The 54,375-nt window shown below is 40.8% G+C and overlaps 2 protein-coding genes across 2 annotated transcripts; one reads left to right on the top strand and one right to left on the bottom strand.

The window, feature by feature from the left end:
- Positions 1-13,636: 13,636 nt before the first annotated feature.
- Positions 13,637-21,877, top strand: RBBP7 (RB binding protein 7, chromatin remodeling factor; the record flags this gene model as incomplete). The annotated part of the gene is made up of 11 exons (XM_082277852.1): positions 13,637-14,076; positions 15,850-15,992; positions 16,440-16,613; positions 16,923-17,038; positions 17,588-17,748; positions 18,158-18,284; positions 18,374-18,451; positions 19,028-19,104; positions 20,015-20,072; positions 20,585-20,695; positions 21,494-21,877. 11 exons carry the CDS (start codon positions 13,637-13,639, stop codon positions 21,560-21,562), a joined length of 1,554 nt encoding a protein of 517 aa, XP_082133978.1. The 3' UTR covers positions 21,563-21,877.
- Positions 21,878-29,021: 7,144 nt separating this feature from the next.
- On the bottom strand, positions 29,022-53,453 carry TXLNG (taxilin gamma). The gene is made up of 10 exons (XM_082278150.1): positions 53,326-53,453; positions 44,347-44,662; positions 43,567-43,658; positions 40,177-40,347; positions 39,257-39,451; positions 37,722-37,841; positions 36,639-36,713; positions 33,922-34,014; positions 33,292-33,387; positions 29,022-32,283 (listed from the first exon to the last, which is right to left on the bottom strand). Exons 1-10 carry the CDS (start codon positions 53,428-53,430, stop codon positions 31,963-31,965), a joined length of 1,584 nt encoding a protein of 527 aa, XP_082134276.1. The 5' UTR covers positions 53,431-53,453; the 3' UTR covers positions 29,022-31,962.
- Between the last annotated feature and the right edge of the window lie 922 nt (positions 53,454-54,375).

The raw sequence follows: 54,375 nt of genomic DNA, 5'->3' as shown, positions 1-54,375 counted from the left end.
ATCTTGCTCACAGTGATTCAGCTGCAGTGCTGTTAGCAGCATTAGCATGGACAGTGCTGCCAGCAGAAACCTCAGGAGCAAGGAAAGCTGGCATGATACTGAGAGCAATACAAAGCTGTTGACAAATACAGCTCTTAGTACCACTGGCTGTGCTAAGGAAGGATGGAAAGCCTCCTGCAGCTTGCTTGGTACAAGCACAAGTGCAAAGTCATTCCTTGGGCTTTCAGATTGTCTGGCTGAACCAAGGAACACCATGGGAAGCTGCTGAGTGATGCTGTCTGGCTATGATCCCACGCTAAAAATACAGAATGGAAGATAACTGCTAGTCTTTTCAGAGTTTTCCTCCTCAGTTTTTTGTGGCTTTTATGCTGTGCATAGGCAGTGCTGAATGGGAAACAGCACCTCATTTTCTCAATGAACCTCAAAGCTTCTTTGGTCTGGTACCTTTTTTGCTCCTAGATGCATTTCTGTGAAGATGTTTCATGGCCCTAGCATGCTATCAATTACAATTTATTAAATCCTAGGGAGGACTTTACTCATTTTTTTACCTCTTATTGAGGACAACTGACAATTTATGGCACAAAAACATAACACCTGTTAAATTTTAGAATCAGTGAACTTCTAGCCTTTTGTTTGTCATGCAGACTTTCTAATTCAATATTTTGAAAGCTGCATTTCAAGGCAAAAATCAAATAGTATCTCCTTTTCCAGATGGTGGAAAAGAGAAACTTTTCCCTAAACTATCTCCTGAGTGACTAATGGCCATACTTCTGGAACAGATGTAAGTGAGCATCATATCTATTCTGAACACTCCTATCAGCATTTCCAAGGGGTTTGTAAAGGATGACAAAAAGCTGTGGTACAGAAATTACTGTGATGGCAGATTAGAATTCCAAGGCTTGTGTGCTTTTTCATTTCAGAAACAGTTGTAGTGATTAAGATGATGCCAATCCTTACTCTCCTCACTGCCCAGACCCAGTTACATTTTCCAAATCCCTTACGAGTAATGTTTATGTGATTCTAAGCCAGTATCATATGAAATCTAGAAGCTCAGCATCAACTGCCTCTCACAGTAATTTGGGTTTTGTTACTAAACTTTTAGATTTCACAACAAAGTGGCTGAAGGACCATTTTGCTCTACTGATTCCACCAGGGAGGACATTGAAATTGTGGTTGTGTTCACCTCTGGCAGGAGGACAACAAAGTGTTGGTCAATAACAATTTATGTTGTTGCAGATATTTCTTTACTGAATGTGTTTCTAAGACATAAGCTACAATTTTGCAAAACCAAAGGGAATAAATGCAGCGTTAAACTCTACAGCTGATCACCAAGTTAGTTACTGCACAAACATTTTTTAAGTGCTGTGTAATTTTAGTGACTACTAACTGCTTGCAAGCCACTTAAATAAATCTAATCAAATAAACCAAACCTTTCTAAGAGTCATAAAAGAAAAACTACTCCTTTGGCTCCACAGTCCTTCATTACTTGGCTAGATGCATTTGTTGAGACAGAGCTCCACTAGACTGATTCAAGCCAGGATAAAAACTTCATATCCCAGATGACAAAACATTTTCCATCAGGCTACCTTTCAGAGGTAAATCTCTTACACTGGCAATTCCTGTCCTGTGACTAAAATTTATTGCAATTTGAACTGAATACTCTTTATTTTCAGAGACAATGAATGTCAGTTTGAAATGGTCAATAACCTGTAATAACTGAAATAGTGTCAAACCCTAGTGTGCCTAATGGTAGGAGAAAATAATGAAGTATAGATTTTAAAAGGTCATTATCAAAATTTCTTCATGTGCACTAAAAATGTAGAACTTGGGAAAATGTGTGAAAGGTTCCCTTTTATTCTGCAGCTGACCTGACACAACACATCTGCATCCCTGAATATATGCAGCAAGAAGAAATAGCTTGAAATATGTATTTGCAAGGCTTACATTAGTCATCACTAACATGTTTTTGTACTCTGAGTGATCTGCTGAAAGAACTGAGTTTGAATGCTTGGTTTGTGGGGGTGGGGGGGAGGGGGGGAGGAGGAGGGGTAGAAGTTTCAGTTTTGACAAGAAAAAGTATTACTTCTTCATATAATCTTTGTATCTTCATGTAAGCTGTGAGACATTCACCCACCTTCCTCTTTGGGATATTGGGAGGAACACTGGTTAGAAAGCAGTAGTAGCCTCAGGTCAAAGGCAGGTATCCAGGCATGTAAGAAGATGTTCAGTTGACTTCACTGCAGTGATAATTAGTTACACTCAAATGATGTCCCTTGAGGTAATGCACTTGAGAGAAAATCTGGCATGCAGCTCAAAGTTTTCTGGGGCCATAGCCTTGGATCCTCAGCCAAGTATGCTCAGATGTATTGCAAGCTTCTTTATAACAAAAAGTGGAAAAACTTTTTTTGCCATTAGAGTGTATGAAGCTACATAACAGAAATACTAGAATTGGTCTGGATGGAAATCTACAACAGCACCGGAAGAAACAAGAGAGCAAAGCCGCAAAGCTGCAGCACAGTGGAAGAGCCATTCCTCTCCCTGTTAGCTCAGCATTGAGACAGATCATAGTCATAAAGATATGTGAAATGAAGAAGCAAACAGAACAGGCAGCAATCTTGTTGAATATTTATGGAGGATAAAATACACAAGGTTGTTCAGCAAAAATATTGTCCCATAATAATGGTTGATGCCTAGGGAGTTTAAAAACCTGTCCAAACCCATTTGTTGTCACCAATGAAGAGGAACCCAAGAGATGTAGTGAGGACCTGAAAGCTATTTGCTGCTGCCTTCCATGACATACAGGTGATCCTGGCAAAACTGGTCAGGCACACACGTCTTAGAGCTTGCAAGTCTGTGCGCATGAGAGTGTGAGTGGGTAGAATCAACTTACTTAGGGAATTGTAAATTAAAATCATGTTCTGCCGGCCTAAGGTCTTGTACTTTCTTTTGTTACACTTGCAACCTGAGGACTATGTATCTCCAGTTGTGTAATACTTTGCTGTGGACTTGTTGTCTTGAGCTGAATGGATCAGAAATTCTGATTCTGTTCTCACAACACTTCCTTCAGCAATTTCAAGTTTGAGTAATTGTGGGCATATGGAGTTTTCCAATATATATAGCAAGTCAAACTTATTTAATGGTTTTGAAAGTGAAATTGGTCAAGTTTGGATGGAAATATATTGCATGATTGCTTATGCAGAGAAAGAGCTGGCACTGGTAACTCTGTTAAACTCTTGCAAATCAATATCCTGAATTGGTGTTATCAGTGCAGATGCTATTATCATACAGCTGTGTAGAGCAAAATGGCCCAGAAATTATCTCACAGTTCACCCTTCAGCAAAGAAACAGGACATCACAAGAAACAGCATGTTTTAGCTATGAGAGACGTGTTTTTTCCACATTCCTTTGCTTGTTCTTTCCATATCTGCTTCATTTTGGGGAAAAAAGGATAATTTTGGTGGAAAGCAATGGGCACACACACACAAACCCAGATATTTCCTATCTTCAAAAAAATCTAGAAATATAGCCAATTGCCCACTTGCACAGAACTCCACAGCACTTGCTGGTGTAAAGCTTAGGTAGACACAGCTTCACCCAGCTGGTGGCACAGATGTAGAGTGCTTCTAGCCCTCACTTTCCCATGAGAACATTAGTTTGCAGAATGCTGTAAGCCCTCTGCGTATTTCAGCATTACTCTATGCAATAAACCAAATACTAGTTGCTATGCAGTATATTCATTAATTTTCATGGAGTCACTTCTTTTGCTCTTCTCTTAGCTTGGCAGCAATACCTGTGCCAAAAAAGGTTTAGCCTTTGTACTCTTTTAACACAAGTTCTCTCTGCTAGTAAGAATTTCTGAAGGGATCAAACATGATCCTGTTAGCAGAAAGGGTCAAAGACCCATTGGTAGTTCTGTGTCTTAGGCTGAAAGATCACCTAGTAGGCATTACCAAGGTCCTGCTGCATTCTAAACACAAATAAATGAGAATGCTGAATAATACTTTGACCTCCTGTACGGCACCAACTCCCAAATCAGTTGCCCAATACTTGCAAGATTTCAGAGGCAGCAGCGGATTGCTCACTTTTTTCTGAGACAGTAGCTACTTTGGCACTTCTTCAGGCTTCCTGTAAGCTGCTGTTATCCCAGAAAAAAGAGAGGCAAGCTGATGTCTGAAAAAACCCAGGCATCATGGCATATTATTACATGCTGCCCTACCCCACTCAGAACAGGTCTTTACACAGACTTAATTTTGTGTTGTTATGTAAACAACACACAAACACTATTATCAGTTACTTAGAAAAATACTACTTAAATACAATGTATTTGGGGAATTCTATTCTATTAAAATAGCTTTATTGTCTTCATGGCACACTTTTGAGTCTTAAGAATGAATTACAAGTGTGACCTGGCTCTTATAACCTGGGGTTTAGTATCCTTTTATCCCTTCTTAGGAGGTGGGTTCTGTGCTTTCAATTTTGGCATTACTTTTTTTCCCCCCTTGCTACTAAATTCCCATGTTGCTACTTATTTGTATTGTATCACAAAAGCTTTGTTAAATAAACGTGTCTGGGATTTGTGGTGAAAGGGGGGGAAATTTATTGTCCTTCATTCTTGTAGTTCAGTCCCAATTAAACTGGGATTCTTCTGTGACCACCCTCTCTGACCACCATCTCCTATGTATATGAGCCTTAAGAGACACAAATGCCTTACTATAAGAGAGGCTGTGGGTAGCTGTACCAGTCCAAGGAAAAGTCTGAGGGAAGAACCAGATTTCACTTCTCTGGGGCCCTCCTCTTCCCTGTGGTTGATTGTGAGAATGTGCTACATTACCCCTTAACAACCTGCGGTAAATTCTTCCCTTTCTTTAAGCGTATGGAGACCAGGGAGTGTTTCCACATTTCAGCCCACCACCTCAACTTCTTGTGTTCCACATGTTACCAGAATATTTCTCTTCTGAACTCTTCTGTGGGATCTGAAGGCGTGCTAGGCCTTAATAAAATACATACAAGATCAACAGTATACTGCCCCTAGATATTTCCACTGCTGAGCCAAGTAAGTGGAGAGAAGAGACTGATGAATGACTCCATGGCCACACATGGGAAAGAGGGAAAAGTGTTTCCAAATGTTCTGCTAAAACCTGTAACATATTTTTTAAAACTCTCACATTTCAAGTCAAAATCCCCTGAGACATAATTTCTGACCTTTAGTATCTTTAATTGTGTGTTTCCATATGTGCCACTGCCAAAATGCTGAGTAGGCATTTGAGATTTACCTTCAGTACATCATTTTAGCTTACAAGATGTTTACTGTGAATCCAGAAACTTTGTTCTGAAATAGTGCCGTTTCACTGCAAATACTAAGCAGAACATATAATGCTACCTAAGCAAATGTCACTGAGGCATTACAGATGATCAGATATCAACATGCTTAAGAAATATAAGCAAAGAGCACTTGAAAGTCTACCAAAAAGCTATATTCCTTTCAACAAAAAGTATCAAAGAAACAAAGTACTTTATGTCTAACACTGGCAAGTAGTACCATGGAATAGGATTGGATCTGTAGAGTAAAACAATTGTTTTTGCGGCCCTTGACTCCATGCTAAATATATTTGATGGGGGTGTTAATGATTTAGATTCTCTTTTGTCTGATTCTGTACATCTGACGCCCTCATTGGCAGGTGGAATATATTTCTGATTTTGTTTCTCTCAAGAAGGATTCAGTGACCAGTGCTCTGTGACCAGCCTGCAGTGTAAACCAAAGTGCACTAAGTGGGGGCAGTCACAAGGTTTGCTTCAAAGTTCACTCCTGGTCCAAAATAAAGTGTTGATGTTAACCCCAGAAGACTTGCAGTCAGGGTTCCGGAACAAGTCCTTTGAGAGGCAACCAAATTTAAAAAAAGAAACAACCCGGTCTTACCTGAAAAGTTATCTATCCCTTTTTCCTACTTGCTTGTTCCACCCAGGCACAGCTCTCCCATAAGTATTCACAAAGCCACATTGTGTCTCTTTCAAATTCAAATTTCAATTCTCTTTCTATATTTTCTTTGCTGCCAGGGAGGTTGCAACCATGAGAACTGCTTATTTTGCTCACCAATAATTGCCACCTTGCACAGCCCCGTCTTCCTGTATCCAACTGTCTTGTTCCCAGAATCCAAGAGAAAGACAGATCTTCAGGTCAATAACTGGCATCTCCCTTTCGTGTCAGCAGAGTGCTGACAGAATGAGGTGCTGCCCTGTGCCTGTGGCATGGAGATGCCACAGTAACACATAACTAATAACAGAGCTATTCTGACATCCAACCCACTGCATCTGCGTCACTCCTCCAAACAAGAAAGGAGATTATTCACGCCCTCCTTAACCTCCCATGTGCAACGGTTTTTAAAGGAAGAGCCAAAAATGACTTTTCACACAGAAATATGTTATCATGTAGTCTATACTTATCTCCCTAAGCTTCAGCAAAAAACAGGCCCTTCCTAAGAAACAGGGCAGAAGTGTTATGTTAACAGTTATCACTGCTCTACTCTTCCCCCACTGCACCTCACAGCAGAGAATAATGGAAAAACAAAACAATAAAGCCAAACGTTAGCATTCCGGGCATGGGGCTAGAAACCTGAGCTAGTATTAGCAGTCAGCAGTTCTGATTTCCTAAATTACTTTGGCCAAGTTGCTTAGGCCCTGTTTACATTAGATTTCCAGCTGTATGGAGAAATAGTTCAAATATGAAAGCTTAGATTTTTCTAAAGCCCCTAGTGCTAGGGATTTCCTCAGTTGATGGATGCTTAGTCTCAGATACCTTTTAAAGAGGATCTCTGCAGTATCTCAAATCACAAGATGCTTTTAAAATTCAGCTTTTATTTAATTTGATCCAGTTGTGCTGCCTCTCAGCAAAGCAGCAATTTTGTTAAACCCTTTTCCTTTAAAAAACCTCTTTGAAGAATATTTTAATGCATGTCAAATAAGGTCCCAATGGTGTCCCATGACAATGCAAGTTCCTGTACTTGTATTTTGCTCAGTTGTCTCCTACTGAAGTCCTAATTATATATCCTGCTTATACCAGTAACTAAGTAGGAATATTAAAGCTTTCCCCCCATGTCAGCAAATGACAGCATGTGAATGGAGTTTTCACCTTCTTTTTGAGGTACTACATCTGCAGAAGACAGACAAGTGGTAGAGAGACTACCTGGCAGTTCACAGAACTGAACACTCCAGACTTGGCAGTGAACCAGCAGTAGAGTGCTACAACTATTGACTTGCACAGCCAGTGGTGCAGTCTCACAACTGGTGCAAACGAATCTGAAACCAGAACCTGAATGAACCATCCCTGCTCTTGCCCATGGCTATGTCCTCCCCTTGGTGCCAGGTTTTAAACCAGGAAGACATGCAATGAGTATGCTCAGCCTGATCATCTGGCTGAAAATCAACTCTGCTAAAGAAAAAAAAAGTCAGCTCCTTTGGGGACCTGGTTCAGCTCCACACTGACCTTGTGAATGTTAGCACTGGGCAGAGCAGAAGAGTGGTGAGCAAGAGGGGAGACCAGCTAACATTATTATGGTCTTATACTGGCTTAAATTGTTCATACAAACATTCTCTGAAATGTGTAGCAAAACAGCATTAGCAGCATTGAACTGGTGCACAGGGAATGTAAGAATGTGTTAAGTGCTGGCACAACAGGGCAGTGCCACTGTCCCTTTTTCTCCCATTTCTGAACCCGTGGCTATACCACTTCAGCTGAGTCACCACTGGGAGCAACTAGCAGAAACAGCAGCAAAGTTTATTTGCTTGGGTACCCACCAATTTTAGAACTGACTGCAGAAATGTAAATGGGCACCAACCTGGTCTAAGCAGAGTTGTCTGCCTGTTCCTTTTTCCCTTACATGATATCCATAGCACACTGTGAATCCATAGTCCTCTGGCCACAGCCTCTGCCTCCCAAAGTAAAAAGCAGCACAGATGTCTGATGTAACACCTGTCCATTAATGCACACTCTGTGCAGGACTGTGGTTCTTGGTATTTAAAACACTTGGAAAGAAGACAGAACATAAAAATCAAGATCACAGAGCTTCCAAAGACTGCACGTGAGGGTGTTCTGCCATAATGTAAATGAGTAAATCAAACAGCATAAACAAAAATCTTCATTACCACAGAAACAGGATCAGTGAGCTGAAACAGCTTGGCATGGTTCCTGTCTCAGTGGATTCACCTCTGAGATATCCAGAACCTTGAAGATAATGCCATTATTAATTGCTTCAAGTCTCAAAAGAGTAAGAGTGAAGAACACAGAAAGAAACCATATGGTGACCTCAGAGAAGTCTCTGAAAAAGAAGGCCAGGCAGCTCAGGTGGGGAGAGACATTCCTGAAGATTAGAAGGCAAGAGCAGAGATCACTTTCCTTCACTGAATACTTGCAGAGGCTTTTAAGCCCTAGAGTGGAAGTTGAAGAGGAAATGGATTATAATAAACAACTCCCTTTCACCTTCTTTGGCATGAAAGGCTGAGACTTTCCTGTGCTTCAGCACATCATTGAGGGCAGCAGTTTACCTCGACTCCTTTCCATATAACTGAAAACAGCAGTGTCTGGATTACAGTCTCCTCTGATTCCTGTGACCCAGACACAGGCTTGGAACTACCCAAGTCCTGCTCCCCAAGTTCCTCCAAGATCACAAAGAGGAAGGCCAAGGCAACAAGCAACAAAGAATTCCATTAAGCCAAGTGCTGGAAGCTTCAGAAGTCAGAATTCTCCTTCCATTTTATTGAAAATCTCCCTGTTGGCATTAATTTAAGTGTTTGTACTTCTAGGAAAATAGATTGTTTGTTGTATAAATTTGCATATCTGCTACATCTTTCAAAAGGCCAAAGTATTTTCTGCCAAGCAAAATATTCTCTGCCATTTCTTTTAATATCCCTGCAGATCTGCAACTCCACATATGGGCAATAACCTGTCCAGACCAGAGGCTGCAGAGCTACAGCAGACTATACAAAGAAAACACATATTGGAAATATATAGCATGCAAAATAACACATATTGCAGCAACTGTTTCATAAGATGACCTGTTAAAAACTACTCATATTTCCCTGCTCTTTTGTAATTCAGCTAGTTCCAGTACTCTGTGCAAAATTAATAAAAGTGTACCAAGCCAGTTATGTAAACGTTGATATCTATTTCTCAAATACTTTACCTGCTATTCTACATGGAATTATTAAAAAAACCCCAAAAAACATACAAAATGCTAAACAAATATCACAGAGCACAGAAATAGCTCAGCAAGCCTAGTTGTTGAGGGAATATTGCCATGTCCATGCAAACAACAAAAAAGTGTTCAGCACCGTTGAATTAGTCTTAGCTCAGTGCAGTGCTACTTTGGGAGGTGAAGGAGGGACTTGTTATATGAGAACAAGTTTGGTTTGTACCTTACAGAATAAACATACTCTACTTCAAAGGTAAAACACTGTATATTCCTGAATGCTGAGGGAATCCACAAGACTGCCTCTTTCCTCTCATTTGTGGCCTGAATTTCAATACAATCTACAGCAGTTAGCTGAAAGTGTGACAAACAGTGCTAGTTATCCAAACCCTGCAGCTCATGAGTTCCCAGTACAGCATCCCAATAGTGGGAACAATGCCATCTAGAAGGTGCAAGAGGAGTATTTGTCCACAATGCTGGATATAATCCCAGTGAGTCATTCTTTCCCCCAAGAACCGACATTCCCATAAATGCACTTTATTCAATGCAAAGCAAAAGCTGCCATTTGTACATGGCTGTGCAGCACACAGATGTTGCACATCAGGATAAAACACAGCCATGGCTGTTTAGAAGTGAACTATCGAAGATGTGCTGTCATTAGACAAATCCCTACCTGCAAGTCACAGAGAACATGTCCAAGACACGGCTGCAGCTCAAGATTTTTTGTGACAGCAGGGTATTGGTTAGGTGTGATTGATACAGGGGAGATAATAATTGCTGGGTAAATTAAAAAAAAGTATTGGATGAGCAGTGGAGAAAATAAACATGGTCACATTTCAAGAAACTCTGAGGGAATGCTTGCACCAATTAAAATGAAGTGTGCTTTTCTTATCTACATGTTTGAAGAAAATGATACTTTATTCCAAACAGGCTACTGAGACTATGCAATGACAGCAAATATGTTACAGAATAGTAACAGTTGAGGCTGCCATTTTACTTTTCCAGTGGACAATTTTGAGGTTTTGTGCTTGTTTTACCTTACACAATTTTCTGACTGAGATGATCGTTCACAGTAATGCCTACATCTACTTGCTGAGTTATGCTAAGAACATCCATCACCTCTGCATAATGTATAAGAGAAAGAAGCAACAGCAAGCCAGCTAATTCTTTGCAGAATAATAAATCAGCATACATGTCTTCAATCTAAAATTAACAAGTGCATATAATTTTCCATAAATATATCTGGAATTTGAAGCATGATGCAGCACATACAATTGAGGATGCTGGAGATGGTGGTTTTTTACTGAAATGAAGATGCAGTATTTCATGCTTAGGTTTGAAAGAAATATAGCTTAATAAAAATAAAGCTTATGATTCAAGTCACTCTTTCACTTCAGAACTCATTTATGGTACATTTTACACATACTGCAAATGATGAACAACAGCCTTGGGTGATTGCTTTCCTTACAAAGTGTGGGAATCAAAGGATACATTTTAGATGTGTGGTCACCGATATGACCATGCCAATGAATTGCAAATAAGCAACGTAAGAGTCGATGATGTGCTGTCTTTGATAGATGTAGTGTTATAAACTGTCTCTTCCATGATAATCTCAATGGGAGAAGAGCACTTAATAACAGGATTTTTGGTGCACAGATTTAAATGGAAAGAAAATTTGGTTGTGTGCAAGTGTAATTGTTAACAAGGAGAACTGTGCTGGTCCCTTACTAACTATTTTGACATCTAGACATGACAGGCTTTGTTCACCAAAGCTAGTACTAGTTCTGGAACGTATTACAATCCAACTTGATTTCCAGATCCTAAACAGAGTCAGCAAAAATTTGTGGAGGGCTGGGGAGCAATTCTTCACTTATAGTTTATCCAAGCCCTACAAGACATCACTGAAGAACAATTTTGTCCATAACTTTTCAAAACTAACTCACATTTTCCCTATCATTTTCCAGGTAAGCAGTGGCCACAAATACTGCTGTTTGCAGCACAATCACAAAGAGCATCCCACCCAAATGCTCATACACACTTCCTCTTTCAAGGGGCCATGTAATCACCCCTCAGTGAGAGCTAACAGAGGTCACTTAAAGCCAGGAAGCCTGACAGAGATTTCCTTTATCCATTATCTGAGGTTTAAGTGACCAACGCTCTGTAACAACACACAGGCTCTGAAAGGTTCAGTCTTCACTCTGAAAACATTTTAGGAAGGCCTCAGCACCTCGTAGGAGTAGACACATACTTGGCAGCCACCACCAAAGCACTGAGTAAGCAGTGCCAAAGGGAAGCTGGTGCCACATCTGGTAGGACAAGGCCCTGTGTCTGTGTTAACTCATGCACTCCTATGGAGCCTGCTACTGTACAGCTTCCAGGCAATTTAACAGGATTCTCATTTTGAATAAGTAAGGCATGCATAGGTATAAATCCAATTTGTGTGGATTAAGGAGAAGATGAATATATACTCATTTAACTTCACCAAAAGATTTCTGCTTTTTAACACTCTGGTCAGAAAAGCAGTGGTTTATTAGGGAAAGCTTCCAGTTAGAGGAGCTGGCTGCCTTCCTCAGTCTTTTTCCCTGATTCCCATGCTACAACCTTTGGCTGCTGTTACCAGCCTTGGAGTCTCCTGCCTTTGCTAGATAGAAACATTTTCCATAACTGGATTCCTTGTTTGAAAAACTGGTGTCCAGACCCTAGAAGGTTCAGTCCATGAAGAGTGTCCTCACAGAGGGGAAATTAAAGTTAAATGCCAGCTATTATTTGGCTGTTTCTCTCTCCTGTGACCATCTCTAGCTGAGCACAGTGAGCTCCACTTCAGAGTTGATTTCCTTCCCTTCTGGAACTCCAGGCATGTGAGCCTCAGTGATGCAGGATTCATCTCTGTGAGTTTAACTCTGAAGCAAGAATTCATCTTAAGACTGTAAGTCACAACATGGCAAGAAAACACATGCTATTTGGAGACCAAAAGTTCCTTTGAATCTTTAGGGGCATTTGGGAGAATCTAACCTGATTCTTAACTGCCTCTATTTCCATTATTGTGCTGGAAAGTGTTATTAGCTGCCAGAAAGATCTACCCTGGTTAAGGCAAGCTCTGTTCATTTAAGCTGAATTGAAAGCAGTTAAACCACAGAATCATAGAATGGTTTGAGTTGGAAGGGACCTTAAAGATCGTGTAGTTACAATACCCCTTCCATGGGCAGGGACACCTTCCACTAGACCAGGTTGCTCAGAGCTCCATCCAGCTGGCCTTGAACAATCTTTAGTCTACTGGCAGGTGAAAGGAGAGATCAGCAAGGCTGGGCAGGCATGGTGGTAAGGCTGTATGTTTGATTTGGAGGGTGGTAGGGCCATATGTTTGATTTGTACGTGGCTGCTCAAACAAAGCCATGTCACTTGCCAGAGTATGAGACACTACCACTGACCCCATTAGAGAGCAATAGAATTTAAGTCTCTGGGAACACTGACTGATCCTGTGTGTGTGACAGTTCAGTAATGCAGTTCAGTGCCTTCTATGCTAAAACTGCAGCTAGAAAATAGTTCAAACATACATTTCTTCTAGAAAATTACAAAAGATTCAGCACCATTGCTGAAAAAACAGTAACTATTCAGCTGTGGCCACTGTAACCATTTTTACTTACAGATTTACTTACCTGGTCTAGTGGAAGGCACTGCCCAACAAGGGAGTTGGAATGAGCTGATCTTTAAGGTCCCTTCCAACCCAAACCGCTCTACGATTCAATGATTCTATCATTTCTAGTTGCGAAAGGGGATTAATACCAAGTTTTTATTGTGATTTAGGGCTCATTAGACAAGACATATCGATAGAGGCGTCCTCTGTGGCGCTGCTTTACCTATAGCCCCACCTCGTGGCCACAGCGCGGCCCAGCCGCCTTCGCCTTCCCCCCGCCCCTCCTGGCCTTCCCCCGGCCCCTCCTCGCCCTCCCTCGGCCCCTCCTCGCCCTCCCTCGGCCCCTCCTCGCCCTCCCTCGGCCCCTCCTCGCCTTCCCTCGGCCCCTCCTCGCCTTCCCTCGGCCCCTCCTCGCCTTCCCCCGGCCCCTCCTGGCCTTCCCCCGGCCCCTCCTCGCCTTCCCCCGGCCCCTCCTCGCCCTCTCCCGGCCCCTCCTCGACCTCCCTCGGCCCCTCCTCGCCTTCCCCTGGCCCCTCCTCGCCCTCCCTCGGCCCCTCCTCGCCTTCCCTCGGCCCCTCCTCGCCTTCCCCCGGCCGCTCCTCGCCTTCCCCTCGCCCGCCCCGCCCCAGCCCCAGCGCTTTCGGGGCTGGGGGTCCTCAGAGCCGGGGCCGCCCCGCGCCACCGGAGGCTCTCTCCCGCCTTTCCAGTGGCTCCTGTGCGCGCTCCCTCCCTCCTTTCCCGCCTCCTCCGCTTCTTCCCGCCCTCTCCGCTCGCTGCCGCCTTCTCCTCGGCTCCCTCCCGGCGCCGCGTCTCGCCCGCCATGGCGAGCAAGGACGGTAGGAGCCCCCGCTCCGCTCTCCCCGGCCGGGCCGTGGGGTGTGAGGGTGCGTGTGCCCGGGATGGCGCAGCGGAGCTGGGGCGCTCCGGGATTCCTCCCCGAGGAGCTTCCGCGGGAGCTGGGAGCGGGGCTGGAGCGGCTGCAGTTTTCGTCCCGCCGGCCGCCCCCGAGGGCCCTGCGGGACCCCCGCTCCTGCCCTGTCCCGGTAGAGCCCCGGCCGGGGCTGCGCCCCCTTTCACCCCCCTCCACCCTCTGTTCATGCCTTCCCTTACTGCAGTGCTGGAGGACACGGTGGAGGAGCGTGTCATCAGCGAGGAGTACAAGATCTGGAAGAGGAACACCCCCTTCTTGTACGACCTGGTGATGACACACGCCCTGGAGTGGCCCAGCCTCACGGTGCAGTGGCTGCCTGATGTGACCAGGTGAGAGACGGGCAGAGAGGCCGAGAAGGCACCGGGAAGGCTTCTTTTCTATTAACCTGGTGTGCTGAGTAACTTGGGGATAAAAACCACGCAAGACGAGAATAATTTGCATTAAACTTCTCTTTGTGAGCTTGTAGCTCTTTATTTTGCTTACAGCTTTAAAAACCCCGCGGGTGTGCAGAAGCATCGAGGAAAAAGGTCACAAGTTGATACTTCACAGAAGTCTAGATTAGCCTATCAGAAGGTGTTGTGAGGTGTGAACACAGAAGTCTTTCTCAATTTATTTCTAAATAAGAGCTCATTTATAGTTAATTCTGATCGAGAAATCTATCTACTAAATTAGCTCATTCTTAAAGACTGTTTTTCCTCACGTGCACCATATATACTCTTCTGTCCAAGCTGTAGGATCTGTAGTATATGCCTGATATCTTTTAAGTCTGGACTTACTTAAGAGAACATTCTAAAACTGGTTCTTCACATTCTGGTTTTGTCCCTGGTTCATTGTTGACTTCACATATTTAAATTTCCCGTTCTTCCCCATCTCCCTGAAAAAATTGTGGGCTGAGTTTCTTTTTCTTAAAGAATCATGAAGGTGGGGATAGAATCTCTTCATGTGCCAGCTACTACAGAACTTAAATTGTTGCAGTAACCACTCGGGGCTCCACTGAGGTAGTGATGTAACATGGATTTAGGTAGATTTTAAAATACCTTATGTGTAAGCTTCATGCAATTATCAGAGGATGGTCTCTTTCTTCTGTAAAGTTCCTTTTTACATATGGGATTGTAACATATGTGTTGGTTAGGTGATGACTTCATTTGGTGTACCAGAATGTTTGGGGATGATGTTGAGAGATGTGAGCTAACCAGTCATGGCATGGAGAAAATGAAGTGGGGACTTGAGGGTGTGGAGCCCTTATGAGGAACACTTCTGCTTGCCTCGTATTTTGCAGATTGACTTAATATTCAGTTTAAAAACTGGTGTTTCCAATTATCCAGTGTCAAAATATGTAAGCCATTTAAGGCAAGGACTGCCTCTTTGTATGGCACCTGACATGATGGGACACCTGTTCCTGATGCAAGTAAGTGCATGTGCATTGTGTGTTTCTTGTTTGGTTTTGTATTTTTTTTCCCTCTTTACACTTGGAAGTGGTGTAGTAATACCTCTGGTTGTTTGTGATTATCCAAATCATTCCGGATTGCTTAGATTCAGGCAACATAATTAATTTGTTGCATTCAAGAATGCAAAGGTTGCTTGGTTTTGACTGCTCAAATTTGTCCTTTCAGAGATAAATGGCACCATCCATCCAGCTGTTCACTTTTAACTAAATGTTACATTCAACCACCAGAAGAGAAATTTGATTCTAGTTAAGGTAACTGGTAAAAGCTTCTAGGAGAAGTAACTAAAACAGGTTGCCACTTGCCCCCTCAGGATTTATGTTTTATGGAAAGGATTATTGCTTCTTTCCTAAATCAATACTGTGAGACTCCAGGGAAATTAGACAGAAGTAGGTATTGGTGTCACCTCTAACTGCTGTGCAAACTGTAACTGTCCCTTTCAAGCCACAGTGGCTATGTTCACTGGCTTGTATTGTCACTCGAGCCTTGCTGGTTGTGTCTTTGGCTTGCTCATGGCAGAGTCCAGTTTGCTCTCTTACAGAGTCTCTCTTTTCTAGTTCCCTGAAGAGGTTTGGATCATGAGGGTTATTGATGCAAGTTATGGAACTTCTGGAACTGAGCACATACTTTTATTCCAACATTTATTATTCTAAACAGGCCAGAAGGAAAGGATTATGCTCTGCACAGGCTGGTTTTGGGAACACACACGTCTGATGAACAGAACCACTTGGTTGTTGCCAGAGTCCAGATTCCCAGCGATGATCAATTTGGTGCTTTGCAGTATGACAGTGAGAAAGGAGGTGGGCATGCAGCATTCTTAGGTTCTGATTGAGCAGTATCATTACTGCTTTCACTTGTTCTGATAATGATGTTCTAACTTGCTGTTAAATACTAAAGTGGACATATACTTACCAGTCTACACTAATTCTAGATTACTAAAAAGAGGAAACTTTTTTTCAGAAGAGCTTAGGTAACATTGTGGTATATAATCCCTACTAGGCTTTCTACCAGCTCTCTCAGTTGTCGTGAAAACAGGTACACATCTACCTCAAATAAAGACTGAAGGTCTGAAAGAGGATTCCAAATATCAAAAGTGTTAATGCTATTGTGTTGCATGGTGTGAGTCTTTCCTAGTCTTTGCTTGTGTTTAATGAGGTGCTACCACTGTATCTTGGAGTAGGGAAGATGCTGTTTCAGTAGTCTAAAATAATTGGTGTGATAAACTGAAATTTTTCTGACAACTGTAGAATTTGGTGGCTTTGGATCTGTGACTGGCAAAATTGAGATGGAGATTAAAATTAACCATGAGGGTGAAGTGAACCGTGCCCGATACATGCCGCAGAACCCCTGCATCATTGCGACAAAAACACCCTCTGCCGATGTGCTGGTGTTTGACTACACTAAACATCCTTTGAAACCAGGTGGGTCAGACTCCTTGGAGCTGAGCAAAATGCCTCTTGTCTTCGAAGGGTAAACTTGTGTTTGACTGTGATGGGGAGAGAGTTGCTGGGCTCTGGAACCCAAAGGAGAAGGCCCATATGTTCAGGGACTTCAACTGCCTGGTTATGCTCACTGTTGTAAGAGAATCTTGATAGAAGCAGCACTCTCTGGAGAGGTTCATGTATAAAATATAATTACTGCAACAGAAGCAAAGTTCTTGGCTGGTAATGATGCTCCTATGGATTGATGTGCAAGGAGATGCTAAAGGGAAGGAATTTTCTGTCTTTCAGACCCGAGTGGAGAGTGTAATCCTGACCTTAGATTAAGAGGACACCAGAAGGAAGGCTATGGCTTATCATGGAACTCAAATTTGAGTGGACATCTTCTCAGTGCATCAGATGATCACGTAAAAACCACATCTTTTCCCCTACTTAAAAAACCCAACTCCTCCTAATTTATGCTGTAGTAGAAAATTGGAGAAAATCTGTCCTAGTGCAGCTGTGTATTGTTATGTGGGGAAGCTCTCACATATTGTAATTACATTTCTAAGGGCTGTCAGTTGGCTTTAGGCTGTAATCAACAACGAGTTCTTTTTAAGATTCTTGATGTAAGAATATTTCTATAGTTTACTGCTGGAAGAAACCCTTTAAACTGGCTTGGGTCAAGACCGTAATTTAATAAGACTCTCAAAGATCAGTTGAACTAATAGCTTATCCATTTCTTTGTGGACTTTAAAAGTGTAAATTGCTTTTGTGGCCTTCTAAATAATCCTTGGGCCTTGAACTTGCAGAAAACTGATTGATAACTTAGCTCTCATTTGTGGCATACTAAGTGTTCTTTTTCAAAAGCAGAGAACTGCTTCAGGAGTGTCGTCTCTGTGGAGTGTGATTGATTATTTATTTGAAAGATAGTACAATCAGAGTCTGCATTTCAGTAGAATGTGGCTTATTTACAGATGGTGTGTTTATGGGATATAAGTGCTGGACCCAAAGAAGGCAAGATTGTTGAGGCAAAAGCCATCTTTACTGGGCACTCTGCAGTAGTGGAAGACGTGGCATGGCACCTGCTCCATGAGTCTCTGTTTGGATCCGTGGCGGATGATCAGAAGCTTATGATGTAAGTTAGGAGGTTTCTGGGTAGTACATGCTGTGTGCTGCCAGTGGACCTAGTCCACAGCACTTGGATAAAGAACAAAGTCTGAATTTTGACATGATTTAATGTAGCTCTTTATGGCAATCAGCTACAGTGATGGTGCAGAATCACTTAAATCTACATGCCATTTAATGTGTTCCCATCACTTGAAAAGAAGATGTAACTAATATGTATGTCAGCTTCCTGGTGCAAGCTGTTCATGTACAACAGACACAAAATACTGAAGGTTTTGGAATGAAAACTGTAGCTTCAGAGTTGGGTTTAGTAATAAAAGCTATCGTGAAAAAGAACCTCCTGTAAAAACTGAAGTTTGTTTGCTCTCCCTCTTTCCTCCCTGCCCCTGGCCCCTTCCCCAAACCCTTCACTGCCACAGTTGGGACACAAGATCTAATGCCACGTCCAAGCCGAGTCACTCAGTAAATGCTCACACAGCCGAGGTCAACTGTCTGTCCTTCAATCCTTACAGCGAGTTCATTCTGGCAACTGGCTCTGCTGACAAGGTTTTTACTTGTGTATATTTTACATTCCCAAGCAGTGCAGATGAAGGCCATTGTATTATAACCCATTTCTTGTTACTTGTGTCTCCCAGACGGTGGCTCTATGGGATCTTCGAAACTTAAAGCTGAAACTCCATTCTTTTGAGTCTCATAAGGATGAGATTTTTCAGGTGGGTAAACTACTCACAACCTGTAGAAAAAACCCACAAAGAGTACTGAGTTGGACAAGAACATGTAGATTTGTGTTGTTGCAACACAAATATATCTGTTGAACCAAAACTCACTATGTTGTGTTTGACAATTACAGACAGTACCATGTAGTTTATTTCTGCCTTTCCCCACTTGCCTTTAAAGCAAGTAGTCAACAACTTGCTGCTAAAAAGATACTGGGTGTTCACAAGTACCTTTAGTACAGGTAGAAGGTTTCTCTAAAATGATGCGCTGTACAGAGGATTTGGGTTCAAACCTAATTTTGTGAACTCTGCCTAATTAATTGGGTGCAAGTAACAGTGATTTTTAGACAAATTTCATAAAATATGGTAGATCTGTAACACTGAAATAATGTTTGTTCAGGTTGAGAAACCTTAAGACTTTAAAGCAGTCTATTTGAGCTACTAGATACCCTCTGTGCTGGAAAAAACTGATTTGCAGAGTACAGTTAAAAATTAGTGGCCAGGGTGCTGGTTATTCAGGATATGCTTTAGAAATCAGTTAACTGCTCCACTGAAGTTGTTTTCTTTTAACAGGTTCACTGGTCTCCTCATAATGAAACCATTCTTGCTTCAAGTGGTACCGATCGTCGGCTTAACGTATGGGATCTAAGGTGAGGAGCAATTCCTTTCTGTTAATATATATGAACAGATGGTTAAAAAAAAGGCTGCTGGCCTGCATTATTTGGCAGGTTTGATTTGTGCTGTTCTCAAGTCTTCCTTGCTTACCTCAGGCCTGGTCTTTTGGGTATAAATAGAAACAGCGCAGTACATCTAAAGTTACTTCTCCATCAGGATTTCTTGCTAATAGTGTTGTTTTCTGTTGTCCATTTGTTGCCTAGATTCAAAAGAAAAAACTTGCAACAGTGTTAAAATGGTAGGATAAAAAGCAGTTCTTTAATGAAAGCTTTCAGGTGCACAAATACAGTTGTATGTGCATGCGTGGTAAAGGATTTCTACAGTTTTTAAAAGGTTAATTAGTTAGTGTATCTCGCAGGTATATTCAGTAGGAGGTCAGTTGGCCCGGTAACCCACTCTTGGGTCTGCCCCTTTGGAGTTGGTCCAAGGGTTTCTTTGCCCTATTTCTTGTTATGTCTCTCAAGTTCTGGTGGAAAACAAGATGTCCTTGTCAGAAATTGTGGTCTTAAGAATAAGACTAAACAGAATTTCAGGAATATGTTAGAAAGGGTTAGCTCATTATTCTAAAATGTGAGAGAGGGCAGGAAAAGTACTAGAAATCATACAACTACATTTTAAAAATCTACAAAGCTACACATACGAAAAAGGGTAAAAATCTTTAGGCATCACATCAGTAAGTGATTTTTGCTTCCATGTGCTTCACAAGTTAAGATTCCATTTCAGTAATGACAGTGCCATACAGCTGATGTTTTATACCTGATGATTATAGTTATTTCACAGTGAGGAAAACAATTTGCAAATATGGGAAACAAAGGCCAGGAACTGTTAAGTTGATATAGAATGCAATTGTAATTTTAATAAAAAGTATAAACTACTTTCTTACAGTAAAATTGGAGAAGAGCAGTCTGCAGAGGATGCAGAAGATGGACCTCCTGAGCTGCTGGTACCATTTTGTTCAGGTTTCAGTGTGCTGACATGCTGTGTGGCAGTGATGTCTTGTCACTGTGCTGCTAAAACTGCAGCTGTTCGTAAATCTTTTCACCTCCCTGGTTTCCAGTCCACTGCTCTCATTTGCTGTAGGCTTCCTCTGTTCAGTTCTGAAGGTTTCCCCATTTCGTGTGTGACTCTGTAAGTGCTCTTAGATGTAATCAGAATGAAAAATGTCTGGATTTCACAGCCCAGCCCTGTGTGAAGAGAGACCATTTTGAGGATGTCAGTTGTTGCTGTAATAATAGGAACTGTTACCTCAAATGCTGTCTCAGCAGCTGCATCTGTGTCCAGTGAATGGGAAGCAGTTGAACACACACCTTCCTTATGTCTGTTGTGAATCTCTAGTAGCAAGTTTTTCTTTGTGTAGTCATTAGCATGATGAATTTAGCTTAAGAATCCCAGGTTTTAACAGATTTATCTAGAGTTGAAATGGCTTACTGAAGCTTGTGGGGTTTTTTTTAACAGTTTATTCATGGAGGACACACTGCCAAAATTTCAGACTTCAGCTGGAATCCTAATGAGCCTTGGGTAATCTGTTCTGTATCAGAGGACAATATAATGCAGATATGGCAAATGGTGAGTGTCACAACAGCACTTGAGTTGCTCTGAAGCTTAGTGTATAAATGAAACTGAAAAGGCTTGTTCTTCTTAAGGCAGCTTGTGCCTTCGAGGACTGAAAGTTGTCTGTGCCATATACTTCTTGCTCTAATCAAACAGTGTAAGACTTTAAAAAGAAAACCCAAGACTCAACAACTTGAATAAAAGCAACTGCTAGTTAATTCTTGATTCCAAGTCCTAGGTACTAGTTAAGATTTATTCTTAATTAAAGCAGTTGAAAACTTATATCCAGTATTAGCCAAGACTTACTCTTCCCCCCGTATGTTGGCTGTAAAGCGGGATGCCTTTTAACTCCCCAGTTAGTTCATATTACATTACAGGAAATGGAACAGCTATCTTAGAAATGTGGAATAAAGTAATTTGGGAATAAATTAAATTAAAAAATTGTAATGGACTTAAGTGTGTTCCACAGGTCAGGCTTCTTTTTTTTTAATATGTGTTCTTGTTTTGTGTGTTTAGACTAAGGTTGAAATAATTCCAAATAAAATGTTCATAATAAGGCTAGTTGTTAAATGGCTACGGCTTTTGCTGTTGAAATGGAGCAATTCAAGAAGGCAACTGCCAAAATGTAGCCACTGTGTGCACATTCCTAAATTTGGCTGCCCTTTAAGAAAGGGCAGGGAGAAAGTCCCTTCAAGGAGGGGATGATAGCTGTGCCACCTTGGTATTATCAAGCTCTTTTTCTAGATGAAGTGTAGAAGATTGTTTAAAACCAGTTGTGTGTATCACTTGTAATGTAATGTCTTGTGTCTTCAGGCAGAAAACATTTACAATGATGAAGAACCAGATATAACAGCAGCTGAACTGGAAGCTCAAGGAATGTAACTTTTCTTCTTTAAGGAACTACTGGGAATGACATAGTAACATAATTCAACTACGCATACAAAAAATAAAGCCCCTAAAATAAAAAAGGGCAACTAAAAGACAAAACCGAAAGCCCCCACAATCACTGGGCAGAAGTATTACATCAAAACAAGAATATTCTTAATGAGGCACAAAAAGCTTGTATAATCACGTTGTCGTGGGCTACCCTTGGTTGTGTAGGCACTTTGAGGTGTTGTATACTGTACAGCAATTAGCTTTAGAGAAAATAAGAATGACTTGATACCTATGTCTATATTTTTAAACAAAATGATTCCTGTAAATAAAATTGTCAAATCCTCACTCTGCACACATAGAAAATATATTAAAAAAACCCCTTTTTATTAATATGTAAAAAGAGCTTTCCACTTTTACACACCACTTTTGGATTGTCTTTGAATAAATAAAATCTATTTAAAAGAAGTTTGGTGTGTTTAATGTCCACTGGCGGAAGTTGAATGCTTTCTTGCCTGAATATAATTTAATTGCTGCCTGGTGATAAAGGTATGTATTTTTTAGTTTATAACTTAGCCCACACTTAAAGGTCTGGGAAGATAGAGTTGTCTTCATGCCAAAAAAATTGGAATAGATGACTCCTTCACAAAGGAAATGGGTATAGGAGGAGGTTTAGGGAATCCATGGGGCGAGCCGGTAGATCTCTTGTAAAGTTCAAGTATAAATCTTGAGCAGACTCAAGTAACTTCTTTGTATTTGGGTGGTTAGTGGTTGGATTTTGTTTGTTTTTATGTGGTTTATGTGTGTGTGTTATGGGGGTTTTTTGGGTGGTGGTAAAAGCACTATCCTTTATCATTTTCTTAAGTGCCAAGGTGCCAGTGCCCTCTCAGTGAATTGGTGACACCTGTATTAGGGCATTTTTTACTTAAGTGAGGCAACTGGGCAGTTGTCTGAAATACATTAGTGTCTGAACAAATAGAAGACAAACAACAGTTTGCTTCTAAACCTCGCACTGACTGAAAAGCTCAAGAATTTTGACTCTATAGAAGCAAAATTTCTCCATATTTATGGATCTACAGACAGGTAATGGATTACGTTGGGAGCTGTCAGACAAATGTCAGTGTCTGCCTGGAGTTTATAGCGCTTACCTACTTAAGACCTTAATGAAATGAACTGCTGGCTGTCCTGATCTTTCTGCTCAAGCTGAAAAAAAGAAGACTGTGGTGACTGATACTGAAAATGTGATACCTTGCTCTCCTCTCCACTGGGACTGTAACAAGTTAGTAGACTGCTGGGCTCAAGCTGCATATTTGAAGCTGCCTGTGCTGGCTCTGGCTGGGATGGAGTGCATGTCCATCTGAGAGTGATGTGGTGCTGGGAGCTGTGGTTTGGATTTATGGCTGGAATGGTGCTGATAAGGTGCCTGTACTTTGACTCTTGCTGGGCAGTGCTTGCACACTGTGTAGGCTGGGGCAAGGGACATGAGCTGCGGGGGAGACAGCTGGGATAGCTGACCCCAACTGGCCAAAGGGATATTCCTTACTTTGGGCCTTGCTCAGCAATAAAACGGATGGAGGAAAGTGAAGAGGGCCTTTGGTAGTGGCCCTCTTGGATGGTGGCAGGGCATTGACCTGTGTCAGGGAGGGAGCAAGTGGTTTCATTCCCTCCTCACCCAGCTCTAAACCTCCTCCAGCTGTACCCAGATTTTCTTCCTGTTCTCTCCACCGCCCTGCTGGGGAAATGCAAGTGACAGCACATGATAAGCATTAAACACTGAATTCAGAGATGGTTTCTGGTCAGGCCCTACATTCTTTTGGCAATCATTGTAACACACACAGCTCTTGAAAAGTAGGAAATGAAGATGTTGATGCCTTTTTCTCTGGTCCTAGAACTATGATCCAGAAATGGTTAAGGGAATAAAAGGGGTTTTACCTCATTTAATAAGGATCCTTATGGTGCACAACTCGATAAGGTGGAAAATGCTGGAGAATGCACACGGCGCTTGACGCGTATACAATTTTTACATATTTTGCAAATTAGCATATCTGACAAAGGTTCCCCAATGAGAAGCTTAATAGATAAAGTAGTGTCCCCCTATTCTGGCAACTTCTAGTCTCCCCCCTCAGATGAGGCTTGTATCCTGTTTACAAAAATATGTCCTAGAGAACTGGTTCCAGCCTTGGTTCCTATGGAGAACCAAGATAGCATGAAGGCTTCAGACCTTCAGCTGGGAGACTTCTAGAACGTTTTGTCCTCCTGCCTAGAAGAATACTGGAACTAAGTTGCAATATCAGGCTTCAAATACGTATACTAAGAAAATATATAAAAGGTATATAAAAGAAAAGGCAAAAAATCACCACAGCATAACGTCAATGGCCCAACTTTCTGGAAAAACAGAAATACTTCCCTGAGAGAATGGTGGTGGTTCCTCCTGGTGAAGATAGAGCAGTGGTCTCTGACATGACCCCTCCCTGCTGCTCGTCCTCTTCAGTGCTCACTTCAAGGAGACCTCCTGGCTGCTTGGCACTAGCATGTAGAGAACAGCTCATCTCTAGAATTGGTGATTCCAGCTTTGTGTGTGAAATATGGTTGGGGTTATTCACTAAAGTCTTTTTACTGCCTCACTAACTGAATGGGAGGGAGAAAGTGGAGTGTAGTAACTGCACTGCTATTGTCATTGCTTTTCTTATGCTACTTATTTTTAATTCCCCACCTGCTCTTACAGGGGCCACCCCCTGCTTTGTAGTCACTAACTCACCACGCACAGACTTGTCTCTCTCCACACCTTTTTCAAGAATGGTTTCTATTAAAGCGATGGAGGTAGGTGCAAAAGAGCTTGAATATTCCTCTGGAAGGCTGAGATGCTGTTGGAGTTCAGCAGGCAGGTGACAACTGGACAGGACATGCTAAACAGCATGAAAGGTCAAACCTGCCAAAGGACATCTTGGCCACCGCTTGATTAACTGTGCTTTGGTCCAGCTGGTGTTCTGGGCGTACAAACACTAAAATGCCATGCACAGGAAATGGAAATGAATGCATTCTCTGAATATGGGTTTTGCCACACCCCCTGCCATGGGCAGGGACATCTTACACTAGACTGGTTGCTCCAAGCCCCATTGAACCTGTCCTTGAACACTTCCGTGGATGAGGCTTTGAGATAAGGCATTCACAGCTTCTCTGGGCAACTTGTTCCAGTACCTCACCACCCTCACAGTAAAGAATTTCTTCCTAATATCTAATCAAAATCTACCTTTTGGGAGTTAAAGTAATTACCCAGCATCACTCCCTGAACTTGTGAAAAGTCCCTCTTTGACACTGACTGTCAAATTTTGTCAGGGTTCTAGATTTTATTTACTGAAACACCAAGAGCTCAGATCTGGAGGTGTAGGGATCACTGGTGGCACCCTAAATGTCCCACAAAGCCCTACTTCCCTCTAGAGCACAGAGGAGCACGCACCTGGGGGGCCTAGGGATGCAGCCAATGCCTGCTCTTACAGCTGAAAGGATGGGATAATTTATTAGGGACCGAAATTATCTTTAACTATACCTGCAGTTCAAAGCACAGCAGTAAATGAAACCTCTACTCTGCTTTCTTTCCCCCAAGTCTGGATTGTCCTGCTCCATACCTGTGTACACACAGCATCCTTCAGTAGCAGCAACTTCATACCAATCTTTTTTAGGCAGCTCTAAGTTAATTAGGAGAGTCTACAACTTAGTGGCCAAAAGTGTTTTATTACTGAGAATGTGGTGCTGGAACCAATATGGCTTTTAATTTGCAAGTAGTTTTTTCAAAGTATTTTTTTAATGCCTGAGTAGCATGTTTGTGAAACAGTGGAAGATCATCATAGTGAAGTCGATGTAGCTGAATGCCTAAGATTTTGATTTTAAGAACTGTTGCCTCCCACAGGAAGTAGATAACTGCTTATGCACTGCTATTTGGTAGTAGTAAATACAATGGGAGTTGAAGTTTAAAAAAAAGAAAAGTAATAGAACATTCAACCTGAACAATGGCTCCAGCAAGATATTTATTTATTGCATTAGACAAGAGTTACTTTAGGTGTGCTCACACGGTACTTACAGAGTACACTTAGTTCAATGTGTTATTCCTGGAGGTTCATATGTGCTGGGAAAAGGACACACTACCAGGCTTTCCACACACTGGCCCTTCTTTTCAAGGGAACTGTATACAGTTTTGAGACCTACCTTTTTTGTATTGGCTGTTCTCAGAAGACCAGGTATAACAAAAATTACAGAAGGTAATTTAAAGTGAAAAAGGGCCAGTTTAGGGTGACTTCCTCATTTGTTCTCAACACCTATGTATTTGATGCAATTTTTCAGTATTTTTTCTCTCCAAGGTTTTCAGCCTACACCAAGGAAATCTAAATTCATTCCTCTTTGAACTGAAGTACAACATGAATGACAGTGAAACTATATACTGTATTTTAAACCAGCCATTTTATTTCAACAGACCTGTTTTTCTGAAGTTGAATGACAAAAATCTTCAGCCGGGCTCTCATCAGACCACACCAGTCCTTTGGGAGAGCAGCAGCACTGTGGCAGAGAGATCTTTTATTGCTAATAAAACCAAGAGCCATTATTAGTGTCCATCAGAAATTTTTGCTCCCACTCTTCCTTAAGAATGGGATGGTTTGCCTCACCAACTCCTCTGAAGATAAACTTGACAGAAGTACTTGTGAGGAGCTGCAAGGGTTTAAGAGTAACTGATACTGAAGTATTTTGGAAGATTAATACCTATACAACAACAAACCTGAAAGTGCATGTAACATTCCTGCATTTTGCTTCAGTGTGGCAAAAAGCAAGTTTGGGGTTTTCCTTTACTGTCTACAAAGATCTGTATTTGCTTTTATTGTAAAATGCAAGACCCTTGAGAACACTGTTGGACACCAGGTCATTTTTGCTATGTAGCTACACAGTTGATGCCATTATCCATACTATACTTTGCTGTCTTCATGTGTATGCGATGCCTCTTCAGCACTGAAACACTGAACAAAGCTGTGTAAACTCTCTACAGGGAACAAGTAGTTAAGTCAACACCGAGTTTGACTTGTTCCCTTACAGCCACTGAGATGTTTGGTGGAGTAGATTCTTCATAATTCTTTCAACATCAACTTCTGTCCTGTGAATGTCAAACCCAAAGCTTCCCCCAGTTCGAGCAGAGTCAAACACGGATAACAGGTTTTGAGAGTTTGACTGTTCTTCCCCTTTAAAAGGCAATGGATCTCTCTTTTAAGACATCAAGAGTGCATAAAATCCATATTCTGGAGAAAAGGGTTAGGAGGAGAGTCAGCAACCACCCAGCAGGAAACAGCAGAGGCACAAAGCCAGCAAAAGCTTTGATGAGCAGGATTTGTAAAACAGGCAGCATGACCAAGATCAAATGGTTTTATATGAATACAAGTGTAAAGGGTAGAAACCAACCAACCAAACAACTCCCAACAAACTACATGAATTAAATATCAGTATCATATCATGGACTTGGCAGAACTGAGGTAGTTTGTTGCAGCGGGGAAGTTATTTTGTCCCTTAACACCAGGACATAAATTGGTGGAAGTGATAGTGAACTACAGCAATATGGAGTATCTGTCACATGGCTGTATTAGATTAAGTTTAAAAATCAGTGACTTAAATTCATTTCCTCAGCTTGAAATATCATGAGATGTAACAGGGTATTTCAATTTGTAAAGGCTCTAAGAGGTTACTTTCTTGAAGTAGAGCTGTAGGAGCAGTGTCCTTGGCATAGTTTGGAATTACACAAAGGCCTGCTTCAAGTGTCCCCGTCCATGAGACAGGCACAGCCCAGATCCCTGTTTGAACAAGAAATTCAAAACAACGTGCAAGCTCAAAGCTAAAAGATAACAAACAGTTTTAAAGGAAATGAAAATAAAGTCTTCAGGGGCAGCATAGTATTCTTAAATCACTTAAAAGTTCAGGCTAGAAGGGTGCCAGAGTCAGCAAGATCTGTAAAAGCTAGCACAGTTTGATGAGGCTGAGTTCAGCTCTTAGAAGGAAATACAACCCTCCTTCAAGAAGAAATTTCTAAACAAGAAGAAAAAGGTGGAATTATCAAAATTTAAATGTAAAACATAAAATTAAAACAAACAAACAAAACAAAACAAACAAAATCAAACCAGAAAGGAACAAAAAGTATCTGTGAGGAGTAACTTTCTAAAGGCCTAAAACCAAGTATTCTCTGACTATATCAAACACGTGTGCCTGGAGGGCTCAGAATGCAGCTGGTGAAAGAGGTTCTCCCCTCAGACCTACTCTTCACAAGAGAAGTACAGCTCAAATGTATGTGTACATGTTTGCACGTGCATTAGCAGGAGAGACTTAGCACTTGATTAAAAAAAGGAAAAAGCCAAAATCCCCAGCTATTAACTGCGACCAAACTTCCCTCTAGCAAAAGCTTGCAAATCTGACCAGTTTTCATAAGGAACTTAGGAAGACTGGCAAGATCCAAGGAAATAATAACAGATTTGACTTCTGTATCAGCATGCACTGGAAGAAAAGAGAGAAAGAGGTGTTTACACAGGAGCAGAGGCAGCACCTTTGAGGAGACAAGTCTCAGATATAAAGGAATACTCTGAAGTACAAGGAAAGCACTAAGACCAGACAGTATAGCTGGATTTCAAAATACCTGGCACGGCTCTAAAAATGGCTCAGGGCTAGGAACTCTGCTGCTCACCTTTTATACAATGGGTATCTTCAAACAAGTTAATAAACTTTTTAAAATTAAAAAATCAGTACTATCTTTAAAGAGTCATAGAGCACATCAGAGTATATTGTTGTAGAGCAGTTCCAAATGCCACCTAGAAAAAATAGACACAAAGGAAAACTGAACTCAAAACGATTTCCAAAACAAAACCCAATTTAGGGAAGTTGCCAAATGTTAGAGAATATGCCAAAAAAAGGCAAACAGAACACTTTTCAGTATTAGGAAACTAGGAGGGAGTGTACGTCAGGAACAAATGATCCCACATAGTATGACACAGTGTGGAGCACTTGATAAACTCACTAGGAAACATTTCTTAGCATAAGTCCCAGTACTTTTTTACAGTGCACCCAAGTGAACTATGATGGATAAGTTTTTAGAGAGAAAAGGCACGAGCAGAATTCAAAGCAGGCAGGTGCAGGTTCAGCCAGAGCTCCAGCTCTCCATCATCCAAGTGACCCTCACCTTAAGACACTCCAGGTCAGGTGAGCAGAGTGCAGCACCCACTCACCCCTTGCCCCGGGCTGCTCCCACCAGATACCACCAGGAACGTGCAAGTCACTGCCACGACCCCAGAACAGCCCCTTCCCAGGGCAGCTCACTCCAACAATACGCCTGAAATCAAATTTCACATCTTTTAATTCTCACTCTTGACTTTTCAAATAAATACAGTTTCAGCAGATTCAGTCAGAAGACATGTGTACGATGTGAAAGAAAAACTCAGAGTCCAATATATTAAGCATACTTATTTACTTAATCTATACAGAATTGAGTAGATAAAATTTCAGATTCACATTAGTGAAAAATCTCTACAAAATGTTTTTGAAAAGCAAAACAAAGACTGCCTGTTCATTTATCACTTTTCCTCATGAAAGCAGACATGGGTTGTAAAAATAAAGCAGTGTGTTTAGCACAAACTAGATTTCTGCATCACTTTTTTCACAGTTATTTCCATCTACAGTCCAAAGAGGTAGATTTTCTGCAACACCTGAGAATTGAACTGTAACATAACCAGGTGTAATGAAAGGAAGGACAAAACAATAGAGATACAGCCCTAACTTACGTGTGTATTTATACACGTATTTGGGTCTTGAATCACATACAATTTAGCTTCTTGCAGCTTAATCGTGGTGAAACTGTTGACCAGGCCCCAGTTTTGACAATCAGACACACTCATCTCAGGCTGCATCACTTTACATCCCGAGTTAAATGGTTTGTAGTAGTGGGAGAAAGGCAGTAATACAAGTTTACTTAAAAACCCTACTGGAGCCCGTTCGGCTGCAGCCTGGCAGTGCAATAGCCTGCAGTATGGCAGATCAGTGACAGTGCTGAGCTTATCCCTTACATCAATTTGTATTTTTTTTTAAAACAACACTTTTTAAGCAATGCATGAAACTCTGTTGACTGGTTCCAGGAAGCAAAGTATAGCTTGCCTTGGCCAGATAAGTTGCTATGATAAGGGTATGTTGATGGTAGAAAAGAGAGAAGATATCCCCGTTTTAAAAGCCTTTCAGCTGGGGCATTCTGCTTCATTTACATATTTAGCCAGTGACAAAGATACTTGTATTGCTGTTCTATACATCTGTCGTGTCTCTAAAAGCCCTTTATTTTATTCTTGCAGCAGGGTCCAAAAACTCTCTTGCCTCCATGTAGAACAAGTACTACCAAAAGAATTGTTCAGAATACAAATGTCCAAATAACAAATTGCAAAAATAGAAAGCTGCATGTCCTACCTTGCCAAGGGTATGATGCACCAGATACAAAGTTTCACACTTTTCCTCAGGAAAATTACATCATACTTAGTGTTAGCTGAAAACCAGTTCTCACACCACCTGTTTTTTCAAGCTTGATTCTATAAAGCAAGTAATTTGAACAGCAAATCTGAAATATTTCTTTCCAGTTATTTTTATGCTACAGGGTTTGCACGATCAACATTTCAAAGCTCTGAATCTAACCTGACTGCTCACTGCTACCTTCTTTTCATTCCTGCATTGTGCTTGGACCACAAACACCAAACCCACAAAAATTTAGGAGAAAGATGGCCAGCTTCCCATTTACTCCATTTTAGAAATGTCAGTTTTGCACAGTTCCTCTTAGTGGTATGAGCTAACACATGTGTTAGGCCTTACATAACCATTCTCTCTGAGACAGCTAAGTTATTTCAACATACATCACTACAGGAAAAGGACTGGGAGCTCAGTGCAGCCTGAACATTTAAGTAACTTAGCCACTGAACTGCCAAGGGCAATGGGGGTGGGAAGCTCGTTGAGATGTGCTTGATTCAGAAGTCCCCTCCCAAGTAAGTGCAAAAAACTTTAAGTACCAGAAAAGGCTACACATGTTCATATTTCTTATAATGACAGTAACCAAAACTAGAAAGTAAATGCACGGGAATTAAAGTTCGGGGTAGCTTGTAGTTAGATCACATTGCCTTGCTAAAAAATAAACGTTGGTCCTAGTTCCTTTCAAGAAAAGAAGTCATAATGTGGATATCAAATTTTCTAGGAAAATACAATATGGTTTAAGGTTAACAAGGGGGCTTTGCTTGTGGTATGTTAGCCTAAGAATGTGAAGTACCATCTTTAATAGATAACCTGACTGGGAAGGCACTCTGCCAACTGGTGCAGCTTTGAGGTTGAACATGCAGGAAATTCCATGTTGTACTTCAGGAAAAGTATCTGAATCTTCATGTTCAATTATAACCACTATAATCTTAACTAACACTTAAATACATTGCATACCTGGCTGTTAGAGGAAGTCTGTATGCCAGTCTTCCACACCTCCAGCAGGAAGTGTCTTATTTGCCAGCTCTTCAGGTAATCCAGAGGTTTGCTCAGACATGAATGGATTTCTCTAGTCAGGATAATCATGTGGTGGACACACTGCAGCTAAGAAGGAAGCACGTGACCAACACCTGTGCAACAAGCTCCACAGCTCCAAATCCCACTCGGTAGCATCACTGTACATTTTCCAACACATATTTAACATGTTCACAGGTAGGGCAAATAGTCCAAACTAACCTTTACAACACAACCCTGAGACATCTGCAAAAAGCTGTACACCCTGTTTCACCAGCTGCAAATTAATGTATTTCAAAGCTGTTTTTTCATACCACGAAGTACATAAAACCCTTTAAACATATCTTTTACTATATTCTGGACCTTTACTTTTCCATTCATATATATGAAAACATATATAGGAGGAAAGCTGACTTTTTTACTGGCCATTAGACATCCTTATGTAGATAAATTTACTGGAAAAATTGATAATCTTTAGTATAGTGAGTGGCAAATCAATGAACAAAACCAGAGTGCTGTTCTTTAAAACGAAAGAGTGACTTGCTGTCACCATTTTCCCCAAACGATATTAGATCTGTACACAGTCTTCCATGACAGTGATTTGTGTAGTGGGGAGGAAACGCACATGCATCCTTTTATGGAAAAATATTTTCTTTTAAAAAATGAGGCAGATGTGCAACACAGTTGTGGAAAATTTATAGTTTAAGCTATTTAAAGCTGCTATGCAGCTTCCTGTACCACATAAGTCCAGTAGTTCTAAGAAAATACAGATATGGTAGAAAAAGTAAGAAAATTTTCACCACAAAACCAAATAGTTACCACCAACAGAGAAAGTTTTACACAAAATATATCTCTCAATACAGTGTTTACACTTCATTTTAGTCTACAGATTCAGTGCCAGGAACAGGACTTGTTGAGACAGTCTTTTCGGAGCTATTGGCCGCACATGATTCCGCATCGGGTTGGATTCCTGGTTCCGTGTCAATGGGAGTTCCCAGCTCCTCATGGGAATTGAGTGTGCAGGACTGTAACACCTGCACAGCCAGATCCACATCTGCTTCTCTAAGAGAAACCTGTTCCTTGAGCACTTCCACCTTCTCATTCAGCTCATTCCTTTCTGTCTGAAGGGCCCTGCATAGCTTCTCCAAACGCTCCAGTTTTATTTGAAAGCCTTTGTATTCTTTATCTCTTACTGTTTTCTGAAGGACAAAGGAAATAAAAATTCTGTGATACAACCATTTTCCCCCCTAAATTAATGAAAAGAATCACCACTATTTAATCTTGAATATTAAGTCTTAAATAATCCAGTAGGCCAAATTCCAGCTGAACTAGAGCCAATTCCTCAGAATATTTCACCTAACCGTGAGCTGGAGTGGAAATGGATGCCTTTAAAAACAAGCAATGAGAACTACATAACCACTTAATGCTAACTGTAAGTAAGGGCTGGGCATCAACCAGGACCCTAACTATGAAATCCCATAACGCTGTCAATCAACTACAACCCAAATAATGGCAACTATAGGGAGGAGAAGGGCACGGAAGTAAGAAATCCCCAATCCATCAGCAGAATCCAAGCCAGAATGTACCATACTCGTGGCTCTCCTAATTAGCTCCTTATAACAAGGGAGGGAAAGGTAAACAGCAGTACAGCAGAACCTACTCAAATCAAGCACAGTTTGCCAAGGCCAGACCTCACATACCTGAACCAGGCCTTGGACAGCGCAGGCACAGCTGCACTGGGCAGCTCCTTCCAGACTACAAGTAAGTAATGGCATTTCATGACCTCAAAAGCAGCAGCAATGCAAGAAAGCAATTGATCCCTCACACAGGGGTTACTTCCTTCATGTCAATCTCATGCATTTCAAACAGATTTCTATCACAGCACTGGTAGAACTTTACTCAGCATATTGAAATACAGCCAATTCCTTCAGCTAGTATGATTTCATACACATTATCCCACCAATTACACAGTAAGCAAAGACGAGGTTCAATTTTTCTTGTGCCATCAGCTTAGATTTACATAACAGCCTTCCATTTCCCATGCCTAAAATGCCTGACAATACCTTACATAATAAGAAATATAACTCAGACAACCCAAGAAGAGGCTACAGTGTATTATTTCCAGTTCTCTAAAACTGAAAAAATGTATGAAGTTCTCTAGGACTCAGACTCTAGCTGAGCCATACTGCTGCTTAAAACATGATTACCTCTTCAGCCATTTGCAGAAGAGCCTTGTTGTTGTTTTCCCATTTTGTACGCCACACAATGGTTTCCTTTTCCAGTTTCTTAATCTTCTTTGTCATCTACAAAAGATAAATAAAAGATTTAATTCTGTTGCTTGTGTTGCAACACAACATGAGTATATTACATGAGTAATTTGACTTCTTAGCATTACTTTCCTAGTCCAGTTTGAACAAGTTATTTTGGAGACGTGCTTCTGAACAAAATCAACCCCAAAAATATATATTCTGCATTCAAAGAAAACAAGATTGAGTCTTAAAAGAAACAGACTATCAACTTTCAAGTACAAGTTATAAAAAGCTCCAGGAAAAGTTTTAAAACATAAGCACAGCCAAAGAGAATGAGAAGCAATATTTGGTAAAATACTGAAATTACAATTTACGTATTATTTAAGTGTGTCAAAAAACAGAAAAAAAATGACATAATTCTCTTCCATAATTCTTATACCCTATCTTCTGATCCAAATGAAATTGTGAAATTGTAAGAATACTCCTTCTATTTTCAGAAGGCAAATGCTTATAAAATCTAAAATGCAACCCACTAACAGCATGCATTTCTGTATTACTTTTTATGAAACTAGGTAATACTATAAATACCTTCTCCATTTCTTGTCTGAAAGTTGTAAAAAGCTCATTACTTTTTGCCATGGTGGTCTGGAATTCTTCAAACTTATCCATGTAAAGAGAAAGCTATTGGAAAAAAGGCAGGAACATTAATCTGAACAGTGTATACAAATACAAAAATATGTAGGTACAAGACAAAATGAAATTAGAAATAGTAAAACATGAACTTCCTAGGTTTTTTTTAAACTATAGTACAATTTCCATTTGAGGAACATGCAGACCTAGTTTGAAAATGTGCTGTTCAAATTATATGTGAACTAGAGGTCTGTGTTTCTAGAACAGCAGTGTATTCTGAAGTAAAGAGAGCATTATGTTTAACTAAACGTTAGAAGACATCACAGTTCATCACTACCTCATTTTTACTTCCCCACTGGGGAAAAAAAAAAAAATCTGTGGACATACACATATACAGGAAATTCAGCACTTGGTTAGTGAAATTAAAACTAGGAATTACCTACCTTTCCACCTTAACCAGCCAAAGCTAATAACCAAGGCTGGGACAAAATAAACAGGATTGATTTCAGAAATCAAAATACACATTCACAACCAATGTAATCTACCCAGTGAGCAAAAATCATGGAAAGTGAATATTGAAAAGAAATTAACGTAACAGTGAAAAGCACTACACTTTGAAAAGTGAAGAGCATTAACATTCAATGACAGAAAATCTTCTTGCCCTGCACTGCAAGATAAATCACCAAGAAAGAATTGCAAAATATGTTTAATAACATCGTTTTTAAAAATAATTCTTAATCAGTGTGGGATTTGATGTTCTAAGAATACATTACCATTTGGCAGTAACTTCTTACTCCCAGTGAAGAACAGGAGGTTTTCTCAATTCTTACACTGGGGGTTGCAGGACAATACAATTCAGAGCATAGAAATATTGTGTTTTGCTCTATTAGTAAAGGGAATTTTTTAACAGGAATCAGCCTAGTTTGTCAGCAGTACATCATGGCTCTTTGCCATTATTGTCACTGAACCTTCTAAGTTCATCATATTCTATAAAAAAAAATCTGTTGTCCCCAAGAAACCACTAACTATACCCATTGTAACTATTAGAAACAACAGAAAAGGCAGTGAGATTTTAAATAAAGGATAATCAACTTGGAAAAAAAATCATAAAAGACTAAGCATGGCAAAAAAAATATTTGGAAGTATCTGGATATTCCTGTGTTCAAGTCCAATAGAGATGTGTATGATTACATCTAACTACACACATGCTTTAAACCTAACTCCTGGAAAGCCTCAGAAAGAACTGGGTCCAGTAAGTGTGAAAAAAGGACATGGAACAGCTTTCAAAGACACTGGCATGGTTTAAGCCCAGCTGGCAACTAAGCACCACACAGCTGCTCACTCATCCCCACTCCCCACCCCAGTGGGATGGGGAGGAGAATCAAAACTGTAGGTTGAGGTAAGAACAGTTTAATAATTGAAACAAAGTATAACACAATAATAATAGATGATGATGATAATTATTACAAAAAAGAAAAAACAAGTAATGCACAACACAGTTGCTCACCACCCTATTGCCCAATAATGCCAGACCCCATTCCCAAGCCCACATCAACTCCCTTTCTGGGTAGCTCCCCCAGTTTATATTATATTATATACTGGGCGTGATGTTTTCTGGTCAAGAATATCCCTTTGGCCTTTTGGACAGGGTCATCTGTCCCAGCTATGCTCCCAGTTTTTTGGGTTTTCTTGTGTCCCTCCTCGGTAGCAGAGCATAAGACATAAAAGAGCCCTTGACTTAAGGTAATCACAATTTAGCAACAGCCAAAACATCCGTGTGCTGTCAAATGCTATTCTTATGATGAATCCAAAACACAGCTACAGAAGAGAAATTTACTCTATTCCAGCTGAAACCAGGACAGAGACTTCATACAAAACCTCAAATGAAGCAGTGACACACAGTGAACACACACAGTGAACAGAATGGCTACTGCTTCCCACTGCTCTGGTGTTGGCTGGAGCTACCATTTCCCTGTGCCTCGTGCTGAGCTCACGTGTGGTCAATGACTGCAGGTGATCCAGAACCAAAGCACAAAAACTGAAGACCATCTCTCCTCTCTCAGAGGGGATTTTGCTGTAGCATTTACATTACAACAAGAAAATAATTTGAAGACAGCAGGGTCTGTGGACAGAGATAGTCAGGTTACTAAGTCTGAATAACTACAGGGATAAATGTGACATTGCTTGCTCCCAATCCTCCACAACAGGTGGTGATGGAAACAGATTCTAAAACCTGCCTGAGTAAAAATCCCCACACAACTCTGTACAGTCACAAGAGAACAATATTTTCAGAGAAGTCATGCTTTCCTAAGCTTTACTTCTTAAGCTTTCCTACATTCTAGTCTTTGTAGTATTAACACTATTAATTTAAAAGAGCACTAAACTCCAGAAATTCAATGTTTAGCACCTTCCAGGAACAGTACACTCCAGATGTATTAAACAGCAAGTACAAAACATTGATTCTTTACAATTTATATTTCATGCTTTGCTACTGAAAAGTTACCTATTGGAAATTAAATTTAAGACTTAATTTAAAAAATACAAAGTACTCTTCACAAGAATCTGATGAATATTAAGTTTTTTCAGATGTTGCATTATGTTCACTACAGTCACAAATCTCTTGGTATTTTCTTTTTGGAACTGTTACTGAAGATCTCTCCATTAAAAAAAGATACCTGCTGCTTCAGCTGAGCTTCCTGTTGCTTCATTTGTTCACATTTGTGTCTGGACTCTGTAGCTTCTTTTAGCAGCTAAAAAATAATGCAAAAAGCCACATAATGAACAAAAGTACTCCCAAAAATGGCTTAACTTGATCTATGATTAAAAATGAACAAACATTAACATCACCTAAGGGCTATTCAACCATGTTTTCTCACACAGGCTTTTTTTATTACTACGCTGTATTTTCACATACACAGTTTAAAGCATGTGATGGCATGCAGAGATTTTTATTGAGACATTTTTCTAACTGGTAACATGAGTCAGCGTTTCTATTTCTCTAGAAAGTTTGAGCTGCTAAATTATGAATAGTTAATTAACAAACTGTATGTAATTTATAACTGGCTTGTAACCGCTCGAATTTATTTTCCACTTTCATTTCTCCAGTCAAAATATTATCTTTGCAGATTAGCTCAAAACAATTTTACTTCAACTTGACACCATTTTGTAGGTTCATATTTGAAGAGATTTTCATCTGCTTATGACTCAGAAATTACATTCAAAAAAAAAATAAAAGAATCCAACACTGCATGGTCATTTTAAGATCATCCAGAAAAAACAAGGTTTTTTGTCTAGAAGTTACAGATTCATTGGAAGAAAACTTCTGAGAAGACTGCAAGTACATTGCTGATTATCAACATGGAAATAAAACATCACACACAATTTGGGGGGCAAACAGAGTAGAAAAAACAGGTGCTTTATTCTGTATTTGTTATTTCTTATAGCATAAAAACAGAGGTTACAACTCTTGATCACAGAAAGTACTTTTGGTGTTTCACAGCATGTTCCCCTGTCTAAGAGAAATTTAATTGATATTCAGCATATTTCCTGAGAAAATGCAAACAGGTAACATTACTTGCCTGTTAGCATAGACATCAATATTAAAGGCATCATATACAAAACTTAAATCTCAGTCTCCTTGTTGAAATCTATCTGAACTTTTAAAAGACAATCCTCTCAATTTGCTGTATTTGCTTTAAATCAGGCAAAGTCTGGTTTGGTGGGTTTTATTTCTTTTAACATATATAGAGTTCACTTACAAACTCCCGTTCTCGCTGATGTTTTTCCTCTGCTTCTTTAATAAGTTGGGTAGTTTGCTGAAGTTTGGCATCCACAAGTTGCTGCTGCAGTTCCTTATGTTTGAACACTTGATCAATATGCTAAAGGAAAAAAGAAAATCATAGTAGTCAAACAGATAGTCTGCTGGTCAATGAAGGCAAGTGTAGTGTTTGGAGAGATGCACATTGTTTAAAAGTTTCATGCAAAAGAGAAAGTGGTAAAAGACTGATTTACATGCTTTTTCCCCCCTTTATCTCCATATGCTGTAATTACCCTTTTTTGTCTTTCATGGAAGGAAGATGCCTGTTTCACTAAGTTGGTACAATACTGTCAGTCACTTCACATCAGACATTGCAAAAATCCTGTGGCAAGTAGTCTACATCCTTGCTTCTGAAGTTGGTTTATCTACTTCTAATCCTTACTGTGTTACTTCTGAAAGCTCTAGTCTTCATAATTAAAAAAGCTCAAAATGAGCAAAGTTTGCAACAACAGTTTATTTAGCTGATGAAATCCCACAGATCATTGCATTTTGCAGTAATACTTCTATCCATAATGTAACACAAGGCAGCTTCCTATCTTTTCTCTTCCCCATATAGTCTCATGGTAGATACAAATATTCCATGATTGCACAAGGTATGGAATTAGCCTACAGAGAGCTTTCCAACTAACTGATTCAGATTAAAAACAAAACAAAGAAACAACCTCCCAGAAACAGTTGAGAAATTATACTCCAAACCTCCTGTGCCAGCTAAGCAGCAGCCAACTAATGTTAGTTGTAGAACTCCATGCAGCTCAGTTCTTTCTTGGACAAGGAGAACTGGCTGTTTGCCATCATGCTAGCTTACAGCAGCTAGCTCACATCCTGGTGCCAATTAGAGACAGCTCAGTTAGCCCTAGAGTAGAGACACTTCTATGACACCAGGCCAAATATGTTCTTACAGCATGATATCTTACTTCAGTTCTGTGCCAACAAGAGCAGCTATGTACACAAAGGAGCTTCCCACAAAGACCCCAACCTTAATGAAGTAGAAGAAATAAGACAGAATAAGTCTTATATCCCCTCCCATTATAATGTGAAATTATAACTCTGAAGAACTTCAACTATTAATACATATTTATGTTGGAAGTAACCTTTGGAGGCCATTTAATCCACTCAAACTAGGGTCAACTTCAAAGCCTTGATCAGGTTACTCACACCTTGCCCAGCTGCGTTCTGAATACCTCTAATGGCCAAGGTTCCACAATCTCTGGACAACTTAATTCTATTTGATTACTTCTATTGTGAAAGACCTTCTCCAATGCTTCCTGAACTTAGATATTCAAAACCAGTCAGAAAAGGCAGTGAGCCAAACAGCTCCTAAATTTTCCTCAGTAGTGAAGTAAAAAGAATAATTTAAAAAATTACAAATACAAAATGGCTGTGAAACATGAGGGGGTTTTGCTCCCCTTTCAATAATTATCTGATCCTTACAGTCGAGGAACTAATAAAATCCCATTACAAGAGTACTGTAAGCACCTCTTCTCTCAATGCATACTGTTCAATGAGTTTCTTCAGTTTTTCCCCCAGTTCAATATTTTCCTGACGGAGCTTGGCATTATGTATATCATGCTGTTCCAGTTGGGCCTGAATTTCGTTCAGTGTGATCTGGAAGTGTGCAGTTGCTTCTTTCCGTCTTTCTTCTTCTTCACGCGCTTGTTGCATGTTTTCTTCCTTTTATGAATAAATATTCATTAAATATTTAAATATAAAATATTAGAAGTGTTCAGGTCAAACCATGCACTTTTTGAGTCAGAAACAATGGCAGTAATTCATTTCTGTACAGTTTCCATTTCTAGAGTGCTAGAACTAATATAAACCACGACCATAATAGGCCAATGCTACCCATGTGAAATTGCAAAACTTTTAGAAACTTTTGTCTTTACCACTACCAACATTACTCAAAGTCTGGTATTAAGGTGCTACATAAATACCTTTGCAAATGTCAGCATTATCCAGACGCAAAAACCAGCATTGCTACTATAATGCAATTTCATACAGCAATCACAGATTCTTGGCTCTCTTCCATTTCACTCCCATCAATTATATTCTGACAGAATTAAGCTTTTTGGTTACCCTGCTATTTCATGCTGCTATTATTTCACTTGTGCTATGTTTTCCAGCAGTCATCAGCACTGCTCCCAGAAACAAATATGACAAGATCAAATACTGCAAGTAATATGAACTCGTTTCAGGGTGAAAGGGAGAAGATCAGCAAGTTAACTATCCCTGTACTCTTTACATTAAAATCAGCTATGCTTACATTACATGCCACTCATCTCCTACATATACAGGTAATGGGCAAAGTGACAAGGAAAAAGGCAGCAGTCCCGATTTTAAGCAGTGATGGGTAAGATTTCAGTCACCAGCAGCACTGTAATTTATGTAAGTAAACTAACCTTCAAAGTTTTGTTATGACGCTGAAGTTCCCGACAGAGAGATTCCAGTTTGCTACGTGCCAAAATGGCCTTGCTATGCTCACTCTGCAAGTGGACTTTCTCCTTCACAACTTGTGCTTGCTTCTTCTGCAGTATCTTCATTTGCTTTTGAACATTCCGGCTCTCCTCCAACTATAGTTAGAGAGTAAATTTGTTAAATAAACATAGGTGAGACCATCTTTATGCATCTAGATGAGCACACTGAAGAAACTTTTGAGCATTTTGGATGAAAACAAGGAAGTAAAATTTTATTAAGGCCCCAAGTTATCTTAAAGAGAAACTACCATCATCCTACAGACAATTCTAAATGTGTAAGGACAGAGGATGAAAATACACAAATTCCAACTTAACATTTGCCTTTGAGGAACAGGCAGCATGGACCTGTCGTTGACCACAAGCTATCAGCCTGCTTTCATCTCCGGGGTAAGAGTAGCCCTCTGAAAGGAAAATGTGGCAGATACAATTAAAAGCCAGCTGAGACTGGCTTTTCAACAAGTCACAACTTTTCCCACTCTTATCTTGAAAGCACATGCAACTGCTTATCCAACAGGTCTTGTTTTTGCTATCAAGAAGAAAAACCACAGAGCTCCTTGTCAGCAGGAGCTCCTACGAAGGGAAGCAGTAATTGATACAAGTTCGTAAAATGCTAAGGTATTTCAGAAAAGAACAGACAAAACCAGCAGCCCTGACAAATCAGGTCAGTTACTATTAAAACTACATAGTCCAGACTTGGATGACTTAAAGAGATCTGCAGTCTCAACCATTTGACGCAATTTTTTTGTTCTATTTCCTTTAGGCTGTCTACATGAGAGATGACACAGTTAAACTGCATACATACTTAGAAATCTATTCTGTGAATATCCAGTGAACAGAAGTTTCTTGCATTAGTATCTCACAGAGTATGTTCCATTATACATGATTTTTGGGCTCCCTGAGAAACCGTATTATTTAGAGTCTGTTTCTTTGCAAAGAAGGCAACAATGTTAAGTGTTACACTGTTTCTCATTAGATAGTGCCTCAGCCATGGGACACCACAGGAGAAGAGGGCTGGCAATGAGGAACATAACCGTGACAGAAAAATAATACAGTGCTGGTTTTCTGAAAGAGCTCAAAATAATGCTGAAGCACAGAAGAAAGAATAAAGTTAAGGATTCCACAACAACAGTAAATTAAATGTGTCTTTAATCTAGTTTAGGGAAAAGGAATATTAGGGGAGTATTTTCACATCCAAACATAAAAAGCCCTTTTCTTGCATGGCCAGAAAACACCACTTCAAGTGGCTGTGCTGTCTGCACACCTATGAAACGTCAGGCCTGTAAAAGTGTGCCAGTGTGAGACATATCATCAAGGACGCAAACCTTCCTGCATCACAGGCTGATCTCCTGATAGATTCCAAATTACGGAAAAAAAAAATTGTGGAAGATCTTTTGCCAGGAGAGAGGCATTCCTACCTTCATTGTACAGTCCTTTTCATGAGACACCACTGAAAAACCTGACAGTGAGCTTTAAAGATGATGAATCTTTAAAAAAAGAAAAAAAGCATTGTAGATGCACTGTCATAAACAGTTCAAACCTCTGCTGGCATTAAAGCCGACACGTATGCCAGTGGTTCTCCACCACTAGCATGAAGAAAAGAATGCACCTTAAAAGGAACACAATCAGATCCAACCTAAACATTCTAAGTGGAACAGGAGCATCTCTCAAACTCATTTAGCTGAAACAGAGCTATTCTTACAGCCAGACAAGCTCCCACCCAGCTCCTCAGCCATTCTGAGCATCACGGGGAAAGCAAGTGGTTTTCCAGGATGGTGACTGTGAATGCTTTCTCCGCCTGTGGTCTATTGATCCTCTCCTGCGAGGGCAAAAAACGAGAACACATCTCTTCTGACTGCCAAGCTTCTTGAAGGAAATGACAATTTATTTGGTCTAGCTGTTTCCTAATCGTTTTGAGATCTTTCCTTCAATAATAAAACTTGAAGTGAAAATAGGGCTGACTCTTTTCTTTCTGCAGAATCAAGAGATTCATGCTGGCCTAGCTCCTCATGCAGGTCCTCATGACCACTGTGAGGTGACATGGGAGCAGTTTGCTTAAATAGAAAAGGCATCGCATGCACGAGCAATTGCCCATAAACAACTAACTTACGGCATTTTTTTCCTCTCACAATATCAAAGCTCATTTTTTAGGTGGGTTCTCCATCCTTGAGTTACAACACAGAACTATTATTGTTTCTCATTTAAATGAAAGTGACTTCTTAGAGAAGCTACTAATTTTAAAGGAAATGCACTCACGTGAACCAAGAGCTTGTGAGAGAGAGCAAGGAAAACAAAGCAAAAATGTAACACCTCCATGGAGGACTTGATCTCCTCAACAAAACTAATCTAAGTCTGTTCTTAAGTAATCAATATTGCCTCTGTGAGTAAAAAGACTACCTCCTAGATCATCCTCAAAGTTTTGGAGATAGTATAAATCTCAAAGGAAAAAAAATTATTTCAGAAGAGTTATGCCATGTTGTGCAGCCATTATGTCATTTTCAGAAATATTTGCATATAATACTCTTGACAGCTTGAGAAAACTTCTGCTTTTGTAATCTCTTTAGTTCACATTCATTTTATAGCTACGAATATGGTGGGAAAACATATACACACAGGACTTCCAGTCTTTCCATTCCTGTCTGTCCCTGTCTACAGACAAACGAGTCAAGTGTTGCTACCTCCAAGAACATTCTGGAAATTAAGCTTATGAACCCTCTCCTCTAACTCCCCAACTTTGTGACCAATTTAGAGAATAAATTATCATTTAGCATACTTGAGGCGGGAACTTTATGAACTGCTTCTTTTTGGTTTGTTACTGAAGAAATGCAACCCATTCTTTCCGTTCCTTTACATGATCAGAAAGCACAAAACAAAATTAAACCTAGATCTTTCCAACATCCCACATTCCCCAAAAATCACTAAAGAGTTAAATATAACTGAACATTCCACCCCCCAAATCTCTGTATGATAGTATGTTCTTTCTCTTTATCCTACAATGATAAAACACTAGCACAGAAGCATTATCAACAACTAGGAAAATAATTACTCCCAAAAGAACACAACTTTTCTGTTAATCCTAGTATTATGCTTCAACACCAAGTTATCAAAACCTATTTTTTCTTTGGATTTGGGCAGTCATGTGGAAGTGAAATGACTACATGAAAGTTTGGCTGAAGCAATACTCAGTCAGCCTGAGGGTCTTTTTTATAAACACTGTAAAATACTCAAAATCATTAACTGTCCTGCATTAGTTGTTCTTCCATTCCATAGTTAATATTAACACATTAATAACTTCTGCTATCTTTACAAATTACTTACCAGATCAGCATACTTCTTGCACAAAGCTGCCAGCTTTTCTTCTGGAGTAGAAAGTGTGTTCAAGGCTTGCATTAATAATAACACTTCTTTTCCTATGAAATGGATGAAAGAGAATGATACTGAGGAAGAAAAACCACATACCAGAAAAGCAGCCTGTCTTTAGAAGTAAAATATAGATCCATGAGAAATTAGTGTGATTTAAGTTGTTCCCTAGTTTGACAGCTGCATAATCCTAACTGATGACAAATGGGAAGTCATCACAGCAAGAATAAATTTGTCTTGCCCTACGTGCCACTCAACAACTAGGATAGCAAAAATTACTTTAATATAAAACCACAAAAATATTTTTGTTTTATAATTGCACAGATAAAAAGAAAAATCTGAAAAAAAATGACATCTAGAAGGTTAAGTTTCACTAATAAAGGATATTGGCACGTATGTTCTTAATAAGCATTTAGAATTTAATTATCAGCTGTGCTTTGGCAGCATTGAACACTGCATCCCCAGATTTAAATCAGAAAGTTAAAAAAGTTGATTAGCAATTACCATGTTATTATTATTAACATTCCTGTAAAAATAGCACTGCCAGCTGAAGGAGTCTTACATATGCATTAAGAACTGTCTTTCCCAAGTAAAAGTGCACAGAGAGTTTCTCAAAATAGCCTGTTACGGGTGACAAGTTTTTGGCTACAGAGTAAATTTGAGACAAAGAGCAAATCCATAGCTATTTTACAAAAATATTAAAGCCATTTAAAAATCAAAATGCCAAAGAGAACACACCCAAAGTCTTCTCTTTGTGCTTTTCACTCTCAGGATCTTGTTGGCCATCAGGAGGATCAGTACGGGCCTCTTCTCTCCCAGGAGTCTCCTCACGGGACTCTTGGGAGCAGCACGTGGACCCTGGGTGCTTTCTATTCTTTGTGATATATTCTGCTTCTTCCAATGTGCCTGTGTTTTCCAGGCTGTAACAGTTGGACTGTGGATACTGCAACACTGTATCAGACAACTCAGTGCACTTGCTCTTCACCAGCTGATCCTGGTTATTCATCCCCATCTCCTGAGATCCAGCTTCTTCTTCCATGGCACCACCAACCACCTTCAGAAGGGAAAGCAGGAAGTGGATGTAAACAGTCAAGCAAATGTGTTTAAAATGACAACTTCCACCCTTCTTTTGCATGGACAAATAAGGGTAAAATGCAAAAAAGAAACTCTGATAAGTTTAGGGAACTCTACATAAATACATTGTTTCAAGGGCATAGGGCAGAAGCTTGAGCTACTTCAATCTCGATGCCTAATACAACTGTATTAACTGGAGAAATTAACTGTATAAACTTAACTGGAGAAAGCTGGTTGTTATAACAAGAATGATAAACGGGACCAGAAGGACATCTGCTTTTAAAAAATTCACATCAATGAAATTATCAAAAAAAGAGAGTATTAAATGGCTTCAGGCTTGGACTCCTACTAGCTATGATTTTTAACAATACATTCTTTCTGCTCAATTAAACAGATCTTTCTCAAAAGATTTCCTAAAATGCTAAATGCTTAATCACTTAACCAAAAAGTTAAATATCACCAGTTGTTTTATAACACTGCTGTGATATGGTCATATTTTAGAGCAGAATTCTCTATGTAACACTATAGTTTATTAAGCATCTCCAGACTTCTCTCTCTCCACCACCTGAACAACATTCTCAATTTCTAGAAACATTTCAGGCTGATGAGAATTGCAAGAGTGTTTGGCTGGGCAAGTTTTTGTTTTGTTTATTTGGTTACACTGCAGAGGCTGGGACTCAGGACAATACTTGAAGGTGGCTGGATGTTTTTCTGCAGTCCATTTGCAATCCCACTATACAATGTGCACAGATAGTTAAAAGCATGATAAGCAGAACTGAACTCATTGCCAAAGTAAAGGGATCATTCTTCTTGATTTATTTTTAGTGAACTGAAGGTAAATGTTCTTAAAATCACAAGGAATTGTACAAACAGAGCTTGTTTGTACACAGTTATGCTATTTAAGCACAAATTAATTTCAGATTACCTTACATTTTTGTATTAAAAAATGTGCTAATTCTTAAAGCCAGGAGTTTGCACTGGATTTTATGTTCTGCATAGGACTGTTTTCCTCTTCAAAAGGAATTAGCCAACATCAAAGGAATGCAGCCAGTAAGATGTATTTCAACTTCAAATTTGTTGAGCATGCTTGAAAAAGTTTTTTAAAAATCATTAAACAATTTTTTTTTCAATACTCATGCATAACAGCTTTGTTGTTCTCTATTTCTCTATTCTTAAAGTAAGCCCCTTTCTTTAGACCTTATCTCAAGGTAGATTCATTCTTGAGTAGATGGAATTCACACAGTGTCTTTCTCAAAAGACAAGAAGCTTTTTAACTGCAAATAATCTGTATAGACACTAGAAACAACTTCTGACTTACCAAGGAAGACTCACATTGCACAGCTCTTTACAAGTGTGGAAATGATGCACGTGTTTTATGGACAAATATAAATGCACTGCAGTTTTATTCTCCAACCATGTCAGACAGCATACTGATAAATGCCTACAAAGGTCAAGCAGTAATTGAACTGCTGGAACTAATAACCAATTACAACATTTTACACCTCTAAAAAGTCATCTGTAAAATGCGTATTTCTTTCCCCTTGGCTTGTCTTGAACTGTGGGTCTTCCAGGAAAGGCCTACCCTCCTAGGGTAAGCCAAATAAACACAAAAGAAGAAGAAATGTGAAAACAACACCGCTCACTTCACCTCTCTGTATGTACCAATTGCTGAAACCATGGCACAGATGTTGTCTAAAACCCATGATTCATACAGAAGCTGAAGCCACTGTGTCACATTAAGTTGACAAGACAAGAAAGATCAGTGTGTTCTACCACAACATGATACCAAGAGTACCTGCAGTACCAACAGAACAGCTGAAACAAGCAGATTTTCCTTTGCACAGAACACAAACTTCTGATTCAGATACTTGTACCCAAGAAGTCTGGCAAAACAAAAGGAAAGTCTGCTTTAAACTCAAAGTTTCGGGTTTGGCACAGCATTTCCAGACTTTCTGATATCCATAAAGAGACTTTGGAGTTTCTTATTGAAAGGAGAGCACAAAACTGCCAGCAGCTCCAACAAGAGCTGAGGAGGTCTGAGTGGCTGCAGTCACACATTGAACAGCAGCAGTGCCCAAGCAGCTCTTACTATCATTTCATTCTCCTTTTTCATACCCGTCTTCCCTGGGATAGCAATAACATTCATGCAACTTGTTCTAACACAGCTTACAGCCAGATCAGTTCCTCAGCCCAGTTCACTGCACAGCAATAGGCAATCCTGCCAACAGAAGTGTAAAGCAGGATGATTGGAAAGGAGCCAAAGCACGAGAGCCTCTAAAAAATAAAAGTCAATCTAATCACAGTCAGAGCACAAGGAACTAAACACACAATACCTTATCCTCGGCACAGGTATGCAGTTAACACTGGCTACTGAAGGACTGGAACGTCAACCAGACCACGTTTGTGAGCAGCACTGCTTCAAACCTAGTCAACTGAAAGATGTTCACTGGTTTTTATCTGAGAAAATTCTGTTGTTTCCAGTGAAAAAAAGAACATCTATTAGCAGGGGCATACATGTGACCAGTAAGTCATGAAACGCCCATCTCTTTTTTAGCAAACCATCATAGTAACCTAAACGTCAATTCAGAGCTGGCAATTCACATGCATATTCCAAAGCATCTGGAAGTTTCACAAAGTGAACACCACCACCTCATTAATTCAGCAGAGCTTTTTGTTGAAGTCAAATTAGGTGTCAGTTCAATTTTTTACTGACAATAATAATTTCTAAACTCTGAGTAGTCTCTTTTCTTTGTCAAAAAAGCCACAAGGACTTTTAGAATTTCAGACTCATTCTCCGAAGTCTAACAGCAAAGGCAGAAACAACCTATCAGAATACTGAACTGAAGAAAAAGGTTTGCGTACAAGTGTCCTGTGTATCTCCAACACATTTGAAAATTAAAAAGATGGTGAAAATATACAGAACGTGTCAACCTTCTTTTGGTTTTCCAGTGAACATGGAACAAATCCAAGCTTACTGACAAGCAAGTATGCTCCCTGCAAAACCAAAGCTCAGTGTAGCAGTAGACAGGTTTTGTAAAAATATCCAGTTTTCTTATCTTAAATACAATTACAAATTGTTGACCACAGGCTATAATACTGTGTTCAAAAAAGTGGTTCTACCAGCAGCTAGAACAAAATGACAGCATACACGAAAAAACCCCAAAAAACCATAATAAAAACCCTTCTTAGTTAAAACTTCATCTGACAAGTTGTAGCCTGTAAGTTCTAGCAAATCTGACATATTAAAATTCTAACTTATTTAACCTAAATTAGAAAGTTTTTTAACTTCAAAACCCAGAAGTCTGCTATTGCCTGACAGGGGCCACAGACACAAATATCTAGATGATTTCCTGATTATGACTAACAAAGAATTTTCTACATTAGCTGTAACTTTAGATATTAAAAAACATTACCCAGAAGTCTAAAGAGCCTTCTTATACTCAATGCTATTCTTAAAACACTTTAACTACAGGTAGTTTCAGATTTGGTCTGTATCAAGCTTCAAGCTGGGAGTATAGCAATAATAAGCAACACAATTGAGAATGTTAAGTACTAACCCATATTAAACACTGAAGTTGCTCCCTCGTTACTGAGGCAATGGTGAGAACAACCCTAACTCTTACCTCTTATCTTTTCAAATGTGTGCTCATCAGACTAGTGAACTTCTCAGTTTAACATTCCAGCCAGAACAGAGCACTTCCCACAGCACATTGTATAATAGTGCTGACTCAGTACTGACTGAATAAAACCAAAACAAAACTACCCCAGCAAAGACCTTCTACTGAAATCGCCGCTACCTTTTCTAGTTGCTACCATGCTCTCTCAGCTTCCAGCCATCTTCAACTACAGGTGGCTCATGATCTGACAACCCAGAGTCAGACTATTATATGCCTAGAAAGACTTACAGAGCAGCAAAAAGAGTACATTGCACAGGTAATGTGCAACTTCGTAAGACCACAAATTTATCAAAATTCTAAGATATTTGCTACCTACCTAACTGTGAAACCAGCTATTACAAGATGCTGATATTTCTTAATAAGCACATCATCTTCAAGCTATTTAAGAGTTACAGGACAAACCACTTGAGGATGACTGTAGCAAAATTACTGGCAACATTGCTCCTGCTCACCCCGAAGTTTTCACTACTTCTCTGTACCTTCAGCTTATACCTTGATCAAAAAAGATTAACATCAAGAAAACTCTACCTTACTTCATACCTAAAAGATCAGCATACAAGGCAGATATCCCTATTTGTGAAAATAGCTATGATCATAAGAGCCTAAGCCAGCTCTCCTTCAAGCAGTATTGCTTCAGGAACATGTGCTGCACATAAGGATAAAACAGACACTTGTCCTACAGAACTTGTCCTACCACCACACCAAAACGTGTCACAAACCCACTTTTTTTTTTTTGTTCTACTACCTATACAGGTCTATAGCACACAATGCTATATATACCGTGCTTATTATCAGTACCGTGTTTACCTGTATTCCATACTCCTGTGCATACCCATACTCAATCTTTCCCTACATCACCTGAAAACAGTTCTCTGTACCTTTTAATAAAAGAAACCATAATTAGCAGCTGCACCAGAATACATTTTCTCCTGTATGTTAGCTAATTATCCTAAAAAACATAAGCACTAGCATTAATCTATGAAAACAACTCCTACATACCCCACAGCAGCAGTTGGACTGTGCTGTGAAAATACTCTTCCACTCCTAGCCTTTGGAATTGCTAATAACTTTCAAGAAATATCCTGCAAGCTTTGATATGTACACAAACCAGATTTTCACAACTGTAAAAAACAACCTAACTATGTAAGTGAATATATAACCAATTCCTCAACATCAGTTGAGGACTGTTCAGCTGACTACATTTTCAAACTTACTGCACATGCAGCTGGTCACTAAAGCCTTATACCCCTTATCCTGACCCATTGCAGTAAAAAAAAATATTGTGGCAAAAACCTTAAGTTTTTATCACAAATATTTATGGTTCATAACAAATACTAGGCTTCCTGCATACCAGCAATTTACTTTTTCCAGCTAACACAGAAAAGTTTATTTTGAAAACATGTATGTAATATATTTTTCCTCAGTGCCAATACTCAAGATCAATTTTTCAACAAACAGCTATGATAAATAAAGTCATTATTTTTGGTAATAATTTTATTTACAATTTCTGTGTGAAAACCACCATTTTAGGATGACATAAAATTTGGGTTTGAATTTTATAGCAGGTGCACCTTCATCCACTGGTCTAGACACAATTATTCAGATGCTTGTGACCACAAGACTAGCTTATTAAGGTTATTTCTCCATGCAATATTTCTCTATACTGTGCTCGTTGACCTGAATGATCATGCAGTCTAATTATACCTTTCTCAAAACCTAATGGCCTCTGAGGTGGCTTCCCCACTGAACAAGGATCTTAGCTGTGAGATCTGAAAGTCATTTCAAACAAACATTTCACCATGTTGTCATTATATTAAAAACTATGTTCTATGCACTCATTTGTCTACTTTCAAAACATGGGACTGAAGCACCTGCAATATTGCTCATCACTAGTTTCAAAGCACTGCAAGGTTAGAAGTCCCAACAAAGAAGAAGGACTATTAAGAAATAGTCCTAAATTTGTATTTTATCTTCATAAAAGTCAAGACAGACTCTTTGCTACTAGAATTGCACCATTAAGATTCCTCTTATAAGTCAAGACCTCGTCTTCAATATTGGTTCAGAAACATTCTCACGTGACCTCTGCTTATGGTCCTTACTTTTTACTGTTACACTTAACCACACTGGGCTTTTTTGCTCTTTCAGTGGCCTCCTGACCCAGATGATATGCCTGATTTTAAGAAAAGCTTTTAAATTTACCTCAAACACAACCACAAAGGGAAAAAAACCCCCATCTCTTCCCTCATTTCGCTTAAGACATTAAAACAGTGTTGGTGCATCTCTCACACCCCCACCCCAGGCCACACCATGATCTCAAGGCCTACTTGTTAGGCCTTGGCCTTGACAAACAGCACCCTGGAATAAACTCATCTGGAGCTTATCAAAAACACTGTCTGCTCCCAGGAACTAGTGATGTCTAACAAGAACATGGCTTTGAAAAAACATCCTTGAAAATTTATTTTTCTTAAATGAATAACAACCCAAGTGGAACAATATTTTTGTTACTGAACTTTCAGAGAAAATTACCAACCCAAACTGCTGCCAGGATGAAAAATTATTATGACTAAAGCCCTCTGTTGCAACCCTATAAACAGTGGTCTTAAGTGAGATCCTTTGAGCTCTCCTGGACTGCAGCAGGCTGTGGCCAGCATTTCCCTCTCGGGGGGGGGGGCATCCCTCAGACCCAGCCAACTCCCAAGTTTGCTATTCTTGGAGGACCACTGCCAAACGCTGGTGATGGAGCCTGGGCTGATACCACTCCTCAAGGCTCAACTCTGTGCCCCTTGAGAAGACTGACAGGCATCCAACGTGAGTACTCCCCTGGATCTGAGGGGAATTTTTCACAGATACGCACCTGGTACTACTCTTCAAGTCTGAGTCTGTCCGAGTGTGATTATACTATAGCAAATGTACTGTGAATGCTGCTCTCTGAGATTCTTAAGTGCTTTACATTTTTAAGTAAGGCCTGTAAGTGACTTACTGTTGTACTGATAGTAAATTCTGCAGAAACTTTTGTCAAATTCGTTAACTTGAGGCATCGATTAAGTGCTGTTAAGCTTAAGTGCTTCTAAAACCTTTGTGCTTAAACCATCAGTCAAGCCTGGGGCTAAGTTTGGCAGGGGGGGATTCACTCTAAGCCTTGTGACTCAATAGGAGGGTCCCCCTTATTTCTTTTTATCCTTACCCTTTCCTGTCCTTACCCTTTTCCCATCCCCAACCTCCACACGGATCATTTTGGTTGATTTTAGTTTTAAACTGACTGATTTTATTGCGTTTTTTTCTCTGCATGCTTTAACCACACAGTAAGTAGCAGAGTGAACCCTGCCAAGGAACTCTGTCGTGCTTTTGCTTTTATATTAAATCTGGTTTTGCTGGTGATTCTTTGAGCAACCTAAAAAATTAACGACAAACACCTCCTGTAATTCTAGCAAAAAATTCACTGCAGGAACCCGAAGCTTACATGGAAGCTTTCAGCGCATTTACACACAGGACAAAGTGCTGCACATCTAACAAGACTTTTTTTAATGTAAGCATCTGAGACAGGTGCTAATTAAGAAAACATTTAATATAGCATGAATCACTTCCACCAATGGGGTTTCACTTCCTCTTTACTATAAACTTAATAGTTTTGTAGTCAACCACAGTATGATTCTGGAAAAAGCAGGGTAGACAAGTTCTGAATTTCCAACGCAAACAGGTCACAAGGAACCTAAAAATAGTATCAAGGCAGGGGAAGGGAAATCTGCAAGAGAGTGCTGAACAATTTTTAATTCACAAAAAAAAGTTCAAACTAAAATTTGCTTAACATTGCCTCCCACATTTCATTTCTTTAAAATAACTGAATCCCTTTTGGCTGTATTTGAAATAATATGGAACGCAGGTTTGTTTTTTTTTAACATCATCATCTGCTTTCATAATAGACACTGAAGTTACTTACAAGTTACTTCTTAGTAAAGAAACACATCTTAGAAAAAACACATTGCAGAAGATTGTGCTTTTCAGTGAAGAAAACTAGCTCCGTAGCTTCCTAGATCTCTCTAACAGCCAACATAACCTTCCACCACCACCAAGTCACTATTTCTGAGATGTTGCCCTCTGTACCATGGAAAAAAGTTAACACTAAAAAGCCATTTGAATTTATGTAAGGACACAGGATGAGATACTTTAGCAGCACATGAGATTAGCAAGGCAATTTTGTCACATAAAACACCGAGCTGGTGATATTACACACAGCAGCTGAATTACAGCATATTTTAAGTCTTTGCCGTTGGGTGACCAAGCACAGGTATTTTAAGCTTTTCCTACACGGATCTGCAAACCGAAATTACTGTAAAATCACCGGGGACAGCCCTGCTTTCAGTGTGGTTTCGGTAGAAAATGGAAAAAGAAAAAAAAAAGGCCTTTTGTCTTTTTTACTAATTCGGAGAATAAGAAAACGCTCCCGCCACCCGCGCGGGCAGAGCCCCCGTCCGCTCCCGCCTCGCACCTCGGCCGTGTCGAGAGGGTACGGGGGGGCCGCCGGCGAGACCCCGGGAGGCGGCAAACCTCCCCCCCGGGAGGCGGCAAACCTCCCCCCGCCCTGCGGCTCCCGCCCCCCGCACACCGGGCCCGCCACGTGCTGCCGCCCCCGGCGGCCCGCGCTCGGCAGGGACCGCCCCGCGACCCTCGGACAGCGCGGAGGAGCCGCTCCCGACCCCTCGGGGCTACCACGGCTCACCGGGGGCCACGCCGGGACCTTCCCGACACATGCCCGCGGGTGCCTCGGAGGGTCCGGCCTCGGTGGCAGCCCGAGATTCAGGCTCCCGGGAGCGGCGGAGGCGGCGCGGGCACTGTCCGCCCCTGCCCCGTGCGCCCGGGCCGGGCGGCCGCGTGGGGACGGGGCAGGCGGGGAACGCGGCGTCGCGAGCCGGCGGGGCGGGGAAGGTGGAGCTCCCTCCCGCCGGGCCTGACCGCGCCGCCGCCTCACCTCGGGGTTGCCGCTCGGGGCCGCCGCTGCCTCGTCCCCGCCGCCGCTGAGGCTCGGGCTCCGCCGGGTCGGTCCCGCCGCGCCGCCGCCCCCGCGCGTCGCCATGATGTGACGGCAGCATCCAAACAAGTGCCGAGCGCGGGGCACCGGAAGTGCTCCCCGGGGACCCGCCTCCCTCCCGACCGCAGCCAATCGCCGCGCAGTCCTGCGGCCCACGTGGGAGGCCTGTGTCCTCCCTGCCGCGGGGCGTGCCGGGAGTTGTAGTCCCGCCGTCGAGGAGTGGTGGCACGGCATGGCCCCGGGCGAAGAGGGTCAGTGACGGACGGTCCCCTCCCTCCCCGCGCTGCATCCTGCCTCCCTTGTCTCTGTTCCTGCCTTGGTCATGGCTTTGAAGTCGGGGCCGACTCAGCGGCGTGTCCGTGTCGGGACAGGAGGCGGGGCGGCCAGGGTCAGCAGAATCAAAGGGTGCGTCGGGTTGGAGGAGACCACAGTGGGGCATCTGGTCCAACCTGCTCGAGCAGGGCCATCCCAGAGCACAGGCTTGCGTCCACGCGGTTTTGGAATATCTCCAGTCAGGGAGGCTCACTGGAGGTACGCAGTGATGCTCAGCTGCTGCTTCTGCAGGAAAACTGGGGCGTGTGTGCGGGGAGAGCGAGTTGCGCAAGGAAGTTGTGCCAGGAATTGCTGCGGGTGTAGCCGAGGCCGGGACTGCAGGCAGCGCTTCCCCTGGAGATGCCCGTGTGAGCCATCGCCCGCCCCGCCACGGGGCTTCTGCTCGAGGGCGGCGGCGCCGGGATACAGGATCGCCTCTGTGGAAACAAGGATTCAGCACAGGAAGCGGGGAATTAAGCTGCCAAGGCACACCTGCGCTCCCGTGAATCACCGTCCGTGCCATGAGCACACGTGGGCCTCGGGTGTCGGGGACTGCAGGGGGATGACTTAGAACTGGTGGAAACAAACATCCTAGAAATACGTATGTTCCTGCTTTCCAGGAAAGCAAATGTACCCACTTCATATCTGACGGGAACTTTAGAGTTACTGAGTAAAAAT

The sequence above is a fragment of the Coloeus monedula genome (assembly GCF_965178545.1).
Source record: "Coloeus monedula genome assembly, chromosome: 3".
NCBI classification, from domain to species: Eukaryota; Metazoa; Chordata; class Aves; order Passeriformes; family Corvidae; genus Coloeus; species Coloeus monedula.
Note: the sequence above shows the minus strand (reverse complement) of the source record. Positions and strands in the feature narration are given on the sequence as shown.

Excerpts from the sequence above, each read along its gene's own strand:
- TXLNG (XM_082278150.1), bottom strand. The coding sequence starts at position 53,430 with ATGGCGACGCGCGGGGGCGGCGGCGCGGCGGGACCGACCCGGCGGAGC. Across the intron at positions 36,714-37,721 it reads ATCAGCGAGAACGGGAGTTT|CTGCTAAAAGAAGCTACAGA; the intron begins GTAAGTGAACTC and ends ATTATTTTTTAG. Across the intron at positions 32,284-33,291 it reads TTCTGCAAATGGCTGAAGAG|AAAACAGTAAGAGATAAAGA; the intron begins GTAATCATGTTT and ends TTTGTCCTTCAG.